The sequence below is a fragment of the Danaus plexippus genome, chromosome 23 (genome assembly GCF_018135715.1).
Source record: "Danaus plexippus chromosome 23, MEX_DaPlex, whole genome shotgun sequence".
NCBI lineage: Eukaryota > Metazoa > Arthropoda > Insecta > Lepidoptera > Nymphalidae > Danaus > Danaus plexippus.
The window spans coordinates 3,210,249-3,282,337 of NC_083551.1; the positions used below are offsets into that span (position 1 = coordinate 3,210,249).

Genomic DNA, 72,089 nt, shown 5'->3' on the forward strand with positions numbered 1-72,089 from the left:
AACGAAGAACTTAAAACGCTCCGTATTGAGTGTAACGACCTCGTGGTAAGCCGTCAAATAGTCATCATGTATAATAGTTAGATACAATCATTAAATATTAAGTTAAAAATCTTCAATTAAGTCAATGTAAACTCTGACGATACAATGCCCGTACAACAGGATTATAAAACTCGGTAATAAAACATTATCAACTTCGTAATAGTTTATTTAATAATAAAGAACATTTTTCTCATATATTTTCTTAACATAAATATAATAATTATCAATAATTCAATACGTAAGTTATACGAGTTCCTGAGTAATAATAGTCAAGGTATAATGAATTAAATCTATTATATAAGATTTAATAAGATTAGTTACATATAGATTATATATATATATTCATTTCAAAGCATAAAACCAGCCTTAATATGCTTTGAAATTTAATTAAAATACTGGCTTTATACAATAATCATATATATTTTTTTATTTTTATTCAATACATACTTTGATCCCGTGATTTTAATATTTTATTTGCGTCGCCATCTTGGTTCAAATAATAATATCCTATAGTAGTAATAGTTGGAATGTTAAAAATAAGTTGTTTTTGGAATTTGATTTTTTTTTTCATTTTTTTTTATTGAAACACGTCGTAAAGAGATTCTCGGTTCGCTTTCAAGGATTTCCTTTCATTCGTCGTCTGTTCCTTTTGATCATAGTAGCCACAGGGTTCTAGTAACTGTAAAAAATAAAAATGTAAACCTATACAGTTATTGTAATATGAAAGTTGAAATTATCAACAGTATTTTTTCATTTATATCTAGAATCTCAAATTTGATTACTGTTACTTTTGTAAATTAGTACTATCATAGATTTTTTTTAACAAAAAAGAAATAAAGCTAACAAAATTAGTATCACTTAAAGTTGGTAACGAGTTACCAAAAATAATATTAATTTTATATAATAATAAAAATATTCAAAACTCCACAACCTCGTTATTTCTCGATATTATTAAAAAACTGTATTATGAAACAATTCAATATATATCTCACTGATCTCAACAAATATACAACTCTAAGTATAGATGAACATTCTTATAAATTACTATTACGCCATCTTCTAACATCCTTTGATAAAATTCCACGTATACTATAGCTTCTATACCATAGAAAGGTTTGACGAGTAACTTTGAAATAATATATATATATATATTTTGAAACGTGTATTGCCGTTAGGCCTGCGGCTTTTACAGCGTCACCGGAAGAGTGGGCCAGTACTGGGACCGGCGAAATAATGTTAGTTTAGCCAATAAGTTATATTGGAAGCTTTAAATTGAATTTTAAATTTAGTACAACAGACCTACTCGTCAGTTTTACTTGCCAATAAACAGTGATGGGAAGTAACTGATTAATTATCGATGTTTTACTTGGAGTAAGGAATTCTTTTAAACTTACACTGTCAGTGAGCGACCTTCCTCTCAGAAGTGCTCTCAGCTTATGCATCTGACACGGGCTGAGAATCTTTTGAAGGTCGTTGCTACTTCCATCTCTCTTCCCATTCGTCCAACCTCTGGAATACTGGAACGTCTGCGAGGCGGCTGATGATAACGTCACTAGGATCAGGAGTAGAGCGATGTTTCGTGACATTCTGAGGAATTTACTTATTATTTATAGTTATTTACTACATTTGTACTGATTTCTACTATTTATATGGGATTAATAGAAATGTATAAATAATTCGCAATCTTGAAAAATTTGTCAACGATACTGTACTATTCGTACCTAGGTATGACAGGGGTTTTCCACAGTGAAATACATGTTGAGTTTCTTTATTCGATAAGGTTTAAGAAAACCAAATATAAGGATTTTGGTTTTAACATCTTGAGAACAAATTTGTACTTTTTTCCAATATTTTTATCTTAACGCACCAGAAGCCTGGCTTATTTATATAAAATCAATTTGTTTTTGTAAAACTAATTGACAAGGAAGAGAAATCGCACTAACATGACAAATGCATTTATATTTAATATAGTCACATGTGAAAACTTCCTACGACTGCGATTATGATATCCTCGACGAAGAAAGTTATAGATCTATTTTAATTTACATCTCAAATGTATTGATTTTCCTACAGTAATTTTATCACAAACAATGAATCACTTCACTTATGATTATAATTTCCACAATTCAAATCACTAACAACTTCTTGTTTATTACAAATAAAACGACGATTTAACATTTCATTAAAAATACACGAAGAAAACTTATTAAAGACAAATTAAATTAAAAAAAAAAATCATCTATTTTAAAATCAACGGTGGAAAAATGTGTAAAGGAACTGCAATTAGCCTTAATAATAGTGGTTCGATTTTCATAAGGCGTTCCCTGTAATTATCGATTCCAAGCAATTATTCAGAACTGTTCCACTTCTTAGTAACTTGTTTTCATTAAGTCAACAAACTTATATCGCAAATTGAGATTCGTTATTTCATTTCCAATTTTAGTATTTAATAAATCGATGTCTATATTTGTCATCGTTTATTTCAAACTGAAATATGTAATACAGTTAAATTTGAGGTAATTCTAATTGGGTCCTATTAAAATAAAGGCACATAATAATTTCTATGTTTAATATAAAAATCTAATAACCAGGTATGTGGATTCATATGGATCTACTTATAATAAATTATAAAGAGCATGACAATTTATGTATGTTTGTATAGAAGTATAGATGTTTCCTGCTCTCTTTTGCAAAACCAACTAAAGTTATTTTGATGAGGCTCTATGATAGTGTGATTAAGACATCAAAGTAAGACAGGTTGTTATTTATCCCGAAATTCTTTTTAGTTGTCGCATTATCAAGGCATAATAGTTGTATTGTGGATGAAGTTAGGTGACGTAAACACTAGATGTCGCTAGCGGTTCACGGTTGGTTACCACATCTAATGATTTTACACACTACATTTCTCTCTGAGACTGGATCCAATTTTGAAACCTTGTAAGGCGCAGGCAAAAACTAGTGAAATAACATTTTAATTTAACTATATCTGAAACACATTTATATGTTTGTATATATTTTTGTTCAAATTAGGGAATAATATTTTTTTAAGGTTCTTTTTGCACTTCAATCCAATTAACATCGTTAGACAAAGGACCAAGTAATTAGACTAATTCGCGAAAGGCTTGCAGTTGTTTATTTTGAATAGAATATTTTGTTAGTGCTGTGGATGAATGGCTTCCTATTTGATATTAAGACATAATAATATTCTAACTCCTTTTTGACATTAACATATGTATATATGCTTAATGCAGTACAGAAGTTCAGCATCACATCCAACGACAGTGTCTTTGTTATACACAGTTCAATGTTTATATTGAAATATATAAAAAAAATTATTACCTATAAACGTCATGTTTTCGAATTTAGAACCTAAAAACATCTTTCTGGAAAACTCCCACAAACAATTTCTCCTTAACGTATTTCTTTGCAGTAACGTAATTATTTCATACTGTTATTAAAATTCTCCGTAAATTAACTAACTGCTTTTGAATTAAAAATCAATAATAAAACGATTTTCTTAGAAATTTTCAAGTCTTAATAAATTTTTATTTCTGCGAATACGCGCAGCACTCAAATAGAGATTTTTCTGTTAACCAATATGCTCAAAGCATAAATGTTTACATATTTTTTATAGTAAGGATTTCTTTGGGGTGAATACTATAAAAATATAAATACCAATAAAAGCTCTGTACATTCTACAAAATGTTATCGAGTTGAAGACGGGTTCACCGCCTACTATGTTATTTAAGTTACTTAATAAATTAAAAAAGCAACATGTCAGTGATAAATGATTTATAGCAAATAATACTCACGTTTATTTAATTTCTGTGTTAATATTTACGTTCGTCTATGAAACTATGTAATATATTCTGCATATTTTTCTGTAATTTTGTCGTTTATGCTTATGTTTGATCACGTTAAAATAAAGAAATTGAATTTTATAAGATTTAAAAATTCACACAAATGATAGTATTAATGTAGGCTTATGAAGGAAAAACTGAAAACGAAAAATTGTACGTACAACGTGATGATTTAAACAAGTGGTAAGAGGCAGATAATATATTAGAAACCAAACATCACAGCGACAATTTGTATTGTTTATAATAAATTAATAGAAGTATTTAAAATATCAAGATCTCTTTATTTATATAAAAAAAATAAGTTAATTGTACATCAAAATAACATTTTAATAAAATTTTATGAATCCATCATGTCCTTATAATATAATCCTTTCATGTTAGGACTATATGTATGGATGTTTGTTACTCTTTTATGCAAAAAGCGCGTAACGGTATTTGATGATACTTTACGACAATGTAGCTTAGACAGCGGACTAAGACATGACATATAATATATTCCTGTATTCCGTGTAGTTCCCGCGACATCACGGCATAACAGATTATCTACGAAGTTCCGTGACACAGATAATAGATGTCTCTGACGGTTAGTTCCAAAAACATTATACATTCCTCACTGAGTCAAATTCCGAAATAAACAGGGTAAAATCGCGCTCAAAAACTAACAGGTACATATATGAATGATTTATATGTATAACACCTTGCTATCCGTAAATATAAATGCTGACGTATTCAAAACGATATTCAATATAGTTTCATATCCTATTACTCAATAAAGATAACAACATGTCATTTGAACCTCGGTAACGACACCTCTACGTTCGGTTCGTTCGTTTTATTTTAATTTGATATTGTTTTTCTAGCGGTACGTTCACATATATGTAAATATTTAAATCTGTTTTTAATAAACATATTATTGGAAGACAAAATCATTGCGGACTAAGTCGCGTTACTTATATGTATATGACTTGCAACACTTAATGTCTTTTTTAAGTCAATAACAAATTTGATAATATATAAATCGAATGTCTTTTTTTGTTTGGAATCAACTTAAGGTCGTTACTCGTCTGAAGGACTTGTATTAAATTTTTAGAGGGAGCTATTTAGATTTAAGTTGGCGTGAGTTCAATGCAGGTTCCGACTTACCCCGATAAGGGTAATGAGTCGCCCCAGGAGAATATAATGCCTATCTATAAAAAAACGACTGAAATCCTTTGATATATTTTTATCTTAAAGGGAATACGTGGCGTAGACGGACGATTTTCATATTTTTCTATGTGTGAATTCACTTCATTCATTGTACTACGAATGTTTTGTTTGTTAGATAAATTTTAATTTCAAAATCGTAATATTTTTTTTTAATTACAAACTGTACGTTATACATAATAATCAAAAAACAGTGAAAGGTAGTATATGTAAATAAACATTAAATTATAATTTATAAAGTTAAGAATTAAATTAAATAAAAGTTAAAGATTTTTTGATTATTGATGTACTTTTTAAACGTAAATATATTTTTTTATCTTCAAAATTTACGAGAGACAATCTGTCTTAATCTGTTTCAAATCAAATTCAAGTACTAAAATGGCATCCAAAAAATTTCGATAAGTCAATAAATCAAAATGAATGTATTTTAATGAATAATAAATAATAATTATTATCATTTACAAGTCAAAAACTCTTCATTTAAAAATCAGACAGTTGAAATGAGCTTAAATTAAGAAGTATTTTAAAATATTATATAAAAATTTAAATATAAATGAAATAAAAAAAGCATTTATATGTTATAAGAAAATTCACATATATTTACCTGGTACAATATTCCCCTTCTTATTATATATACTAATATTATTTTATTTCGTCACCTCGCACAATCGACGGTGAACTGTTCTCTTGAAACGGGACTTATCCCTTTTATACGCGTCCGAGCTACGTCACCGACGTTGGATACTACTTTGAACACCCACTTATTTTATTATAAATAAATACATATATATATATTACGTATTAATACATAATATATTTGAGACATATTATACAATTGTAACAATGTTAATTTTATAATATCGCTAAAATAACTTATATGTAAATGAAAACGTAAATAAAGCTGGATAATATTCGTATTTTAAAACATTATATAATAAATTTCAAAGCTGATTTAATTTCAATAAACTACGTCGCGTGTGCCTTTGTACCTAACTCAGAAGTAAAAGACTGTGAAATAATTTCAAAAAGAAATTAATTAGAACAAATATGTAAATATTCAAAAACATATTCGTAAATTATACATCTGTATAAATGGTTTCCTTTTTAATCTTTATTTAGACTGTATTTGTGTTAAAATGATTATTGGTGTAGATGAAAATATCCTGAAAATATCTGTTGATCCTTTAACATTTCTTTCGTAAATTAATATTGACGGTTATTTATTTTATTGAGGGTTATTCATGATACTTTATTATACAGCAAATACATTTAATTACATCAAGAATCCATTGATTTTTAAAAATGACGTTACTTCTATTATTAATTTTATCTTATTTATTAATTCAATGACATACCTAGTGTCTATATACTACATAATCTTATGTAATCCTTAAAAAAATAGTTTATTTATTATTGTAAATAATTTTAAATAGAATATCAATAGTTCTGGAAGCGTCACAAGTGTTATATAGAATTTGTTTTGATTTGCTAATAGAATTTAACAAAAACAGTATGCTTGGCACAAGCTTACTTCGTCACAGGATATTCGAAAGATTGTGTGTTTTTTACTGCTAATGTCCTACATTTATATTATAATGTAACAAGATTTATGAATAAAAAAAAAACTAATTACGCTCCGTACTAACTAATTAGTGTTCATATAAATACAGTTTTATAGTCCAAACATAAAGTAATCAACATTGTAACAAAAAATTGTCTTTAAGAATGAAGCCCAATTAACTTCATTATTGTTAGAGGAGTCGTAGCGTTTATTCGAGCGTTATTTTATCAGGATCTGCGAAGATATTTCTTATTACAATGCAAAAGCACTAAATTTGATATACCAAATCAACCGATGGGTATATTTCTTCAAGGTGAGCTTTTGTTATAGACTAAAACCATCATAGGCATGGCGACTGCAACTGTGGTAAACCTCAGTCCCCAGAAAACTGGCAGATGCATCTAAATGTTGAGAACATTCTTCTTTAATGATATCCTCTTCATTAGATTAGAGTTGGTTTTGCGTGGACTATAAATTGATCTATTGTCATACCAGAAGAGTGCACACGACAATTGAATTTTATCAAGCACCTTCCAACGCTGCATGCTTCTACTGTGGTGTGGGAGACAGGGCGAGACTTCACTCTCTTGTTGAAGGACATACTGATTTCCCAGAATAATACGACAAAAAAAACTATTGGCCCCAAAATGCCCGACTTTGCAGCTAGTTTCGTAAACAAGAAGATATTAAGCAATACAAATTTTAGTCCCAGAGAGTAGAAATTATTTCAATAAATTTAAGCAATCAATTGTAGCGAAAATTTGCGGGTTAACCTCAACCTGTGGGTCAGATTCAATTCAGTTGAAGAACCTCAAATTTATCTGACATGAGATCGAGTTATTTTAGGAAGGTATTTTTAGGGCTAAACAGAAATCAAAGAGGTAAGACTATTTTGCTATTCGTAAGAACCATCCAAAGCAGTAACTGGTTCTATTCGAAGGTTTAGGAGTATCTGAAATTTTTTTCTCAGAGAAACAAAATGATTGTTCAACAAAGTTTATGGCTTCGTTAGAGTTGTCGATTGAAGTGGTAATGTACACTTGAAGATTGTTACCATAATGACGACAGGGTGAAACGAAAAATTTAGTGATTATTAGATTAGAAGAGAAAGATGGCACCTCTTTCTGTGACTGTGACATATGTGGCTGATGAAAGGCGTAAAACCGGTAGTTAACAGTAGAATAGATAAAATCCAATACTTTCAATGTATTCTGACTAAATTCTTTAATCTTATATTTACCCTATTGCCTCCGAATATACGTGGTTATGAAATTGACAAGATTTGTTATTTGTTATTATGCCTAAAAAATATCCTATTTTATTTTGTGTATATAAAATTTGATATAAGGAACATCTAGTTCGATAGATCAATGTTTCACAGAATATCTTTCGCTCTGTAATCACAAACTAATTGTTATATCTCAATACACCATGAATGAACTTAATTAATAACCTTTAAATTAGGACCGAACTTATTAATTTACCATCGATGATATCACAAATTAAGGGGAAAAATATCTTCTTAATTTCAATAAGATTATACATATAAAACTGAGTAATATCTATATTTATTTAGTTTGCGAGAGATTAAAAAAAAAACAAAATAGGTTTTATATATATAGATGTCACATTGCAATAACCTATGTTAACTTTAATTCCTTCTTTAACAAAGTGACCATAGTATTTAATCTTTGACAATATTTAAGACAAATATTCAAAGTTTTCATAACGGCGGCTTTTTTTGTACCTTAAGTATAAGAATGACGTAATTTAATTTATTGTTTCAATGTTTAACTATAACCGTAAAAGATAATGTTTAAATTTAGTAAATTATAACGCGATCAAATTTCCGATAGGTCTATAAAAAATCGTCAAATTACTTTCTATTAATTAGCTATAATGGTTGAACGGTTACCGAATTACAGTGAGTTTTGTTATTGTTGTTTTAATTTTAACTCGCTTTGACACAAAGGATATAAAAAGGTCGTTAGAAAATTCGTAAAAATTTAAATAAAGACGGTAGATTGAAAAAAGAAAGCTGTAGTGCCGTCCGATAAATAAGACGCTTAAAAGGAGACACTGTTTTATAAAGCAATGAAGTTGTTATTATCTGTATCAATTAAAGTAAAATGAAATGGCTATCTCAAGAAACTTTTCTTATTAAAAATGAAATCACCTCAGTTTTTCGTCAGTCTATTGCATGTCGCATTGTAATGTGAAATTGAGAGGCTAAACAGTGTTGTTTCAGCAACGCCAACGGCTCGCATCAGCTGATTACTTAGCGCAAGTTTGCCTTGTCACACTACATATGAGGCGTTTGTCATTTTTTGTTTAATTTCCTACATTAATAGTGTAATTTGCAAACAATTTTAAAAGAAAATGTAAGAGGTATAAAACAAATATCATGTGCCAATGGAAATATTCTGTGTGTGTGTTTTGAATTGCAAGTGTCCTTTGTAACTTAGTATAATAAAATACACCTTTTTTTAAATAATATCTCTTCTTTTTACATTCAGTGTGTAATTATGAAACATCATAACCATACGACAGATGTTTTGATCGTTGGTTTATATGAATATTGGATTAATTTTTTAACCATCGTGTAAACTATAATATGTATAAGTGAAATTAATATTTTCGGATTACTACGCGTTATTTCATTATCTTTAAAACTACATACTCCCGACGTTTCGGTTACTTTGCAGCAACCGAGCTCAGGGGCAGACGAGATGTAATAGTGATTATAAATGAATAAAATTAAAAATGTTTTATTGTTTTATTTTGAATTAGTCAAATTTATAAATGAGATTTTAAACGTTGTCCCGTAAATGTTTGGTTACATATCGACAATCGAAAAAAAAACTCTTAACTACAGAATTAGTGTTGCCCAAAATCGGCCTTGGTCTTGTTTTTGGATTTTTTGAATTTAAACAAAACCAAGACCAAGACTGACTGCGCAAGATTTAAGCAAGAATAAGACCAAGCCTGCAAGACTCTTGCGTCTTGCAGTTAGGGTTGAGTGTCGTTTCTTCGTTGACTATGAGATGCAAAATTTTTTTTTTTTTGGAAAATTAGTCTTATGTGAATGACGAATACTAGGTACCAAAAACAAACGTACATAACGAATGAAAATATCCATTGCAAGAGAAAAGAGTGCATCCCTAGCTTTGACCATCGGCATTGTGTGTGATTGTGAGCGGTGCCTTGTCGGCATCATCAAAGGCTGGAGACCTCTCATATAAATTTTGCAGCTATTCGGAAGTACCCGGTCAAGATACACGCGCCGGCTTCTATTCCGCTTACAAACAATCGTCGCTTCCGCGCCGCACGCACAATATTTTACACTGTTAGCATTGCCGCCACAGATTACAATTTATCTAATGAATAAAATAAGTTTTTGGGTGCTTAGAATAGATTCGAATACATTATGCTTATCTGTTCTGTGTGGTTTTAAAACACAAAGTACTTAAATATGTCGTCACTCATTTAATAAAAATTGTAGACACTTTAATACACTTCAAACGTGTAAAATTTTTCTATAATAGTAATCAAATAATATAAATAGCGTGCAATAAGATTTGTGTACTATTTAGGAGCCCGAATATAATAATATATGAGAGAACCCTTTAAATACATAAATTGATATATTCACTGTTGCAACACAATATATTTATGCAAATATTCATTTACATGTAAAGAATAAATAGTTTTTCACAATTTTAATTCGAGGAATAAACTCCAAAGTCAGTGGACCGGACAAGCTTAATTTAAATTATATACTCATATTATATAATACAAAAAAATTACATATAGAAAACAAAATGAATTTAAAGAAAGTACATAGAATTTTGAAGAAGAAAAAAGGCAGGAAACATGTAGGAAGACGTAAAGTACTGATGTAATATAAATGACTATCAGTGCGTTTTCGTTGAAGAAGGAATTGACGCAGTCTGAATAAGTAAATAAAAAATATTACATTAAATATAATAAGTATGACACATAATTGAATAAAAACGAAAAATAAACTATACAGAATATGCGATATCAAATTATATGTGGTATGTTACCGAGAAAATGTTTACTTTCTTAATATTTCAAAAGTTACAGTGTCCAAAATTTAAATCGTGAAATGATTAGACATTTATTAATTTGGTTGGTCTTTACCATGGCTATGTTAATTCAAGATCAAAATGTACCTACTTTGTTGCGTTGTTCTAATATCTAAAGTAACGTTTAATAAATAGCGATAGGCTAAAGGGTAATTGCATTTGGGCAACACTATTCATAATCTACCATAACCATTATTTTTGGATTTGGCTATCTCATAGAAGTATTAAATAATAATAAAAGTTACCAACAAACAGTATAAAAATGTTACATTTGTGAAAATAGTATAAGAATTAATAGCAAATTGAAAAATTTTTTTTTTTTATTTGTCCAATAACATATTCCTATGAATGAGATCTAGGATTTTCTTGAGTATTCATTGAAATAAAATTAATATTTCTCGGATTTACTGCACGGTTATAATTATTTCTAATAACATATCCCCGACGTTTCGGCTGCTTTGCAAGCTTTTGCTTTTGTCCGTGATCACGGGCACATCTCGTCTGTCTGTCAAAACTGTAGAAACTCAGAAAACATTAGTTTTATAATTTGATATTCGTATGAATATTTATGTAATGAATTTTATTTTTTTATGAATTTGTGAAAATTAAATTAAATTGAATGTTAAAAGACAATGTTATAACTTTTTTTTTTAATACAGAAACCATATAATATATCTCAGTACAGCGTCGATAGGACACTATAAAACATTTAATAGTACACGTAATACTTTTTGACTTCGCGAAATAAGAAAAAAGCCCCAAAACAATTTGGCTTCATTTAACTGGATATCGATACCTTTGTTCTTAAACAAAACAAAATATTGTTATCAAAGTTATTGTATATCGATAATAGCATGATATTTTCCTTGATCTTTAAAGAATGTAAAACGATATTATTATTGACAAAATCTACAACTGTTACAGTATAATTAATAAATATATTGTCAAATACTTTGAAATAGAAGGCTTGATGTATCTACACATTTGTTCTTTTCTTTTATACGTTAAAACTAATTGAAAAGATATAATAAAACTTATCTTTACATAGATCATAACAACTTAAGATGGTATTTTCTGCTTAAATTCTGTATATTATAGTTTTCATTGAAAAAAAAACAGTAGTCATTTGTATCAAGTCACGTGTCCCAAAACATAGATGATTGTTCGTTGATAGATGGCGCTGTAGGTTGGTTACTTTAAGTATTGTTATCGTTACAAATTAACAAAGTATTCATTACTGTTGAATTTGAAATCTGGTATTATCATACAATTGTTCATTTTGTTTTCCTATTTTCACCCCAATACAAAAGACATTTATTAAGAAAAATCTTTTCTTAGAGCTTTCTGTTCCGCAAAAATGTCTATATATAACACTAACAAAGTTTAACCCGGGCGTATGAGGCAGGACCCGAAACACAAGGTGACTGTTTAAATAGTCGCTCGAGAGTGTAAATTACCGTTCTTATAACGAGTGTATTGAGACTGGAATCGTTTGTAATTTCCTCGCCCGCTCCCACAATTAGGGTCAGCAACGCATCTGCAATATAAGAGATGTTGCAGATGTCCATGGGCGATGGTGACTACCTTCCATCAAGTAAGCCGTCTGCTCCTTTGCCGCCGTTGAATTAATAAAAAAAACAATCAACGTTATGTATATAAAGAGAGAGATGTGGACCTGGTATGAAAAATGTAGGAATCCTCCAATGAAGATTAAAATTTTTATATTAGCTCTTTTAATTGTAATTGTACAATAAGGAATATGTTAGTAAAATATATATACATACATTACCTTTATTAAAAGTATTATAATTGTAAAATGTACTTTAAATAACCTTAAATTACTTATAATTCTAAATAAAACTATCGGTACTCTGGTTCTGAAGGAGAATTTTTTATAAGGAATATCAAAACAAAACCAATTATGTTTCATTACACTAATAATCATAATTTTGCAATTTTTAAATGATTCATGACATTCGAATGAATTCGACATTATGTGCATAGTCTGTTCTTGCTGAGCCCAGTATAATAATTATCTACTTGGTAGATATTTTTCTATATTTTAAACGACAAATGCTCTTACCATGGTGATAATTTTAAACATTTTCTTAAATATTTATACTTTAAATGTAAAACGATATGTTATAGAAAAATATTTTGCCGGTAGCAAAATAAAAATATATAGTTCAGGTTTAATGAATGAATGACAAACTGGCAAATAAATGCAAAATAATCCTATTTACTTTATAATTTTTATCAAGTTTTTTATTGGTTGTGATTTCATTGTTTTTCTTTTATTTTATTTTACCATAAAGTTTTCAAAGAGATCAAATTCTAGTACAAGTATCCGAAAAATTTGTTCATCGTTCAATGTTCAACAATAGAATGGGAAAATTGTATGACGTTCGTGAAGCAAATAGTTGCTCGGTCATTTCATTCATTACTCTCAAACGTGAACGCGATTTGTGGAACATGTCTGCCTTTTGTGTTGTTTGACGTAAATATTGGCAAATTTCCTATTGTGTTTGCATCTGCATGGTGATTTTCAGTGATCTATCGTTTTATAATGAGTGTGTTCATACAGTGATCTGTTCATATGAGGCTGTTATACAAAAGTGGACCAATGGAGTCTCTCAGAAAATGGTTCTACAAACCAAAGGTATGTCAAAAGTAAAAACAATTCCATTCGTAACATGCTAGAATGCAATGACAATCGTAGTTTTTGTTATAAATTACCTTGATATGTAAACGTATTGCGTTGTTTTTAGTCGGTAGGCTTATTATGTCAAATGTTTTTCTAGTCGTTAGCCTTTGTTGTGGGTGAATCACTAATTGTTTCTATTTTTTCTGTCTACCTACTGCTACACAGACTGCACTTACATTGTCAATTTGTACTTCCTTTAGATAAGAACTGCTTTGCAATCAAATTTAAATCCTTTATCATATTTTTATGATTTCATTGTCTCTACTTAGCTGATATAATGGTTTAAAGTTTGTATGACATGAACAGTCATGTCATACAAACAAGTATTAATACAGATTAATACTACAAAAAATACAACATATGTGTAATATACTATATACATTTTGTAAAAGGAAAAAGGCAGAAACAAAGTTCTTTTAAAATATCAGTTTATTTATTATATCTTTTATAGTCTGTTGCTCTATAAACACATTGTTTACAAAATTTTATGGTTTCCAATACTTCTTATCCAAATATTTGACTTCTTAACTACATATTTTATTAAATTTTGTCATAAAAAAGTTTCAAATTAATGATAAATTTATAATAAATATCACAGATCTTAGTCATGTGATATTTTATCATTTAATTTCACATTTACATGTATTTTTATGAGTAAATTAATTTGTTTAAATCATAATGATTTAAAATCTATATTTCTATATAACAATGAATCAATAAAATTAGATAAAATATCTATTATATGAAAAATCACGATTTATAAGATGTAATAAAACCTCATATTTTAATATATTAATTGCTATTTGTTCTTTCTAATTGCATTTGAAATTAAAGTTAATTAGCTCAAGTTGAATTGTTGGAATCAAAGTGAAAAAAACTTCTCATATGATATTTTATTAAATTAAATTATAAATATGCTGATTCACAATATATTTATAGCAATAAGAGCTCGTTATGATTAATTCTTATCCCTATATAAGTCTTAAATGTTGTCACACTATATCATATAATTTAGTTATTTTCCAATCTATTAATTATGTGGAAGAATATTTTATTAACATGGTTATAATTAAATGATATTTTAATTAATTAAATTTAAAATTAACGAAATCGGGCATTCCGTTTAGTGATTGTTGAAATTTTCCGAGATCGTATCCATAAAGTGCAAACTACATCTCTATTTGAATTTTAATTTTCATTGATAACGATAAATATTAATTTAATTACATGAGACATCATTTCAACTCAGTCATGAATATGTACTGCAAGGTTAGGAATAGCAGGAAGTTTCTCAACAAATCAATATAATTATATCAGTCAATGAATTTATTTATATCTTAAGTTCGCAAACATTGTAGTCATATTAAGTCCTATGTAATCAAATTGACAACGTTTGACAATATCATGTTACCATATGTAAATAAACAATTTAGTTGAGATAAAAGTTATTATTAAGATGAGAGGAATGCTTACTGTTTTGAAGTAATTTTCAATTTAATATCTCTGAATAATACATACATATGATATATATATATACATATATTTGTTTATTTCATTTCTTTGTAATTATTAACAAAACTTTATTGAACTTTTATGATTATTTCCAAATAGTCACTGCATAGAAGGGGTTCTGTTGCACATATTTTAAGAACTAGACTGTAACATACTATGTTAAAGACTGATAGTAATTTTCCATAGAATCATATTTTTTTTTTATTAAATCATTTAATTGTTCTTTGTTTACTCCAAAACCTTAATTTGTCATTCTAGCGCTGTAAGCAATAAAGTGATTTTCATAAATTTAATTTAATAGAATTTATTTCAATAACCAGATGTATCTTTTGATATAACTCAATTTTTTATTTATAAATAAATACAGATAAAATATCTCCGGCTGGCATAAAGTATATTAATAGCATATAATTTATCTGAATTATTTATGAATTTCATTGTCTAAAGATAGCTCTGATGTGTTTTATTTAGAAATAAATCATATGTAACTTAATATAAATAATAATTTTTTATTAGTAGAGTAACTTGATTACTGTCAAATATTAACCTTCATAGGTAATTTATTGAATGGTATTTTTTGTATTGATCTTCAACCATTCTATGAGATAAATGTATTAAGGCTCCTTCACACACGTTATGCATTAAGCTCTTAATATGAACTAAGGTGAAGGGTCAATTGTTATGTATCGTAAGAGCTTGAATACTTTAAAGCATATGTCTTTCAATTGATAATAGCAGTTACATAAGAGCTTAATGTAGAATGTAATAATTTTTTGCATTTTAAAAACTCTTCTTACTAACCGGCAGTATGTTTTTCCATGAACATCACTGTTTCAAATAACAATTATTGAATTTCAAGCCCATATATTTGTATGAGAATGTTATTGATGAAATAACAAAATGTATTTAAACGCTGGACCATCCTACTTATACTGTTCCAGTGTGTATACATTTATTGTATTTGTGTGAGTGGATTTTTTTATTGTTCCATGAAATCACAAGTATGGTTAATACTGTAAAGTTCATGTCCCTCAAACATATGGGCCGAGAGTGTAGAGTACTTGGGTAAACCTAGTACATAGAACTACATAAATTTTTACATAAAAAGACAGCAAAAAAAAAAACTATTTTTGACAACTCTCCAATGGTGTCATTTTGTGCATTAAGTATCTATTTACTTTTAGGGTCTGCATTAGAGTTAATCTTCTACTTCGACCTTCTTCTTTTCTTGATAAGTAATTGCACAATTATAACAGATTTTACTTGGATATTTAATTAACTTCTATGGAAAATGTAATATCTATATTTTTAAATATTTTGGGAATGTATCATATATAAAGAGATGAAAGCTCTCATCATTCAATGGATCACCAGTGCCAGATCCAGTGCCGGATCCATCGCGTTGCAGGGAGAAGAGCTTCAACAATGCCTGGGACTTGCATATGTTTAAAGGGGCCCCTAACTAACGCGCGTTAAACGCTCACCTCCACTGTCCAAGCTCCTCTCTCTATGTAACCAAATTTGAAAAGAACCTACTAGGGCTGCCTTCGAAGTACGTTCCAAGAACGAATTGATGTGAGTTCTGGACAGGCCCAAGTCTTTTAGTAGGTTGTAGAGAGATTTAAGCCGTTATACCTCTTGCTCCCACTTCTATTACGTATAAATCCACGACGAACCTATTTCGAGTGAGTTCGTTTGAGAGCTCGTAATATTTATTGACCTTGATGGCATGGTCTTTGGGGATGTTGGTTTCACAAGGAACCGTAAGCTCTATTATCAGAACGCGTTTTAAAATTCGCGAATACATAAATATGTCTGGTCTGGAGGTCAACGCAAAAATATCCTCTGGGATTTTGTATTATTATACTCATACGTATCCATCATTATTATCCAAATCATATATACATATATATAAATGACGAATAAAATTTCTATCGTCAATGTATTGTTTATCTACAAATAAAGAATACATTTAAATATTGTTAACCTTTTTCAATAACTTATCTTTTTTTTATCTGTGGGTGTTATCTGTCCTTGTTTGGCAGATGTCATTCGTGTATTCTTGTCTCCTTCATGCACTTTCACTTTTTTTGCAGCTTTCCCAATAGCAAGAGAAACTCGGCCATTCTGCCAAATGTTTTGCGAATGTTGCCACTCATTAAAACTATTTAGGCTTTTTTATACGGATATATTTTAGTGTTAGGCTAAACGGCATTGTTATAGTGATCCATAGCTTGAAGTAAAATTTGGAATATGCATAATCTATATTTGGAACACTGAATTTTTAATGGCATTATTGATATTAAAGTGGTTTTTGTTTAGATTTTATTGTTTTTAGATATGGTCAATTGACCACAGCTGTATACGCGTTCCGAATTCAATTGCCTTGATGTTATAGCAGGCGTTGTCTAATCCGGAACACTATTTATGTTTATTTATGATTTATTGTTACGAAAAAGTTTCTCGCGTGTTTGTTTAATGAATTATACACAAAGATTAAGCCTGATGGATGGATAAGAGCTATTTTTTGCATTTAAATCACCACGCAATCTCGAGATGGAAAAGGTTTAAAATCAAATGTATATTTTATACGTATTTATATTTCAGTAGAAGAAATTTTAAAGTATTTATACCATCCGACGAAATTTATTCCGAATAACATTATATGATGTGTTTTTATCTTTATCTTATGATCTTTTATCTAATCTATATCTAGTAAAAATTATTTTATATCTTTATCATTTCCAATGTGGTAACACAAACGTATGCTTAGCACAGGTTGACATCATCACACTACAAACGAAGCGTTTCACGTTTAACATTAATAAACTTGTAATACTATAATGTTCGAGAAGCTGTTAACGCTCCGAACGTTGTGTGTCTATTAAAAACTTGTGCTAAGCATATTGCACAGTTGATCTAAATTTACTTATTAATTTGACTGTCATTGAAATTGGACTTGATAATGTTATAGTTTAAAATTAATTATATACAAGACCGATAAATTTCTACCTACTACATCAATTACAATCTCCTGAACCTATCAAGAATTAAGTTTAAAACTCGGTTTGAGAAATACTACTACAGCAGTAATTACTAGTATTAAGTAATATAATGCCTAATAATTTTTATTACTTCAATGCTTATAAAAAAGTTAATGCATATTTTGAATGATTATCGTAATTTCTTTCTTTTTAGGATTATCTTAAAGTTTTAATTGCATTGATGAGAATATATTTTTTCTCGTCTGTTTGTCTGTCATGCCTTACTTTGAAAAAGGCTGGGCGAACTTTAAAAGGACTTTGATCTAGTAATCCGGACCTTAAAAAAGTGCTTTAGCCAGTGGCAAAGAATTGACATAATAATAAGAAGAGCAAACAAAGTCACATGTAACATCTGGTTAGTTGTTTCTATATGATTGTATCTTGTTTTATTTTGTTGGTGCGGACATTTGAATTACAGTGAGATAAGATCGCAGCATCATCAAAACAATTTTGATTTTCTCTTACCATGATATGTGTATTAAACTAGGGACGAGAAACTAGAAGACTGTATGTGTTGTGTTTGACAACACAAACTCATGGTAATGATACAGAGTATTATTTTTTAATTCTTGGTTTATTATACATGAGGAATGTTTATTAAAGATGTATAAATATATTCCGTGTTTCCAAATCGTAAACAATTTTGCCTGTCTGAAAATAATTCTGACACTTTTTGGCAACATAAATAGCACCGTGATTGGCAGCATATAATAATTAAATTAAAATAGATATAGAGTTTTTCGGAATAATTATGATGTATAAAGGGGGCGTTCATAAAGACGTGAGATGTTTAAGTGGGAGTCGAGTCAAATCTCATCTAATCATATGTTGGAGAGAAGGGGTTCTTGGCAAATATCACAATTTTTTTTTTGCTGAATCAAACAAAAAAAAAACTATTTTAGGTCCATTCAATCCAGATTGTACATGCTTAAGATTTAATCTTGATACGATTAAGATTATTCCCTAATTCGATTGATTACTAGTCTTACGGCTAGTTAGCCGTAAATAAAAACACGAAGCAATTTTTTTTTCATTTTACAATAAAAATCCAACGCGCTTACGTGAGAAACCTACATTCTGAAAAATCTCATGTGAGATTGAGGGTTGGGGGAGGGGGTTGAATAAAAATCTCACAACATCTCACCAAGGGAGGAGGGAGGGATAGAAAAAAAAATTACCTCAGGCAATTTATGAACGCCCCCAAATGTATATAGCAATAAAAATTCTTAATCAGTAATATTTCATCTTCTCAAATGATTTCCGTTTCCAGGTGTCAGATAGTAGGTATTATTGCTTAAAATCATTTTTTTCACGTACTAACCAACATGCGTAGTGAATAAGCGTGATCTATCGTCGATGACTACTAGACGGTTATTTGGTTACAGATTGGCCTGTTTCATCATGTATACGATTTGATGGCGAACAATCCATTGTACGAATATAGTAACTTATAATAAAACTTGGTTCGGATTTTTTGTTTAATTTAAATATGTATTTTTGGTTGTATGTGATATAAATTTATTGCATTATTTTTTTGTAAACAAGGTAGATGAAAATTCTCATGGAATTTAAAACTCTAAACATAAGTCCATTTATGTTTCTTTTATGGCCTGACATATTTGTCGTACGCTCATGACTAAGCCTATGCATACGAGATTTAATAAAATCATAAAGTTTTTACAAAATTTTGAAGACCGACACAAGTAACGAAAAAATGTAAAATTATTAATTGAGTATCCTCAAGAAATAATTACCTCCAAGAGAATATAAGCTTATTACTTTTTGCCTGCTACTTCGTCCGCGTGCCCTTCGCGAAAGTGCTTAGAGAGAAATATCAAATATAAAGTGTGTAAAAATATGATATGGTAACCAACCTTCAGCGACATCTATTGTTTGTGTGACGTCACTTCGTGCACAATACATCTGTTAGGACGTGATGACGCAGGAAGTACACGGAATACTGGGATAAATTATAGCGTATGTCTTATTCTGATGTCTAGGCTACATTACTGTAAGGTTTCACCAATATACATCAAGTCGTTTTGGCGTGAAAGAGAAACAAACATCCAAACATGTCTTCACAATATTACCAATTTATAATATAAGTAGTATTCATTATGGGTAAACTAGCCGTGACTTTAACTTATGTATGACGTTTTTAACTTATGCCAATTTCTATATATTTCAGTTAGACATTTGATATTTAGTTATTTACAAAATAATTTATCAGTAAAATTGGCTATTTCAAATAAAGTTTCGGGGGCCATTCTGATTTTGTTAAGAAACGTTTGTATTTTATGAGAGATGCAAGACACGTTTGTATGAGATGTTTATATATATATATATTACGTACTTATGTAAATATTATTGTTACTAAGAATGTGCCACTTCCTTCTATATAAGTATCTTGATAATTTGCTTAAACCACCCCATCGAGTCGGTGCTCGATAGCTTAGTTGGAGAAGCAATTGAATTTGATATACCGTAGGCCTTAGGTTCGAAATTTACTCGAATTGTATTATTATGTATCTTATATTACTTAACTAAAATATATATAATTAGTAAATGAGATGAGTTTAAAAGATTTTATTATTATTAAATCAATAACGAAGTAGTAATTAAGATATACGAATGTCAATAAATTATAATAGCCTTGGTTATCCGGTTCTATATCATTGTACTGATAAGATAATGTATTTAAACAATTAGATAAAGCTGTAAACGTTATGCTATTTATATTTTGAAGTAAATATGACGGTTTTTATATTTCTTTGTTTTAAAAATGTCACGAGACAGATAATCTCACATTTGTGTACAAATAAAGTAACTTTTCCGCTGTACTATAATTAATCTTTGTAATGGATAGCGCCTCTTAAGAAATACTTCACTTAGTTTTCCATGCTAGTTGTTATAAACGGTTTATACGTACAAATATGTAGTTGTAATTCGAAAATTCTTATAGAGTAAATGAAAGTTTAAAATGTATATTTTCTGTTGTGTCCTGTAATTAGGAATTTTCCAAAGATATCTTCTGTTGATAGGGTAACCGCGTACAAAAGTTGGCTAGGCTGTAAAGTATTTATAGGTTGAAATGCGGTTAATCACTTTGATATGTGTGTCGTTTTTATCAATTCCTATCAGATCTTATCTAAACAACTGTTTATATGAATACAGATGTTGCCTTAGCTTTTGGAAGTCTGATTGGAAGACAAAGTTGTATATTAGGTATAATACTATAGTAATAAAAGACATTTTAAGAGCTTCTATCGGACACTTATGTATTAGAAACCATCAGAAATGCCATATTTTATAAATATAAACATTAATGTGATATAAAACTATACGTTATTATTTGCCTAATTTTATGATATGTTAAAATGAAAGAATTTTATTTCCTTTTGTTTTATTATGCAGTATAATTGAATAATTTTATTACTTCACTTCAGTTTGTTTGTACTTCAATATATAATTAATATATATTGAAGTACAAACAAACTAACCAATAAAAAGGTTCGCAACCTTCGCCCTCTCGGTAGATAAATGGTGACTTCTAGAAACGTCACCCGTGACAAATATAATAATTAAATCTTTATAGAGGTTTAATACATTTGTAAGAAAGAAGAGCTTGCACGGACGAAGGCTATATTATAAAAAAAGAGAAAGATGAACTCGGTTATACTTAATTAGCAGACTAATTAAACGCTTCAATAATCGTTATTATTATTATTATTGTTTTTCACGATGATTTTATATTAAAATTATATTTCATCGAAGGGTAAGAGAGGATGGAACAATGCTACTTCAAGGATGTTTTTGAATTCTGATTGGCCTATCAAAGCGTACAGAGCCAACTGCATCAGGATGTAAAATAAATTGCTTTACAAATCACAATGTAACCGCATGCGACCAGCCCGTGTTCAATGCCATCGCAATAACTATACACAGAATCGTCATCTATGTAAAACAATTTGGGCCAATTAGTTCTAGTGAGTTCGACGACCGCTATGTAGATTTCTTTTGTGGGTGTTATATACTCACCTTGTTTTGTTATTTATTGATTTTGTTATTCGACTGACGGACGAAGGCGGGGTATACATATGTATATGTGTGTACAATTATAACAGTCCTTATATTTTAAACCTATGGGTTTTTTCTTTGATCTATGTACTGGTAATTCATTTGTCACTAGGTTTTCCCACGGCGATGTCTTTTTATACAGGTCAATATTAAACTATATTTTTTAATTATTGTTCCGTTAATTGAATTGAATACGTATTCACATTTATTTATAATGTAGACTATATGTATTCACAATATATAATTCTTGGATAAATTGACGTCATAAAGGTAAGGCACCTTAGGATAGAAATAGATAGTTAATGGTTTAGGACTGCATTACAGTGAAATAATTATGTAACATTCATCTTAAAAGAAGCCGGGAAGTGACACTTTTAACAGGTAATGGTAAGGAGTATCAGAAACAAACAGGGCGACATAAAGTCAATTGAGAATATTACAAATTGGAGCCACTTTGTATAATGCGGAATACACGTGGTCATATTTGCGAAGACCAAATGTAATACAGATGCAAAAGTTTTGTAGGAACTCGTTTGTTCGGCTCCTAACTGCTATCAAAGTAGCACATGTCTGTTTAATCAAGAATTGGCGAAATGATTGTTCAAATTCGATTTTGGTAGTGATTGGAACAAAACTGTTCTGTCGTCACAGTGTCGCAGCTGTCGAAAAGACAGACTGACAGACAGAATAGACTGCTCCCTGACATCAGTTATACGAGATCACCGCAATTTTTTATTAGAAAGTTTACCTAATCCATACGATCTTAAAAGTTACTGTCAGTAATGTAGTATCTGCATTATGGATTTGATTATTTAATATAATTATCCAATCGCCGCCTTTGGGAATTGCATCGACTCTTGAGACCAGCTATTAAGACACACCTGACATAATTAATACCATAATAAAAATTCTTATGTAATGTTATATTTGTCTCTGATAATAAAAATTTTAATTACACGTTGTACTTAAAAAATATATTTTTATAGGCTCTTACTTCACTCAAATAAATAGTACATGTGGATAATTAATTATTTAAAACATATTTTTTTTATGCTTGTTACTAAGTAACTGAAAAATCGACTCGAAACAAGATCACAAATAAGGTTGTGTACAAGCGAAACGATTCTGTAAATTTAAGTATAAAAAATTGATACTCATGTTGTGTTCATTGTTTACTTTATGACAGTATTTAAAGTTAAAATATTGAAATTGGTAAAGTATGTTTTATTTGTTCACTTTAATTCCAAGTAAGTCGCCTCGCCAAAGAATCTTTCATAGCAACACAGTCAAAATATTTTGCTGCACATTAAGGATTGCGTATACTGAGAGTGTAGCTACTATAAAATGTTTTATGAACAGCCATTGTTCATAAAATGCGAGTAACACTTTCCTTTCATTGGATGACTCATAAATCATAAACGTGTTTCTGAGCAATGTCGAGGTCAGTTCTAACGTGATACCAATCAATTGCTGCTGTTCTATAATAGTCTCTATTGTGGTGGCATTAAGAAAGGGATCCAGCATCTGTTGAACAGTTATACAATGCAGATTTTTACAGACAAAGATCCACATTGATAGCAATCAGTTTACTTCTCGTTCTGTTTCTGAAATGGGTACAAACAAAACAAAAGATCCAAGTCATAGCCTTTTATGAAATGTTTAAATCCAAAAAAAATACAAGATTTTTTTCAGGGTAGTTTGATGGTTTACGAGATTTCTTTTATATGGCTTACATATTATACCAAAAAAGCTTATCCAATCGCGTGCTTCTGTCAAATAAAACTGGGCATACGTATGTAAATATATAAATATTTAATTTTTACTGGCGTATCTATATAATAAATACATAACTCTAGGCATTAAACTTAGCGTATTTTGAACACTCATTCCGCATATAAATTTAATATTTGTATGATGGAAATAACTCCTATACAATACGTCATAGCCAGCCCGTTCGTTGAGACAGCGTCATGCAATGCTTACGACCGAAGGTTGACTTTGAACGCTGTTTGTATATATGTTTTGCTTATGAAATTTTACCCTGATAATTTGCGTTTTATAGTGTATTTTATAATGAATCATTTTGAATTTCTATATATTTTTCAAGCATGCACTGTATAACTTTCTTAAACTAACAGAAATACCTATTGGTTCGTCGGATGAAGTGGAATGTGAGGAACTGTTTGATGGCAATGTTATTCATAGAGAAAAATAATATGTATATAGTTACAGCTGACAAATATTTCAATCAGCTTGAGTATTAAGTACACGAGACAATATGCCACGATATTCGTCCTCGATACATAATTTAATACCTTCTCGTTTCTATCAAGCCGAACACTATTACCACGATTCTGTATCGTCACTACACGAGGTATTCTCAGTTAAATCATAAATTTACGTTGAGAGCATAGTATCGTATTAACATTGGTGGTAAATGGATATCGTCACTCAGTTAGTGTGTTGGATCCCTGAAAGAAAATAGGGAAGAAGAGTAAGAGAAGAAGAAATTAAGAAGTTATAGAAGTAAAGAGAAATGATAGACCAAAAAGGGAAATTAAGAACAAATTAAGATCTTTTGTCGCTTTAATCCAACGATACGCTTATAAGACTATTTGTAATATTCAATGAGATTAGTTTTAATAGTACCACGTTAGAGATTGTCCGCTCAACAGATGCGGTTGTATGTACAAGATTAAATTAAATTTTATCAACATATGCATACATGAACATAACATAATAGTTATTAATTTATTCGAATGGTCCGTTATAAAACTAGAACAAACTACTAGTAACGTCATAAGTGCATTATTCTTGCTCTGATCTCGTTTACCTTTACACCGTCACACTACATACGGAGTTTTTGCAGCTTTCCTTTATAAATCTATATACTGTAGTATATGCGTGGGCTTATGGATGAAAAAACTTATGGTTAGGCCACAGTGATGTACTTATGAAATAATATACGTTTTATACAATGTCATATGTCCTCTACCATTTGCATGCGTGCTTTGTTTTCGTGAGACATAAAACATTTGTAGTGTTTTCATGCGAGAATGTTATAATAGTGAAATTTTTGTATAATAAAAATATTTTCTGCGGCTGCCTTAAAAGTATTTAATGGCGACAAAACAGATGTATTTTTGAACAAATTTATTCTCTGCAACGTTGATATTTGAGTTAAATATTAATATTATTTTATGTATTGTAATTCGATGACGTCATGTATTGTCTTATCGTTATAAGTAACAACTAGATGTCTGTGGATGTGGCTGTATATCAAATCCCTTATGAGGTAAGCGTCATCATTTTTATGAGGTTTCTTTTGATTTTTCTCCGTGATTCCTCCATTAGACGCGTACAACTTCGAAACCTTGGAACTATCTCAGGACAATGGCCTTTAGATCAAAAATATAGTTTTAAAAATCCGCATTTAATTGAACTAGTACTATAGCAACAAAAATACAGTCTAGTTGAAGGCTTCCTCCATATTGAAATCGGTTTAAAAGTGTCCCAAGATTTTCCTTTCCATTGCCATTGATATTCTCCTCAAAATCGGTCCAGCCCTTCTAGTAGAGACTATAGAGGAGAATGAGACGGACAATAGTTAAAAAATAATGCATTTCTGATATAAGAATAGTATATACGTTTATGGTCGTTTAATAAAAAGCTAATAATTTAAAATCACAGACATTTAAATTTTATGTATTTGCATAGATTGTAATGCTTTAGTAACCTACAAAATTCAGTTCGAATTTATTTACTAACCAAGCAATGTTATAAACTAAATATATATTTTTTTAATTTAAGTTACATGTTTTACCATATGCATTGTACACAGAGAATATAGATGAGAGACGTATTGAATAATAAGTTAATTTTGGGGGTTATCAATTTGCGCTACCTTGAAACGAGTGGGTACGGTACGTCAATAATATAAAAATATCTACCACAGTTAATCTAAATATACAATTATTATGACTCTTCTGTTATTTTTTTTGTGGTTGAAGGACAAACTGTCTTTGATTACACCGTATAAAAACTTATCGATTACTAAGCTTGGTACTAACTGTTTTATAGTTTGTTTGAGCAAAGTAATTCAATAATCTATTTGTATTCAACATTTAAAATATGTACGTGAACATAGAATACGTTGAATTGAAATATGTATTCAGTCTAAGTCTACGCTTTGTTTTGAGATATGAAATTTAAATCATGTTCGGATTCAAAACAACAAGATATTGCTTATACGATTATACAAATTCAAACGAAAAAATTTAAATAGGTAAAAGGCAGGGAAAAGATGTATATTTTTTATTGTATTATCGTTAATTGTAACTAAAAACTTAAGTAAAGTTACATTTAAAATTATGAAAATTAAAAAGTTACATTATGTCCTGCCAAAAAAAATAATAATAATAATATAGCATAATTATTAATTTAATTTTAAGAATCCCTGTTTCACTTTGTATTTATGAGATTTTCAATAATTTTTGTATGTCAAATAGACTAGATTTCTCAAATAAAAGAGTGGCTTGAAAATTCATGGAATCTCTTTTTGATTATTGTATAAATATTATCTGTGAATTTCTTTGTCTATATTAAGGCCAACAGATTTTGCTCTTCCATTTTCTGTTAAAAATTATTCAATCGTTTAAAAGTATAATGACATTTCATGCGAACTATTGTAATAAAGAATTAAACAATGACACATGAGTATACAAAAATCTCACCTTAATAAAATATTCGTTTTATTATATTTATGCGATTGTTGGTTTGAATAAATAATAAACTGTTTAATTTCTCAATGCCAACGAAAACATTATGAAACAATGTGTTTCGGACTGTTTCATTTTATTTCATTTTATTTCAAATATGCACCGAACTTGTTTATTTTTCGATGATTCAAAATGGTATTTATTTTCTGTGATGAAATTTATAACAGTAATTCTATATATCACCAAAATGATACACAAAGTAAAAAAAAAAACATTTTTTTCATAAAACTATATTGTAAATGTTTATTGTACAGGAATTATTATTCTACGTCATATAGGTGTGTGTATATTTTATTCAGATTAATTTAATTTATCAAATGCTGTTGTTATTGGATCGATGGAAGCCATTTTTACACAATATCCACTATCCTTGGCCTGTTACTATGTTGGATTACACAGCTGAGTTTTACTTATGAATCAAATTGCTTCATATCTCCCGATAGATGGCGTTTTCTTAATTTTTTTCGTTCGAAAATGTGTACGATAACACGGGAGTAACAACATAAACATGAAAAGTACAAAAACATATATACCTATAACGACAAAAGTATTAAAACAATCCTTATTTTATTTATTTACTATGACATGTTTTGCAACAAATTTTTGCTCTTCGGTAATCCCCATAAACTTTTCCTCTTCATTATGCAAGAAGGTCATTCAAATATTATAATTACAAAATAAAAGATAAAAAATAATTATCCCTTTGTTTGTAAGTTTTACTTTGTTATTGAGCTATTGTATTAGGTTACAACATTCTTAAGGCTTCCGGTTTTGCGGTGATAATGTTATACCTTATTTATTTATTTTTTTTTTACTATTAATCGCATATTTGAAATATTCCTTATAGAAATTGTTTTAATGAATGTCGACAATGGCACCCAGATTAAACTTTCTCCGCTAAAGTTTAATCGGTATGACGAATCGTGGTATCATTGCCAGATAAGGCTTTCGATTTCGTTTCGTTGCTAACATTCGGCAAAGCATCAACCGGTTATCCGGGAGGTTGCTAAACTTTGCCGTGAGCTTTTTTATTTTTCTCTCGGAGCTTGTTTGCATGCTGTTTCTTTTTTGGTACTGGTAATTCAATATCACACCGGTTTATTTCACTACAACACAACTGCAACCTTTTCAGACGTGTTCTGTGTTTTAATACCGTTCTTATAATTAGTTTGGCGTTTATGAACAAAATATGGATTATTTGTTGAATTTCTTTGCGACGTGCAAGGTAATTGATTGTTATTGGTATTTTAGTTTGCATGCTATAGAACTGTTCACTTTTTGTCTGTGTTTGTTGTCATCATGAAGGTTTTAAGATTACTTGGCACAGCGCCACGTACCTACATCATTCTGCATATTTTGTGATACAAATGAAACCACTGATGAATTTTTATTTGTATCTAAAAAAGAATTTTTGTATATGTTAGAAACTCGTTTGTTTAAAGGGCTGCTTATTTTATTTATATACACTTAGTCAACAAAAAACGAAAAATTACATATTATGTTGTTCAAGTGATCTCATAATTTTATTGATTTGTAATATAAATTTTGAGTGTAAAATATTTTTCTAGTGTTACATATTTTAGAGCAGCGATTTGTTTGCGTTTACTTTTTACTTTAAAGATTTTTCTCAGCTATAAGGGATATCACTTGAGTTTTCAAAGGATAATCTATATAATTGTGATGTATTATGATCAGATTACGTAATTGGTCTTTGTTATTGTAAAAAATGACCATTAAATACATGAAGAGAAAGTTAAGATTTATTGCAGTTTTTTCTATTGACCCTGAACTTGCTTCCCAACAACCCATTCTATTTGCCAAGCTCAAGGCTGTTTACTCTTTGATGAACATAAAAACTATGTACATGCTTTTTGGACTGCGTAGTAAAAATCATCATAAGTCTTAAACCAGAAGTGTTTTGTTAGGTTATGTAAACGGCCTCCAATTTTATTTATTTATTTGGCTTCCATAAATTTCCTGAACTGCCAATGCTTAAGTATTTTTTGCTATTACTGGATTTTATTAACGAATTCGTTCAACGCGCTGTAAACATAGTAGGAATTATGTATAAATAAAATAATTTATCCTAGCACACTTTTATTGAATAGATATGTCTTAAATTATACGTAGTTTCATTATATAACATGAACGGATTTGTGTCCACTCCCTTTGGTGTATTTCACCATTGCCATTATAACAACTGAGCCATTGTGACATTAAATTGTGAAGATTAATTATGGTTATTTCTTACAGAGGGATGACGGTTCTCTACTAGCGCAGTTCTTCTTCGCTGATGACGCGCTTAATATGATAGCTGCTGAGTTGGACTCTTTCGATGGTCGAAAGGACCCAGAGAGGTGTTCGACACTCGTGAACCAACTACGTCATGCACAGGTTTGTCAACAAATACACTAAAACGCTCAGAAACAAATATTTCGAAAACATTGAGCGTTAAATTTTATTTCATAATTTATTAATTGAATAATGAAAGTGTTCAGATTTAAATAAACAAGGCAGTTTTGTTCTTTTCGTTATAAACAATTATGGATAGATTCAATTCGTATTAACATACATATTACATAAAGATCCAGTATCAATATTCATATTCCGCGTTGCGTGTCATGAACGCGAAACGAAACTCTCTCGCAACACTACCATTAAAGGTCTGACATTTACAAAACTTACACATACGTACAACGTCTTACGTTTAACATTATCATAAAATTTGTATGACTGAAACATTTATTTTAATTAATTCAATTATTAATAGTTAATAATGTTAATCGTTTCTTATTAAGAGATATGAAAGTTTTGATCATTTTTCGTGTTATTCATTTTAAATTAACGAGAACTGTGACACCTGGCGACATCTGGCGTTATGTTATTGACCTTCAAAGCAGCTGAGATGTGAATATTTTTACGTAAATGAATTCAATTTTTTTTGTGATTCAACTCAAACGACTATAGCTAAACGCACCTTTGATAGATTGAGAAAAATTTACAGAAATACATTTGTCTTGCCAAATATGATTTATAAGAGTAAAGACAAATAGTAGAATAAAGAGCATTGTCACTGAATAGCAATTACTTATAGATTTATTAAAAAACTCTCAAAAAAAATCTTATAAAAAAAGCAGTTGACATAGAATTTGAATTAAAATAATTGCAGTAAGACTAGCTTATACGTAAATTAAAAATTGATTTTGAATATATAGTCAGGTTGGAGTTCTGCTTGTATCACATAAACCAAGTATACATTGTATATAGTCATATACAAATACATAGTTGTATAACCTCTATTACTTTTACAACTATAGAAGGAAAACTAAGGTCCTATTTTACTCCTTACCTCCATACCATGACATCATTTATTTATGTTAGGAAATTCCTCGTCAGCTAACTTCATGGAAATAATACTTTATGGAGAACCTTTTTTTTAATATGTTTGCGTTCACAAACTAAGGACTCTCTGTTTCTAAGTAATTCAGTGATAAGTAATTGGTATATAAAATCGTGTCGACTTTGTTTTAATAATTAATCAGATGAAGCGACCATTGTTAACGTCTCGAGTCGTGGCACGGTAGTTTAGGTGGTAAAGTAACTGGAATCCGTCCTGGCTGAGCTATGGGCTCGAATTCTATTTGTGTGTGACGTTTTCATTTTTTTTTGTATCATTTAAATTCAATCATTAGCTAAACATTGAATCTCAAAAATATAATATGCATACTATGCATCAGTTTTTTTTTTTTGATGACGCAGGGAAACTCTTCTTACGAGCCGTCTCACCGGCCTTGGTGGGGCCGGAGATGCATCATCAGTATTTACTTTGGAGAAACAGACTCTCGCTACTGGTCCATTATTAATTTTGATACATATCAAATGTTTTGTTTTGTGTTTTTTTTGGTTGTTATAGAACAACGATTAATAATAACATTGTCGTTACTTTGGTATTTCCCAAACATATAACTTTGCATTATTACTCGGACAAAAACGCTTATGATATTTTATTTTTTGTAAATTAATTTTATTTTATTTTTTGTAAAAAAATTATTAGTCTTATAGAAACAGAGTGTTTTTTTTATATATTGACCAATCACGTCATCACACTTGGCTTATTAACGTATTTACTAAACAAATTTATTGTTTTAATTATAATTTTTCTTGTTTTTTTATTTTTGAAAGTTGCAGACCTTATTCTGCTGTCGTTATCTCATTGTTTATAGCATCACGTAAGCTTACATGACGGTTTATCGTTTAATTGCTAAATTATAACAATAATTTTTTTATTAGTATACAGTTTTGTAGATTATAATTTTTCCAGGTATTTTATTCCATTGAATTCAGTATGTATTTTTTATTTATACAATGTAGTATTTTTTTTTATTCATATCAAACAAATACGTGACGCATATACAGAAGACGACAGGAATATTGAAATGTTCACATCGTTTATATCGCGATAAGCTGTCAGAAATATATTTAAAATACTTGATCGAGTTTTATGAAAAATTTATTTGAATGACGTTGAAATTAAGCTCAAACGGTAAATTTTATAGTTCTTTTATTTTTGATAGTATGGATGCTATGATTTTTTTTTATATCATTACAGCCGGCACTGATATCTTTACTAACATTTAATTGATATGCTAGTGTGTAATGCTAGACACGTATTGCTGATTGCGGCTTCGCAGTCTCTGAACCGTGAATTTGGAATTGCGACAGTCGATGACTGTTTATTGGCATTGTTTAATCTTTATTTAGTGCATTCTATGTTTTCATATTCGGCCTAAATTAATTCACGATACAAAAACTGACTAAACCTTTTATAAATTTAATTAGACATAATTATCATCGTTTGATGTTGTTTTTAAAATTTATCTTCTTTCGTTGGATTTACATAAATTTTTTTATTGACATTAATTAAACATAAAATCATCTATAATCGTGTTATATAATATTGTAACTGATTTTTAAATGACTTTATACAGCAATAATATCTAATATCAAAATTTAAGTCTCAAGGATGTTCACGAAATGTGCATGCTCCTAATGTCTGTTTTAAATATGAATTTTGTTATTTTAAATTAATGTTGCTGGTGTGTAGTGGTTATGACCATTCAAGAGTAAATACTCTAAATCTTAAGCATCACAAATCCTCTCAGTATTTACTCGATCTTTTCAAATTATCAAAATTAAACTCACACATATATTATATCATAACTTGTACGGCTTGCAAATATTTATAGTTGTTTACAAGTAACCCACTGCCATCTAGATATAACAGTTACTGTATGCGTTTCATCTATGAACTGTTCCCTTTATCTGTAGAGAAACTTTCAACCGTGCATAAGATGGAAAGTGTTTGCCTCAAGAATGCTCCTATTTCTAAAATTAATAATAATATCATAAATGCAATAGTTTTAGATGAAAGATTTATTGCTTTTACACTGAAACGCTTGCTGCATATAAATGCGTAAGTTTGTGAGCCTAAATGGATGTTTGTTGCTTCTTCAAGCAAAAAATACTAATCGTATTTTGATGAAGTTGAACAGTAATGTGGCTGAGACATCAGAATAAGACATAGGCTATATATCCTGGAGTTCAGTGTAGTTTTCGCGGATCATGTTACACGCTATTGACGTCACTGCCCTTTGGTCACTATATGTATTGTTTCAATACAGTTTACACATTTCTCTCTTGGACCAAATTTAGAAGTTTTATTCAAGATTACATATGAGATTAATATAAGATCATTTGTTTTATTAGAGACATCATCGTTATACCTAAACATAAATCGTCTTTTTATACTTTATATGTATTTTTATGTTTCAATGTATTAATTATTTATCTTTAAATATACATAGCAGGTGTTTTGAAACCATTTTGTTATTCTGTATACAGTCAGCAAACGTACAATGCACTCTCGTAACGGGAATGACCCCTTAACATTCTTTTTTTTTTTTCATTTTGGTCATTTTATAGGTCGTTGGACTCGTTAGGACAGTGTGGTGTTTGTTTAATACGATTATTTTTACTAAAGTTTCGATTTAAATTGCAATTAATTATTTTATTTATAAAAAATTTTGATTGTCCGTGTGTTGTATATGTAATATAATACACCTTACTATTTTTTTCATAATTGCAAATTGCATCTAATAAATTGCTAATATGTCATTACGATCTGTAACACTAGTAATTCACGAGGTTCCCACTCACGTGTATGGAAAATGTTGATCGATGTGATAAATATGGTATGACGTCATAATGTTTCCGCCTTATTGGTCGCGTGTTACGTTTTTACAACTAAACTGTTCTTGTATTAAATTATGTTAATATTTTTATTTGTTGCACTTTGTTTAAAATAATTTCTAATGAAATTATTATTTTACAATTTTTCTAGTTAAATATATGCGTATGTAATATTGTCCGCTTTCTTGTCTTCAGCCATTTTAAAATAAATATGTATGTATGTTTATTTTATTGTTATTATCTTGTATATATACTAAAGTTATAATAATTCTTTATATTTTTTTATTATATAACTAGGACGAAACATTTTCAGATAAAAAAAAAACCTTCAGAAAGTCCAACTACGATAACATTTCAATAATATATTGTATTTCCACACACAAATATTGTATGAACACTATTTCTCGTATATGTCGCGGATAGTTTAATAAATTTCGGATATTTTGGAAAGTTTCCAATGTCGCCAGTAATTTATGTTATTACTTATATCAGAATATACCGTGACAGGAAACAAACACTCATAGTAAGTAGATAAACTAATTTAGATAGTTTTGAAAGCAACTGTTTTCCATAGATAAAGTTATGAGCTTTTCGATCTCATTTGAAGTGAAGTTTTTTCTCTCAAAGTAAACTCTTAGATTATTAATCTGTATTTGTGAAACTGACGTAGAATAATCGAATTATCCATAAAATAAATTTCACTCAAAGAATTACATCAATAAAAAAATAATTTTTAATACTATTTTCAGCTGTGTTATATTCTAAGAAAGAAATGGCGATACAAATGTTAACGACCTTTGCCAAAAGAAAATGTTTTGTAATATCTTGAGTAAACTACCACATAAATTTTCATTTCAGTTTACATGTTACGAGTGTTATATAATTTTTAATTTATTGTGAATTATTTAGTAAATAAAAACAATAATATAATATAGTAGGTACATAATTATAACAAAGACACATCAGCATGGATAGTTTATGGAATATTTCCGCTCGAAATATATTACTTAATAGTTAATTCCATTCAACGTTTTGGGTTTTATCGACTTCTGAGATAAATGACTTAACGTAAGCAAAAATATTCCACGTATTTTTAATACAAGGTACTTGGTAAAAGTCACGTACTTAAATTCCTAAAATACAAGATCCAATATGTACCAAATCTATTTCTGAGACATCTTCATATAGAATCATATTATATATATGATAAGCTATAAATTTAATTTACTTACTGTTAAATGAGTTTCAGATAAAGTTTAAGGTTCAATGATAACACGTGCATATAATAATTAATACTCAGTTGTGATCAACAATGTCTCTATCATGACATATAATGTAATCGGAGTTATCACAGGGTAGAGTTAGAGTTATTATGAAAATTGTGTCATGCGAATATATATTCTGCCGGCCAATAGTTTGTGACCACCCTAATCAAAGAATGAAAATGAAATAAAACAAAAAAAAAACTATTTGGAAATATTGGAAAAAAAACTATTTCCAATTAATCTTACACCAGACGGAACGGCATTTTGTTGTAGTATTCGTTTCTACTGCTCCTTTTTCATAATTCCTTCGATTGGAAGCAAATCTCTGGTTCCATAGCCCGAGAAGCATCCCCAGACCATAATGCAACCACCACCACCATGTTTGACGGTTGGCACCACACAGTCTGGCATCATCTTTTCCTTGGCGCTACGTCGAACAAAAATGCGTCTTTTAGATCCAAATATTTCAAACTTGGATTCATTTGTCCAAAGAACTTTTTTAAAGTCTTCTTCAGTCCAGTTCCTATGGGTAAGGGCCCACTGCATCCGTTTCTTTTTGTTTTGTGGCCTAAGTAGTGGTTTTCGAACGGCAACGCGACCAAATAGGTTAGCATCTCTCAATCGTCTTTTTACTGTAGTCAGTGACACAGGTTTAGATCGGGATTTGTTTACTTCTTGTGGTGGTACTTATTTGTGGTGCTGTTAGGCGTCTATTCCGCTTGCTGGTAACGACGATAAATTTATCCTCGCTAGAAGTGGTGGCACTCGGCCTTCCCGATAGCAAACGATCTCGATAACTGCCAGTCTCCGTATATCGCTCTATTGTGTTATGAACACAAGTCTTCGACAACTTAAGTTGAGAGGTCATCGCAACGTTCAGATTTGCCTTCGTTGTGTAAAACAACAAGGCACAACGAGTTTCACTGCTAATTTCGCGCACTTTACCCATTTTAATGTCTTTACTTTAACAATGACGAGCTCAGACTAACCAAGATTTAACTTTATAAAAACTCGGGTAAAAAATATGTTTTAGAAAGCTAAAATAATCCTGAATTTCTTTTAACTTGAAACAAAACCAAAATTATTAGTAATGAGCAGCTCATAAAAATATTACAATGACTTTACCACCGGGTCCCTGCGCGGCACTCATTAATGTTTTGTATTAATATACCTTTATAGCATCATAACTTATAAAAATACAAAAAGTATGACAATAACTAGTAGTATAACAACAATAGAATATGCATTCATTCAAATTAGCTATTTATCATATGCACTTTTGAAATATTTTGTTGGTGTAGAAGAATTTTACAAGTGGTCTCAAACTTTTGGCCGGCAGTGTATATATATATATGTCCCGTGTTACATTTCAGGATAGAGTTCTCAACATTACTAGTCAGATAATGGACCAGGTTCTCGGAGATGAGAGAGTCGCTCGCGGCTTCCGAGTTAAATTCCCGGAGGACGTGCTGCAGGATAATCTGGCTGGGCAGCTTTGGTTTGGGGCTGAGGTACTTAGATATATAATATATTTAGCGTTTTATATGTATATTATGAGACACATTGTTGTTGTGTATGCAATTAGTTATGTAAAAAAATCTAGATTAAAATTAGTTTTGATTAATTCAGTCGTCTGTTTTTGTATTCTATATACTATAACAAAAAATCATAAAATTCGCAAAAAAAAGTAAGCGATGTTTAACTTTAATGCCTGTTAAATTTAATTTAATTTTAACATAATGTAAAAATCTCTTAAAATTACATCTAGTGCCTGGCAGCTGGGTCGTCTATAATGAATCGGGAGGAAGAATCAGCCGCTATGAGACCGTTAGCTAAGGCTTTGACCAGAAGCCTGGAGACCGTGAGGTCTTTGCTCAGAGAACAGTGTCTCCGCCCACGTGGTCTGGCCCTACAAGATCATGACGACATGCTCCACGAGAGTTTGAGGATATTTGACAGGTGAGTTAGTATACGCCATTATCTTATTTATTAATTCAAAAATAGCTTGAAATTTTCCTAATACTATAGTTATTTAATTCTCTACTATCTTCTTCTTGTGTCATAAATATGTAGATATATATTTCCTATTTCTCTTATAAACCTTATGACATATTCCAGGCATTTTTTAAAGACATCTGCCAAATGGTATCTGTGATTTGTTAGTCATAGTTAATGAGATTAATATATTTAAATTAATTCAAATGAATTCGTTGCTGCTGCGATATGTAGTTGAACTAAATAAATGTTTTTTTGAAGTATTTCAAGTTAGCAATACAAGTACGTTATAATTTTTTTTATAAATGAAGTTATGTTTATATATAGATACGAAATTATATTATTGTATACATATATACGATTTTTTATTATTATTGTAACATAGTTGTAAGGATTCGTTTTTTGTAACTAACAAATGGACTGTAAATTGTCTGAAATAAACAAAATTATTGTTATTATTGTTATTATATATATGTAATGAGCATTAATATTGCAATCTGACTTTGTTCGTGTTTTAATGTTTTGAGACTCTGATATTTTTAGTTTAATTATTTTTTCTATATATAATATCAAATATTTTCATTAACAATACGTATAACTATTTTATACTCAATAAACAGACACATAATAATACTCATTCCATTATAAGAATGATTTATACAATGAGACAAAAACCTTAAAATTAACAAACAGGCATTTTATAATTTTAATATAATATATGTAGGCTTTGTTATTGTAACTTCATACAACAAATATATTTTAGCAATACGAAGCAAATCCGTATAAAATTAGGCCGAATTAAGTAGTTATTAGGGATTTTCATTACTTAGTAATGATCTTTCAGTAATGAGCTTGTGAGGATCATGAACAGAAACGTTGTTTTTTTATCAACTACCCTTGTCTTGTTGTTGTAAAAAAAAAAATCCTCCTTCAACCATCATGGACACTACTTATTATATAATCTATTTAATTCAAGTCGTACTTCGTTCATACCTTACATGTATCTCTTAAAATTATACTCTATTATCAGCACTGTATCACGATTATATTCTCTTTTTGGTAATATTCTTGTTTGGTGTAATTGTGTTATTGAATTTCATTCTATAGTTTTTCTCCGGATACTGTTTTCAGATTGTTCGCTGAATTCGAGCTATGTTACGTGAGCGCGATGGTAAATGTCAAGACTCCACACGAATTTGAAGCCCAGCAGTTGATATGTGTCCTGTTCTCTGAGAGTCTAGGACGAGCTCTCAAACAAAGTCTGCTTACACAGGAACAGGTAATATGTTCCAGACTTTCCAAGTTAGTCTAGAGTCTGGGCTAAATAGCCTTATCTAATACGAATATAAAATTTTGTAAACAGAAAGGAGTTTTGCTTTATTAGTCTAGCTCGTATTATATTAGAGTAGAATTGGCATATTTACAATTAATTTTCATTTTTTTTTATAAACAAACTTAATTCTCCGATTTATTAATAGTATGATAATATGTTAAACATTATAATACGTTTCAATATATTCTTATATTTCCAGGTGGATTCATATGATCCAGCGCTAATGTTCGCCGTTCCACGTCTCGCTATAGTCAGCGGTCTCTTGATATATTCTAGCGGACCTCTCAGTATAGATAGACCACCTGGTGAGTGTGTGTGTGGGTGTGTGTGTGTGTGTGTGTGTTCTATGTGTGTGTGTGAAGATTGTTTTTATGAACTTATTACAGTAGTTTTTTGTTAAAGACATGTTTGTACCCGTATGTACTTTTATAATACGAGTCACTGTTTGTATTCATGTTTATTTCAAAACGTACAGCCGTTGATGATCTTTTATTTGGTTTTGTGTCAGGTAAGGTACTATATCCTGGGTTTATAATAAATTTGAGCACTTGTGTTCCCTTCTGTTTTATGTATCGTATATCTTATATGTACTCATGTGTTTATATATGAAACATTATACAAATATCATATAAAACAAGTAATGTATATGAATATCTTTGCAGAAGAAATGTCCGACATGTTCCGTCCCTTTCGCACCCTGCTTCATAAAATTCGCTCTCTTCTTTGGACTTTGGATCGGCGGGAGCTACTTGTGCTTGAGCGATTGTTATGTACCAACGAAGACGTGGCCAGTCTCGCCGGGCTTGATATACCCGGTTAGTATTTACTTCCTATACAGAGATACGTCCAATGAAACACGATAAATATTGTAAACAAACTTTCTAAACTAAGCACAGCCGAAAAATCTTAATATTTTTGTATTTTGAGTATTGTCTGTTTCTTAAGAGTGCTATAAATTAATATGCTAAATATTAAAATTTCCTTAAATATACAGGATCCAAAATTTGTTTACATTTAATATCACGTTTCGTTGTCATACCTTTACATAATAGTCCGAACTAATTAAGCCTTTATAGTTCAATTTTGATTTCCATGACTTTATATTTGTTAGTAAATATGTTTTATGTATATTCCCAGCTGATGATTCAACAGCTGATTCATGCTATCCTGATATTGGTGAGTTCGTGTCTAAATTCTACGCGGATAACGTGCACTGCCGGGATCTATACACCCAGAGGTAATACATGGAACTGTATACAATAAACGTCAACTAATATAATTATTTTTATATAAACATTAATCAAGGCAATATGTTTTTAAGCCTTTTCTAATTATATGATTAATAAAAATAATAAAAAACTAAGTTTTTGCTTCAAATTTGTTGGATTTTATTTATATGTCAGTGTTTTTTGTTCGATAGTTCATAAAAAAAAGTCTTTGCATTATTTTCGTACTTATTTTTTTTTGTCTGAAATTTCAGTTCAAGCGAACATTTGATAACAGACGCCGATTACCTTCCCGACAACATTGAGGTTATGACTCCAATCATTGAAGGACTAAAACGTCTCACAGAGGATATCGATGAATCTGAACGAGAATCCATCGATATCGACAATAAACTCACGGATAAGGACAGCACTAGCACTGATACATTCCAGTCGACAGAGAGCAAGGAATTTGATAAAATGCGGAAGATTAGTAGGGCGGAAAGTGATTTATCGTCGCTGAGAAATCTATCGACGAATGGTCTCATGATGTTCGATCCATTGGTTATAAATGCGGTGTCAGCATCGACATCAGAACGACAAATCCCGGACCAAGATTTAGTCACATCACTAAACGAGCAAGTAACTGAAATAGCGGATAGATTATCATCTATAGTTAGTGATGTGGATATACACGATCACCAAATACACTCGTTCTCTACTAACGATGTGCCATCCTTGATATCGAATGAGAATTCTGAGGATTACGGCTTTAGTGGTCCAAGGAACGAACAGTTGAGTTGTATGCCATCCACTAGTCATGGTTATTTGATACCAAACGCTATAAGTCAGGAGCCCGTAGTACTAGCCTCACTCTCACACAATAACTCCGCTGTGTTCAACCAGGACGAAAGCACTGATATTAACGGCGCAATACTGAACTCTGATCTCCCATTAATACTGACCGATAATATTGACGCTGATATTGTAAATACTAATATATCAATAGCAAACGTGAATCTTAGTTCACTGTTGTTGACGAACGAGGAATTCAGACAGAATTTCATTGGAAACGAAAATGACGGTGACAATACAAGCTTCCATTCAGCAAAAATGACGATGGATAAAGATGAAAGGGTCAAATTTATGCTCGGCTACGACAGCGATCACGAGTCACCAGCCGATTCTGGTGTCAGTACTGAAAATACAAGCCTAGACAGATCGCCTGACACGGACCAGAATAAAGATATCAAATCAAACTATTTCATGCAACAGAACAGGGTATTAAAGAGTCCAATAGACGAGCGGTTACAGAAAGAAAACGTTCTAGAAAGTTCCTTCTCTGATGTAAGAGACGATGTTAATATAAATTACGTTGAAGATGACACACAGAAGAATGAGGCGTCGTCTAGCGTTATTGATAGGTTGAGTGACGACGGCTTGAACGAAGCTACTAATGTTAATGTACAGAACTGGACCCCAAATGAACCGCAAGACGAAATAAGGACCATAGAGGATGTTATAACAGGCCTTAGAAGACACAGAGAAGCCGATAAGAAGAATACGTTAGAGGGAACGAACGAACCGAACTGTTCCACGAGCACCAGGCGGAAAAGGAAATCGAGCACCAAGAAGAAAAAGAAAAAGATGTGGTCGCCCGGCATCGTTATACTCGATAACAGATCAAACCAAAACCAAAGTCCCTTAAAGTTGAACCTGGATCACTTTGTCGAGAAGTAAGTCACGATATACATTTTATTGATGCGTTAAATATCAAACATTTATCTGTTTGTGGAATGTCGAAAGGAATTAATGATTTTGTACTGTGAAGTCTTATACGTCATTATTGTAGTTACGACTTATTCAACCGTTATTTATAGCTTTGAGAAAATATTACATTTGCAAGAAATATCGTCATCCAATATAATAAAATATCGAATTGTCATATTAACTGACTTACTTTGATCTTCTTTCTCTTTCTTTTTCCCTCTGTCTCGTTTTATTTCAATTATTAATCTTCTCTCTCTTTCATACCAGTACATCTTGCAGTACGTCCGAGTGCGCTGACGACGAGCAGATCGCCCTCGCGCTTCAAGCCCAGGAACTAGCAGCAAGAAGACGGGCCAGGGATAAATTCAAGTTTGTATACCATCACACACACATAAACAAATACATATGTACATATACACATATACATAAATGTACACAAATAAAATATTAGCAAACTGCCTCTCAAATTTTTAATATTTTGACAAGCATTTTATAACTTGAAAATGTATTAAATCAACATGCTTATATATTTGGTCAAATAATTTTTTTTTGTGTCATTTGACAATGGATAAAGATTAGTCGTCAACAGCGGATGTGGGTGATTTACACATGCATAGATGTTGTCAAATTAAGTTAAATGTATGTTTCAAGGTGTGGCAAGTATCTCATAATCCTCTAACCATTGGTGTTCACTCCTGAAGCTTGCTCTCACACATCCACTGTATGCGACTCCAACGAAGTCAATTGACACTAAAAAACAATTTTTGACAAAATATATGAGCATGTGGATTTAATATATACAAATATTGTAATGCTTGTGAAAATATTAGGTACTTGTGAGGGACTATATTAATTTTTTTATAGTATTACTGAAAAGACCTGCGAATATGTGAATCCAGGGCTGGCCAGAGTTTAGAGTTTGTAGTTTTATCAACCCTAATATACGTTTCGTTTACATTCATAAGGAATTAAAATAATAGGCGTGACGTCACACAGTTGATATTCGGCTAACATATATCTTTAAATATCATTTCCAGGTCATCCGAGGATCTGATACATCGTCTGTTCGTGTGTATAGCCGGGGTGGCTGATCAGTTACAGACTAACTTCGCAGCGGATCTACGTAACATACTGAAGGCTGTTTTCCTCATGAACCAGACGGCGGATGTGCCAGAGAGCATAGAGTACCAGGCCGGGGAGGATCAGGTCATACAAAACGGTACGACTAACACTAGTTTTTACCCTCGACTTAGTTCGTAACAATTTCGGAATTTAGTTAAAACTATAGGTAATGTTAACTAATCGACAGCGACATCTATAGACTGTTATGCTGTTATCCCGTGAGAATTATAAGAGTCCTGGGATAAGTTATAGCCTATGTCTTATTCTGATGTCTGAGCTACAACACTGTAATGTTTCATCGATATCCGTTAAATATTTTTTTGCGTGAATGAGCAACAAACATGTATACAGCCTTACAAACATCGACAGGTAATGTTATTAAATCCTATATTACTTCGTACAGGAAGTTCTTTCGACAGCGTTTATTCAGCGGAGGAAGTGTACGCGGACAGTAACTCCGACTCTACATCAGAGCCATCTAGAGTAGCAAGACGTAACACAGTCAACTCTACCATGAACGAGCCTAACGTTAGCGATAGACGTAAATCAGCGGACACCATGCAAGCCTCTGTGTCAACTGGAGATCTGACATATAGGTTTGTAGACTACTGTTTTTTGATCGACTTGGAAAAAATGTGTTATGTCCTTTACATATATATGAGGGTGCAATTAGGTTTATATAAGGATGTTTTAATACATTTAAACAGTCGGTGACTACAAGACATATAAATTTATAATTATCCGAGAAGATAATAAATTAAATTTTTAATATCTATGTCAAGTTGAACTAAAGTGATAAAATTTTATGATATCTCACTGAACTTTATAATTTTTATTAATTATTCTGTTGTGTAGGAAATGTTGGTTTAAAATACTGGACAATATATAATGCGATAGTAACATATAGAATATGAAATTTCAATTAAGATATTCTGTTATAAATAATTAATGTGAATTAGTTTCTGATATGTAATTTTGTATGTATCAGGGATGACACGTCTTCGTCGTCAGTCGTGGAGCGGGCGCCCGAGTGGGTCCCTGATATAGCGGCGCCGGCCTGTATGAGATGCTCCTCACACTTCACAGCCTTCAGGCGTAGACATCACTGTAGGAACTGTGGTGAGTCAGTGTGTGTGTGTGTGTACATTGATAAGCCGATGTGTGCAAGGGTGAGCTTGTGTATGCGAATGAGTTCACGCATGTGCGTGGGCTAAGTAGGCGCCTATTTGTGTAGTGGCTACTATGTTCATAATAGATGTGTGTGTGCGTGTTAGTAGATGTAAGAATGCATGTGTATATGCCTATGTAGAAGTCTATTTGCTTGTGTGTTTGTATGTGAACTTATGTGTATGAGTGAATTACCTAGGGTGGCAATCGGAGGTTCCAGGAAAACTACGAAATGTACTTATATGTATATTATAAAAAAATTACAAACTTATAACCTATACCTAGGACTACATGATTGCCCCGATGTTAGGATAGCAATGCCATTCCATAGCTTGTTTGGTATCAGGAATCTTCTGGTTCACACGGCTTGGTGTTCGTTCCGCGGAGTCAGCGGCGTCACTCGTTATATGATATTTTATCCATACAACGATGTTGCCCCGGCGATGTCCATTTATTTTATAACATGTTGCTCTTTGTTTTATTTCATTTGTGTGTTTATATGTATCTACAAGTGTATTTATGTTTGCGTGACTGTGTACGTTTGTGTGTTTGTTCGTGTGTGTGCGTGCGTGCGTGCGCGCGTGTGTTTGTATGTGTGTGTATGTGATTTTAATTGTTTTTTTTATTACTAATGTAATTAATATTACGACATGTGTTTCTATCAGGTAAAGTATTCTGTGCTTCGTGCAGTTCGAATTCAATACCATTACCGAGGTTTGGTCAGTTGAAGCCGGTGCGTGTGTGTGAGGAGTGCTACCAGACCAACTGCGGGAGACAGACGAATCGGTGAAAATGTCATTGGAAAATATACCTTGTGTCATACGAAATAAAGTTAGCTGTTCAAAATTTATTTTAACAGATGTCATTTTATTGTGAGATATATAAAATAGAAAATTTTTAAACTATTTTAATAAATAATAGACTTTATTCCGTTGTATTAAGGTTTATTTTCTGAAATATTTTAATCGATCGCTCACAATTTCTAACATAACGTTATTGTTGAGAATTTTGTGTGTTAAATGTTACTGTATAGTTGAGAAAACAATAAAAAATATATTTCTTAGTTACTTTTAATTGAAAAATGTCTTTTAACTTTAAAATACGGCAGTGTTGCCATACACAGTTTTCAATATACTGAATATTATTACATTAAAAAAAAACATATATCCAGTATTGCCATGCTAAAACGAGAAATGTCCCTAAAATATAACATTACCTATAATTAATTTGTGATATTTGTATGTTATTCCACAACTAACCCGCCCTAGGTGACTATTAAGTACTGAAATGTAAAATTCCATTTTTGACTGATGTTATAAGCGAGTTTTTTTTTGTTTTGTTTTTGATAGGTAGCTCTCTATACGCTAGATGTCGCTACATTATTTGATATTTTTGTAAATGGCGTAACTAATAAAAATTGACTCAGCTACTATTATACATTCATGAAACATTTAGAACATAAAGTTTATATCAGATGCAATATATTGTATGCAGAGTTATATATATATGTATATATATATATATGTATATATATATATATGTATATATATATATATGTATATATATATACATATATATATATAACTTCTTTCATGTATAGATATGTTTTGTAATAAAATTTAATTATCCGCAGAACATTTCAAACTATATTATAATCTATGTATATTAACGTTAAGGAGTTACGTTCAGATAGCGTCTATTTTTTAAGAGTACGTTGAAATGATGTTTATATATATTTTAAATAATTAATCAGCGTTGATGTAACAGAGGATTCCATACTTTTATAACATTAGTATAGTTGTATGTATGTATAGATATTTTGTAAAGGTTTAATTTGTGTTGGCTTTTCCTTTTTGAATGATATTTCTATGTTTTATGAGACCACAACGTCTAAGTGATATAATGATACTGTTATATATTTTAATCGTGTAAAATAAATGTCGGTTTTATTATTAGATAAGGTATGTTTTATTTTAATAAGGTCAATGAAATATATAGGTTTGATGGAAGATTGGAGGAAAATTTAAAAAAAAATATATGATAAAAATGTAATAATATCTTTTAAGTTACTGAAATTATTTACCAGAATTATAACCTGATTTGATGTTTAGGTAAATTGTTTTCAATTATTTTGTGGTTCTTTAAAGCATCCAAGGGAATTTATACACACATATGTGTGCAAAATGTGTGCTATAATTGCGCAAAGTGTGCCCAGACTGTATTCGGTTCATATTAATGTTTTTTTTTCCACCTTCTTTAAAATAGTTCTGATTTTAAATTTGTTAAAAAAATCTATTTGAATTTGTGGTTATAAGTTTATCTGTCGATTTTTTAGTTCACATATTGCCTTTGCGATTTATGACCTCGTAGGAATTGTACCTACCAAAAATGTTGTTTCTTAAACTTTACAATAATTATTAAGTATATACACAAATTAATTAAAAATAGTTTGGTTTAATTTTTTCCATTATTGTTAAACAACTTAACTTTATAAAGTGGTTTTTTTTAATATCAGCGGAATATTAAAGATTACGTGAAGTTAAATTCACCTCAGCAGGCAAAGTTTTAATTAGATATCATAATCAATGTATTAGGAACTTTGTCATGTTCAAATCAAAACAATTTTAATATCTTTACTTCTATAGAATTTGATAGTTTTTGTTCGCGATTACGTCCGCTTTCAACTCGGTTTTGTTTTAGAGATAAATGAACAGCGTGTTCTTCGTATTATTTACACAGAAACGGACTGTCAGCGCCATCTATCGTGAGTGTCGCTTGACTACACACTACTTGCGACTTAAGAAATATTCCTAAGGAAACTGCACGGACTGTAATAGAATTGTAATGTAATAGAAAAACCGTGATCACGGTTGCTGAAAAGTAAACGAAACGTCGGGATTATGTAGATTTTAAATAATTAAATTGCGCGTAGTTTATCCGAAAAATATTAGTTTCATTTAAATGAATAAAACCCGCGAAAATCTTAGATCTCATTATAGAAATCTAGGTTCCTATGATTTGTTGATGTTTGATTTTCAAACAATAATAATTTTATTCCCGTCACAATAAATAGAAGCGTTTAATGTTTCATGTAAAGTAACCTTTATTTAGTATTATTTCAAATGTGACGAATATACCGTATTCATACCATGCTGTTGACAGAACGGAGATCTTTAATTATGAAGTACTTCATTCCATGGATTGCCAATCAACAAATCATTCGTTTCGCTTAACACAAAAAAGATAGATATATACGATTTCCTGTTTATATTTTACTTAAAATTTTTATCTTAAAATTTTTGATACGCAACATGATTCGTGTTGTACTTAGTTCATCCATAAAGTTCTGTTACAAACTAAAATGTCCTTTTTTGATGGAGTAATGTAATATTATTAAATTTTATACTCATATATTTTTTTAAGTGTCAGAAAAAATATATATATATTCTTTTCGAATTGGCCATCTTTGACTTTTATGTAGACTTTTAATCTGTCTAGCCACGAATTTTAAGACGCATTGATTTCAAGGAAAATTTCGCCTCCTTTTGCTCTAAAGTTTTTTAAGACAGTCAGCTAGTTGTTAAGAATAGGAATTGTCTTCTAAAACTGACCAATGATATGAAGTCTCAATGGTTAAGATCTTGAAATCCGGAAAGCTGATTTCGAGTCATTTTTGGGTAATTTGTGCCTCGTGACCAGGTGCAAGGTCCCCTGGAAAGTCCATGATATATTTTTGAATACTTTATGGCTGAGAGGTTTCATAACATGATCGACGATTGTGCCTTTATACGCTTTGGCTGAAGCGTTCACTCCTTTTTCACAAAAACGTAGTTTTGTGACTCTTTGATCCCCATCAATCCATCATTGACGCAGGATGACGAGCACGTTGTGAGTTTCCGACCACATCAACAACTTTTTTAGAACTGTCATGGTACACTTTATCATGTAGTCAGTTTATTCATCCGCAAAGAAGATATATAGATATAGATATAGATTCTGTGCCTTTCATCTACGTATCACGACAACAGGCGTTTTGATCGATCCGGTCTCTCTAATTGAGAAAGATTTTTTTGAGGCATGTCTGTATATTGTGAAGGCACGCACTGAGTTTCAAGTCTCGTTTTATAGAGTCCTAGCGGGAATCTTCATTTCTCGCAATAACATTTTTTGCATGCCTATGGGGTTTCCACGAATTCTGGCTTCAAGAGCATTTGCAGTTCTAACAGCACGCGGACGTCTAGATCTTTTCTGGTCATCCACAGACTGTGTGTAGTTGTATCTGTTGATAGTGCGGTATACAAACATACGGCTGATACCACTTTTGAGGGATCCGGAATAATTCAAGTTCCATACAGACTATGTTAAATTTTATATAATACCCCATTCCATGTTGTAATTTAATAATGAGCACGAAAATATATATGAGATGGTGCAAAGTCGAAATATTAAAAAAAAATACATGTTCCAAATTCAAAATATTAAAATAGTTGAAAAAAAAATTACTTCTTTATGCGAAAGATATGAAAGACGTACTAAGTGCTAATATTTAATGCTAATCTTATTTTTTCTGGTGGTAAACTTAAATAACTTGTTTTTAACCTATAATCAAATCTGATGATAATATTTGTTTGTAGACAACCTTATTGTTTATTTAGCGAAACCGTGAGATAAAACATAATTGATGAAAGAAACGATTATTTTTTGTGAATTCGTTACGAAGATGATTGTCAGGTTGAGTTATTTTCTGGTTTTATTTCTTTTGTATTGTAAGTTATTTCATTTTATAATTATATTTTTAATATCTACAAATAATTTGCTCGAAAAAACAAAATTTATTATTTAAATGTAAACGTGAAATTTTCTATAAATAAAATCGGAATTGCTTAGATTTCAATGAAATAATAAAGAAACATATGTTGGGAGACGAAAGTAAAAAAAAAAGATTTAAACACAAACCGTAGTTTAAGATTTTTCTTTATTCGTTTAGTAATTAAAGAACACACTTAAATCACATACATAAGAGCAAAATACAGTAAAAATTTTGCAAACAGTTTTAAATTTTTTTTAGTTCCTTTCAAAAATATCACAATGTTCATTGATAAGGTGCGTTCAAAAACCAATACAATATAAAGTGCTAAGTATGTAATTTCGCTTTATTTGCTTATAGTTAGTGAAGGTCAGCGAAGAATTAGATTCGGACAAAAAGTAACGACTCCGAAAAGGTACATGGTGAGTGCTTACATCTTCAGAAACTTATAACATTCCTGTTCTTATTGAATCCAAAAAAAATAATGGTCTATGACGCGTTCTTGGTTAAGGTAAGCCTAGTTTTATATATACGTTATATATATCTTGTTCCTATTTGTGTTTAAGATAGAGGGGCATAAATACAAAAACATACTTTTTAGCCTCATTTAATAATTTTAATAATAATAAAATATCATATTATTTTATGGTGAAAATGAAAAAATATGTTTTAACCGATAAACGAATAACGTTTGGACGTATGACTTAAAATTCGATATTGTTCTCCTACCAACAGAGTCTATAACTGTCGTAAACACGAGTGGTCGGGGCTAGTATATACATGCTTTTAAAATTATATTAAAATGAACTTCGATTATGATGTCACACAAATACGATGTTAGTAGGTAGATTCCTTCCCAAAAAGATATTTTCGTTGGAACGAATAAATATATATATGATGTTTGTTTAAAAGCAGCTTTTAATAAATATAATTACGATTTTCCTCAGCAATATAATTTGAAAAATAATTATTAACAATCTGTTAGGTAAGACCTCGTTTAAATAAGTCATTTTAAAATAGAGTATAGTTTTTTATTGAATGCGGAAATTACTATGCGGAAGTAATCATTTAAAAATTAATTAATAAAAGAATAGTAAACGCTCAATTCCACTGTCCAAGCTCTTCTTTCTAGAAATTACATAAAAATACCCGAATTTATTAATTTACAATTTCTTATTATTTTTTAAATTATATAACTAATATTAATATTATACTTTATTAATAATTTTTTCACGATTTGTTACAGTTAGTGGATCGTTGAGTAAAAAGTTATTCAATATTTATTATTAAAAATCAAGGATATTGCTCATACGTCCCTTAATTTAGGCGCACGATATGTTATGAATATTTTTTTAAATTATTATGCTCTAACGTAAAAAAAAAAACAGAAAAAGATTTAAAAACTGGACTACACTTCATAAACAGTAACAAAATTAAAAGTTAAACATAGAGAAGTAAAATATTATATATAGATATAGTTTTTTGTGAAATTTGGTGATTATAATGTGAATAAATTAAACAATGTTTTTTTCGAAGGCGTTCAACCCACGACATTCAACACGTACGTCCAAACTGAAACTGTATTCAAAATTTGTTTCATTAATCCATCAGACCAAACAAATTTAAACCTTTACATCGTATTTAAATAAAACTTGCAATAAATAAAATAGGAACTTTAAGAATCTTACAATATTTTTTTATATATTATTTTTTAGGTATATCTTACACAAGCGAAGCGTCACTATGATTCTTGGATTTGTGGAGGTGCTATTATCTCCCGATTTCATATACTAACCTCAGCAGCTTGTGTTGAAGACGTCACTGATCTATACGCTATCTCTGGGACGATGTCCTACATTTCACCAAACAAGATCCATCACAATGTTTGCTCGAAAAACACCAAACGAAAAATTGTTTATACTTGCATACCCAAAGGTACATCAACCAGTGCACGCTTAAAATTGCACGATCTCCTCGTAATAATTACAAAACTATTTATGTTTCCAGAATATAAATTGGATTACGAGAAAGTTGATGTATGGTCTTATAATGATATAGCTGTCGTAAGAGTGGACATTCAATACGATTTTAGCGATCCGTTGTATGACAAACATTGCCAATTTAGACCTAACTCGATTCCAATAAACTTTAATATAGCTAACGAAAATAAAGGCAGGGCTGTCGTGACGTTCGGATTTGGACACCAGAGCCTTTGGAGGCTGGTCGGATATTTTTCATTTTAATAATAATTTAAAATATTTTCTTTAACTCATAATATTTTCGTTTAGAAACATACAACAGATGATTATAACTACGCGGATCTTATGTATACGTCGGCACAGATTTCCGATCAAGGTAAATGCAAGGCCGCTTATCTAAAACCTAATTTAACCGAAAACATTGAGAAGTACATGATATGCACGAATGCCTCTGGGAACATCGACAGTAACGGAAAGTTGGTTCAGAGACGAACAGATGTAAGTACTTCTGACATTGAATATATAATCACATTTATTAAACCTGAATTATTTGTGGACATATTTAAAATAATGTTATTGTAGTTGCGTAAAAATATGACGAAATAGGTTTACACAAGAGCATGTTAGGTACAAATCCATATAAATAATATAAAGTTTGATAAGAATGCAAAATGAAAAATTACACACATAGCTACGGTAATAGCCGTTTATAAACCCTACTGATAATATAACAGTAGAAGTATTACAGATAAAAAATGATGTTTTGAAAAGTAACGCTTTTTTAAACTATAAAAATGAATTGAAATCGAGATCAGTGTGGGTTATACGTAATAAAAATTTTAATGTTCAACCACGAAATTGTTTGCAAACTGTCATAGAAAACTATATCTAGGCAATAGAACAGTCTTGAAATAGATGTAGGTCATTACCTATATAGAGTGTAGCTTATATTCATATCTTGTGAATATCGTGCAGCCAATTAAGAACATTTTAAATTCACTCAAACGTTCATTGTAAAGGATCGTAGAATTGAACTTTTGTAGTGTATTCAGTATGGAACAGATATTGAATTCACATTCGTCTGTATTCTTGATTTTTATTTTTCTCATACTAAACAACAAAGACAGCTCTATAAGTAATAAGGTCTATATTTTATATTGTATTCTACATATACGCTCGAGTCCTATTGATAGACTACGATACTCTGCCCTGGTAGAATTATCAGTACACAGATTACAACAAAAATGAAATACAACAGACATCAAGAAAATTTGTCAGCGATGAACCACCTTTCAATCAAAGAATCCTCATTTTATAAAATGAAGTAACTGTCTTCATCACCATTTAATCAGGTCTTATAACAACAAAAATCTTACGATTTTCGCGAGTATACATTTAAATAAAACTAGTATTATTCGGATTTACTACGCGGATTTTATTATTTAAAAACTACATAATCCCGACGTTTCGGTTACTTTGCAGCAACCGTGATCACGGGCAGACGAGGTGTGAATGTCTGTCAGTTGGTCCTTGTTATTTATCATCTACCGCCATCGATTTCTTAATTTTCTGATGTACCGCTCTGGATGCCGGCAGAATGCGCTCACGGTGTCTTGAGGTCTTGCGGTGTGGTTACGGACATGGGATTTAATATTTTTAAGAACGGGGTCCCAGGTGTTTGATAGATTCCAGCCATCTTCTCTATTGAAATTGGGATGTTTTTTAATTTCAATAGCCTCGCGAATTAATCTCGGTATATACTTGTCCTCCCGAGCGAGGATTTGAGGTTTATCAAAACGAATGTAGTGGCCTGGTTTGTCCATTGTGTGTTCACACACTGCTGACTTCGACGCGCGCCTGTTTTTGATGTCTGAGATGTGTTCTTTAACCCTAGTACCGATGCTCCTCTTCGTCTGTCCAATGTATGACAAGCCACAGTCACAATCGAGTTTGTATACACCCGCTTGTTGTAAAGGAATGTTACTCTTGATTGGTCTCAAGAATTGGCTCACTTTCTTATGTGGTTTTTAAATAGTTTTAATGGAAACCTTCTTCAAGATGTTGCCTATTCTGTCAGTAACTCCCTTCACATATGGTAGTATCGCAGGTTGTCGTTCAACTGTGGGTGGCTTCAGGTGGTTCTTGCGATGCTGGCGAGGCACGGGCAGGTTGTTGCTGGTGAGAGCATGTTTTACATGCTGCAGCTCGGCCTCTAGGTGGTCAGCATCACAAAGATGTTGGGCTCTCTGTAACAAAGATTTGCCAACGGTAGCTAACTGGATAGGGTGGTGGTGTGAGTAACCATTGAGGTACCTGTCCGTATGTGTGGGTTTCCTATAAACAGTATGTCCCAAAGTATTGTCAGGATTCCTAACGACAAGTATATCAAGGAAAGCTAAAGAATTATTTGCCTCCAATTCTATAGTAAACTGAATCTTACTATTGATAGAATTAAGATGGTTCAGAAAAGCAGATGTTTTATTTTTATTTAATATTGTGAAGGTGTCATCTACATACCGTTTATATATTAAAGGTCTTATAGGAGGAGAGCAAAGGGCTCGCACCTCGAAGTCCTCCATGAATATGTCAGCGACAACGGGGGAAACCGGCGAACCCATTGCTACTCCATCTACTTGTATGTAGAATTCATCCTTCCACATGAGGTAGCCAGATGTTAGGCAATGCTTTAATAACTCTGCATATTCTATAGGCATATTGTTATCCTTTAACTTACCTCTTACAATCTCAATGCAGTCAAGAACAGGTATACTAGTGAATAATGACTGTACATCGAAACTGACCATACTGTCATTGTCGCTCAATTTTAGGTGTTTTAAATCTTTGACAAACTGGTAGGTCCTTAACAAATGACTTTGTGTGGCCCCGGAGAGGTGATAATATCTTTGAAAGAAATTTAGCCAGTTTATAAGTGGGTGAGTCAATCTGGCTTACTATTGGGCGTAATGGAACATCCTGTTTATGGATTTTAGGTAACCCATACAATTTTGGAGGTTTTGCACACGATGGTACGTGTCAAATCACTCGGATGAATTCTACATACAAGTAGATGGAGTAGCAATGGGTTCGCCGGTTTCCCCCGTTGTCGCTGACATATTCATGGAGGACTTCGAGGTGCGAGCCCTTTGCTCTCCTCCTATAAGACCTTTAATATATAAACGGTATGTAGATGACACCTTCACAATATTAAATAAAAATAAAACATCTGCTTTTCTGAACCATCTTAATTCTATCAATAGTAAGATTCAGTTTACTATAGAATTGGAGGCAAATAATTCTTTAGCTTTCCTTGATATACTTGTCGTTAGGAATCCTGACAATACTTTGGGACATACTGTTTATAGGAAACCCACACATACGGACAGGTACCTCAATGGTTACTCACACCACCACCCTATCCAGTTAGCTACCGTTGGCAAATCTTTGTTACAGAGAGCCCAACATCTTTGTGATGCTGACCACCTAGAGGCCGAGCTGCAGCATGTAAAACATGCTCTCACCAGCAACAACCTGCCCGTGCCTCGCCAGCATCGCAAGAACCACCTGAAGCCACCCACAGTTGAACGACAACCTGCGATACTACCATATGTGAAGGGAGTTACTGACAGAATAGGCAACATCTTGAAGAAGGTTTCCATTAAAACTATTTAAAAACCACATAAGAAAGTGAGCCAATTCTTGAGACCAATCAAGAGTAACATTCCTTTACAACAAGCGGGTGTATACAAACTCGATTGTGACTGTGGCTTGTCATACATTGGACAGACGAAGAGGAGCATCGGTACTAGGGTTAAAGAACACATCTCAGACATCAAAAACAGGCGCGCGTCGAAGTCAGCAGTGTGTGAACACACAATGGACAAACCAGGCCACTACATTCGTTTTGATAAACCTCAAATCCTCGCTCGGGAGGACAAGTATATACCGAGATTAATTAGCGAGGCTATTGAAATTAAAAAACATCCCAATTTCAATAGAGAAGATGGCTGGAATCTATCAAACACCTGGGACCCCGTTCTTAAAAATATTAAATCCCATGTCCGTAACCACACCGCAAGACCTCAAGACACCGTGAGCGCATTCTGCCGGCATCCAGAGCGGTACATCAGAAAATTAAGAAATCGATGGCGGTAGATGATAAATAACAAGGACCAACTGACAGACATTCACACCTCGTCTGCCCGTGATTACGGTTGCTGCAAAGTAACCGAAACGTCGGGATTATGTAGTTTTTAAATAATAAAATCCGCGTAGTAAATCCGAATAATACTAGTTTTATTTAAAAATCTTACGACTAATGTTTTGAATAGTTTCCGAAAAACTCATCGTATTTCACGTGTATATATCCGAAACAATTTTGTTGCCGAAATAACTTTTACGTCATATTCATATGATATGAATAAAAAAAATTATTATTTATAAATATATTATTTAATTTAAAAGGTTCACATCGTGATAACTATTCTACAATAATTATCTCAACCTTAAGAAAATGTGTTATTTGTAAATGTGTAATTAATAAAAAAAATATTTTCATAGTCCGTTAACGAAGACGACTCTTTGACTAGAAGGCAAGGCGGAATTTGTCAGGTAATAATATACCTTATCAGGTAATAATGTAAAGTAATAAATATTCTTTAATTTCTTTCTTTAAAAATGAGATTACTCTAAGAGGAAATAAAATTTTATGTCTACAACTTTTTATTTATGACAGCTTTTCACCCAAAGAATTGTGTATTCGAAAATTCGAAGATAGCGTGTAGTGTCCTATTTATTATTTGAAGTAATCGAGGGAGACCACAAAAAAATAAAGATTTTTTTTTTGTATCTAGAACGACCACGGAGGTCCTCTTGTGACTTGGATCAATGAAGAGGAGACAGTTCTGGGAGTGGGCTCTGTGTTCAGAGTCAATAAGGAGAGCAAATGCGAAGGACCTTACCTTTACACGAGCACAGCCCGAAACAAAGTGTTTATAGAATGTCTTCTAGAGGAAACGCAGTAATCTGTTACAAATTTTTACGTTCAAATATTTCCCTGTTAAACTCTTTTGTACTACGTTATTGAAATTGTTCAAATCTGCAATTCATTGTATAATACTTTTTATTTAAAACGTCATTTATTCCAGAACAGATTTGTCACAGACTAAAGTTACTCGATACAAAAATCTTGGTTAACGTGTTTAATATTTATGTATTGCTTAAATATTTTTTTTACTGTTGCTTATTTTTGATAATCTTTATATATTTATAACTAATAACGTCATTCCTAACAATTGCAGTGACAGACGGAGCTTTGATATTTGTAATCAAGAAGCTAGCGAACTCGGTTTTAAAATTGTTAGGAGATATGTTGTATGGAACGAAGATGATGCCGCGTGAGTTGAATTTTTAATATTAAGTATTGAAAATTGACAGTACATAGTAGACTTACTCTTTATGTACATTGAATTATTGAAGTAACTTGCCGATATAATTGAATTAGTAAACATTGTGTACAAATAATATAATATCACGTAATTTATATGAAGACAAATATTTACCTTATTATAATATATATATTTTTAATATTATACAAAAAAAACAACATCAAAAATCACGTAACGAAGAACATTTCTCTCTTTTCTAACAAAATAACATCTGACATAACAAAGAGGTTAAAATATAAAGAATATTAATCAAACCAAAAAAAATAGTTTTTGACCTTTAAATTACTTTGTTTCAGAATTGTGGACGACTCCGAAGTCAAAATAAGGAAACAGATTAATATGAATTTTGTAGGGATGGGATGATTAACAATATGCACCAAAATAGTAACTAATACAAAAACGATTTAACAAAATGTATCTCATAATGTTCAAAAGAAAATCTAATTGAAATATTATGGTTTATTCTAATATACACGCACACACACGCACCCACGCATACACGCACACACACACACACACACACATATATATATATATATATATATACATAAATTAATTTAGGTCCCTGATGTTTTCCGCGAGAAATTTAATATCTTATCTTCAAATTTCCGGTTGCTTTCAATGTCTTCTAGGAATAAAGTAATGTCTGGTAACTTTATATTGCCCAATAAGATATCTTCTATACTATTTACGGAAATGTTATATTAAAATAAATAAATAAAGCTGATAACATTATTCTTATTATAAATCTAATTATTTTACTTTATGAAATGAGTTTGTTTATTTAATATTTTTAAAAAGCATACTAAGGCCCAATGTTAATTCAGATCATTTGTCAGCGATTTTAAAAGTTCTAAACAATTCCAATGTTCGAGGCCTCTTAAATATTAAGTATTAAAATTTATTGTACCTTCATATTTCCATTCTAAACTAATTGGTTTTACTTATACTGAGCCTCTAAAAACGAATTACGTAATACGGTACATCAAACGACATAGATAATCCTCATGAAATAGATCTGCAAGTGATCGAGTGATCCATCAACCTCTGATTGAATTCCATATATAATCTCAGAGGTGAGTCGTGCATAGGGTCACAAATAAATGTAAATCAAGAGTAATTAATAAAGTTGCTACAGGCTTATTTTCTAATTATACTTTATTATATTTATAATTTACAATAGTAAATTAAAAATATTCAATTCGTCAAACTAATTGGACGGGTTCGATATATTTAATGGACACGTAAAAGTGAATTTTCTACTCGAAAATCATTTTAAATATCTCTTCGTTAAAGGTACATTTGATTCTATTGATAGGCGTTTGGAATATAAATAAATTAAGTAGCTATTATAAGTTTTAAACATGATTTTATTTTATTTCATTTAAATATATATATATATATATATATATATATATAAAATTTGAAAGAAATTGAAGTTGTTTATTTTGTATTTGAGATAAGTTTAAAAGAAGGAATATTGATTATTGTATATTTTAAGTACGAGGTAAACATAATTTTCATAAAAATACTGTATAAGTTCTTATACATTACTTTGTTAAATTATAGAAAAGTACTAATGTCCCTTAAACTTAACATTTCTTCGTTATAGCAGTAGTTGAAATAATTTGCAGGGGAGGGGTATTGAGTATGAGTAAGCAAGTAGGGGGCCAGGTATCTAAGACGTCCGTCACAGAGCTAGTATCCTCGCTGTTGATTTGTTAAAAATACATTGCAGGAGGGCACGGAACTATCTGCTTAACATAAAAACAAGGACTTAACTGCCGCCGGGGCAACATCTTCCATTTTTGAAGCTAGGTAGGGACCAGCTGCCATCTTTTTTGCCCTCTGTGGAAGACAAATGCTGAAAATTTATGGGGAAATTTGTACAGAAATATAAATAAGACATATCTGTATAAAGATTTTTTTTCTAGTTTTTCTCTGTACAAAAGCCGTCATCTGATTCAATCATTGAGACCCTGAAGTATTTAGAACTTTGGCTTTAAATATTAATTTGAAAAATTACCGACATAATGAATTTCCTAGTAAAAATAAATCTTGGTTACCTCCTAAATAATATAAAAATCATATATTACATTAAATGTTCAAGAAAACAGCAGAAGAAAGTAATTGGTTGGTTTGAAATATTTTTGAAAGCAAGTTAGAAGGGAAATTATTACGCATATGGTTTTGTCTGACTGATATGACAATATATGCTTCGTTAATCTAATTACACGGTACATGTCTCCGTGCCTTTGTTTTATATAAATAATTCTTGGACTATAGGCTCATAAAGAAAATATTTTTAACCATCAACCGCTGCTGATTAATACAGACAGGTGTCAGATAATATGCTATGGATTGCATGAAAGTGTGCTTTGAGAGATCTTGTTGGATTGAGAAATATAAGGTATGACTTTTTGAGAGGCACATGACTTAGATTCAACTACAAACCTTTTATTTTAAGTATTAATAAAATAAAATTTTGAAAAAGTGCAATCAGTTTCAAATATAATGACTTTATTTTTGTCTGTAACAATTTCAAGTTCTTTATTTTAAGACATTTATGAAATGACTGTCGCAGCCATAACACAAATTCATTTATTTTGTTCCGGTTTTTGTTAAATTATGAATTGAAAAGCTCACACCGAAACAAATTCTCGTTTCATAATAAGTTTTAAGAAATTGAAATATAATTTTATATCTACGAAATTCAACTTAAATTGGCTAATTTTTAGGAATATTTGAGTTAAAATTACGCTACATGAAATACCTTACACCAGGGGTCGGCAACATTTCGGCGGATATGGGCCATATAGTAAATAAGTCAACACATTCTTTGTAATGTAGTTTTAAGTGGATATTACCATGTCCATCATTACTTGCCGAGTCAAAGTCCTAGATTTGACAACACACCACTCCTCATGGATAATATATTGGAAAAATAAAGGACTACCGCATCAAATTTTTCTAGTTCATTCTTAACTCATACATGTCCTTTTTCTTCTTTTGTCGATTCACGTTTCTGCCTCCATCTGTTGGTACAATTACAAATTCGTCTTGCGGTATTTATATAGAGATCATGGCTTCTTGTCAAAATCTGCCGTTTACCTATCTTTTAGGCCACATAAATAATAGGGCAGAGTTGTGACACGTCATTACTTTCATCGAGAGATAAGGAGTTAGAGTGTGAGTAGTTATTGAAATAAAAAAGATGTTTGTATGTAAATATAATAATACAGTAAATTTTTGTAACTGAAATAATTATTTTTGTTGAAAGTTACTTACACAGCAGTCGTAGTCTGCAAGTAGATATATTTAGGGTCATATGCGGTCCGCATGCCTCGTGTTGTGGACCGCTGCCTCACACTACACTTAAATTGTCCAGCGCGATTTACTAAAACGCTTTGAAATCGAACCATTCACGGAAAATTGATTTTATGTTCACTTATCTAAATGGCTTTTGGAAACATCAATGAATAAAGACAATTTAAATGATAATAATATTATATTATTTTATTTAAAAAAAAATATTTTTTTATATAAAATTTTATCTAATAATTCTAATGAATTTATGAATTTTTTTTTTTTGTAGGAAGTGTAATTTAAAGTAGTGAAGGTGACTTCAATACTAATAAGTTAAGGAGTGTTTAAAATATGATATTTACTCTAAAAAAATACTTCACAAGTAATAAATGAGAGTTACCATACAAAATGAATTTATTTATTACTTTTCGTTTTAACAAAAATCAGAATTGACGAACGAAATATAAAAAGACCAGCTATAGAAATTTCAATTCGATTCCGTTTGTTCTCTAAAAGTCTATTGTATTGGACTGGTCCGAAGTTTGTGACGAACACACTTATATAAGCATAATATATACAGCCTTTAAACGAAATATTGTTACATAAATCAAGCTTTAGAACGAAGTCATTACATATTAAAAAAATATCTTCAGATTATGATTTAGGAAGACCAAAGCAAATTATAAATAGGTGTACCGAAATCATTACTCGTTTGAGTTGAGTATTTGATCAACTTTATTAAATAATAAAAAATATATTTTTATTGTAAACTGTTTAGATATTTGTTTAAGGAAGATGGTTCTATTAAATTATTTATTATAGGTATAGATAAATAACGCTTCATTTCAAGCTACCAAAAATTAAGATTGTGGGTATGTTCTTCTGATTTGGTTAACATGTTGAAAATTTATTTATTATTATTGGCCAATAACGAACAATGTCAAAATTTATCCGATACTAATTCAAAGCTTTGTAATTTTGATACCTGTGTTATTTAGAAACATCATTCACGTTGCTAGTAAGCTGTTTGGAATTTTTAAAGTATCTGGGGAAATCTGCCTTTATGACTTTTCTTTTTTTTTGTACTCGTGCCATTTTGTAAAATTAAGACTTCATAATATCGTAAATGGCAAGTGCGGCTAAATATTTTTGTTGATTTTTTCTGGAAAATATGGTAAACGAATTTTGATGAAAAAAAAAAAACACATTATATCATTATTATCATTTGTTAACAATCCGCAATTTATCCTTTTGTTTTATCTTGTTTACGAGAACAGATAATAACAGTTGTGTATAGTATGAAAAGTTGCGATAGTGGCGATAGATGTCGCTGACGCTTCGTTAAAAACAAGGAAGTTGGCTTACAATAAGTAAATTCTTTATTTATTATTTTTATGAGAATACAATACAGAATGGAACGCGGGTGAAAACGCGGAGGGAAACTTGAATTACTTTTAACTGTTATTAAATAAAAATGTTATGTGTGTGGCGTAGCAAAACGTATTTTAAGAGGAATAATATTATACATTATTTGATAGAAAAAAAAAGATATAAAGTGAGGTTCTAGAATACTAATCATTATGATCTGAATAATTTTAATAAAGCTCAAACTGAAAAGCTGAAGTCGTTATGTAAAGTGAATTAAACCAAGTTAAAGAGAATATTGGTTAAAGTTGAAACTACTTACTTTTGAAGTTAAGGCAAACTTAGTTTCGGAACTCAGTGATATACATATAATAATATTTTACAATTTATTCAACGTATATAATATTTTTAAGCATGCACTATTATTTATATGTAAAATAATAATAAACGTATTCTTTAAATTATTTCTTCCTTTCTTTTCTCATTATAAACATATACTTTTGTTAAAAAAATATATACTATGTATCATGTGCCATAGATTTCTGTAGATATTTTAAAATAAAAAACTTACATTCCACATGCGCTTCGCGTAGTGACGAAATTTAAATTTATCAACGATCTTGCATGTGAATGAAATGTACAGCGAATAACAGTTTTAGTTCCAAAACGGATTTGTATACACCCACATTTTCTTTACTCTGGTTTAAATTTTGATGCGAAATAAATCATTACAGTCAGCTTCATATATTACAGTCGAAGAATTTGATAGGTTTAATGAGATCTAAGACTTTCGCGAGTTTTATTCATTTAAATGAAACGAATATATTTCGGATAGACTACGCGAATTTTATTATTTTAAAACTACATAATCCCGACGTTTCGGTTACTTTTCAGCAACCGTGATCACGGTTTTAAAATAATAAAATCCGCGTAGTATATCCGAAATATATTAGTTTCGAAATGTATTTAAAATGATTACCTACATATATATATATATATATATTGTGTGTATTAAAAAAGCATATTGAATATCAAAATGTTGAATAATAAGTATTTAAACTTATTTCATAATGCTAACGACATAACTTTAACAAATAAACATACTTTAAAATTTTGAACTAAAGCAATTCTTAATCGACAGCTATAAACACGCTTCCATAAGTCAAAACAGAAAATACAACACGGATGTTTAAAACTGTAATAACAACTCGGCTTATAGTCAATGATTAAAAAATATGAAAAATTAAAAATACAAATTAAAATTTATCAAAACACTAGTAAGATTTTCACACGTAAAAGATTTTAAAAACGCGTTGTGTGCATAAATCTTTTAGGATTAAAATACATTACCTTATGTAGTGTGATGCAAATAAACTGTTTATGTAAACAACTTGTAAAATAAAAATTTATATATATATGTGATTTAAATACAGGCTTCTGAAAGAGATTATTTGAGCTTAAATACGTTTATGTCCAGAAAATAAATAAAATGACCTTCTATCTTACTGTTGCCTGACGTTTGTATGATTTGGGTTTTTATGGAAGGCTTAAAGGAAATAAGGTTTAATATATATTTTTTGTTAGGATTAGAAATATATAAACTATGACATCACAGGACTTTGTTACGATTTTATTTTTAAATATATAAATGAAGTATTTTTTCATCTCAAATTCGAAGTAAAAAATCTGTAATAAGATATAAAATATTTTATTCCAACGAAAACTGTAAAAATAGTTAATCTAATAATTTTATGCCAGTAACAACTCTGATAAACATTTGTTTTAATTTAAGAAGGTCAATAGTATTAAGTAAAAATCACAAAAATTATTGAAGTTTGATTTATTTTTTGCAAATAAATAAACGATATTGTTAATTAGTGGCTTACTTCCACTTTAATTAAATTTTTCTATTAATTCTTATCTCTAGAACAATAAAATATTCTGCCTAATGGTAACACCGAGCGTTTCAAAGCTTTCACTAAAAATTTGTTAGATAATGGTTTGCGTGATATTACCAAGCCGGTAATTAATTAAAGTGATAATGGGTTTACGTGAAAGTAACAGGATGCTGATACCACTGTATCCTAAAACGTTAGTTTATACAAAACACGTTAGATGTGATGAAAATCGATTCTTATAACTATTCTCTCTATTACATTATATCATGATTGTTATTTACTTCTTAAATTGAGTAAAATTCTATATATTCGGCTGTAACCAAAGCGTAACTCTGGATGTATATTAAGTTTAAATCAAGCAAATTTACTCTCAATTAGTACAATAATAAGATCTAAAATTCATTGATAAATTATTGTTAGACGTAGTTTTATAATTGATTCTTCCGTCTATGCAGCTATTACCAGTACTCTTGAATGTTGATGTGTATAAAGTTTAAATCTTGATCTTAATGTATATTAATTTTAATATAAAACAAATGAGTAACAAGATAGGACCAATAATTGTACCGAAAATTGGAAGTAGGTATACACGTACTTTGTTTCTGTTAACTTAAATCAGGAATACTTTCAATAAGAATAAAGAAGAAGATTATTTTAAGACATCTTTATTACAAAGTCTGTCGTGATTAAAAGAAAGATGCTTTATATTTTTATATGGAAGAAGGTTTTTTTTTGTAATAAAAAGTATCAATATCCGTTTATATTAAATTATTTTTTCCATTTCCACGTCTGAATGTTTATTTTAATCGCTTTGAGTGAAAATTCATCATCAAATAGTGTTAAGATAAAATCAGTCGATTTACGCAAAGTGTGCGTAAATGCATATGCATTGCATATGAGATATCTCAAAAACTTCTAACTGAATAATTGTCTCGATTTGTTGTTTTTTTCTGTTAAGTTATTAACTAGTATAAAAACTACATGCTTCATTGAATGCCTGTTTGAAGTTACTTTTAACAAGATATAAAAGTTTCCGCCTTTTAATGACCTTTACTTTTCCCCTTGGCCAATATTGCTAGTAACACTATTTGAATTTTGTTTTTTCAACTTAAAATTGATGATGATAAAGTCTCATTTGCATAGTATTCTCTTATTACTGTCAGTGTAAGGCTGGCAAACTCACAACAGTTATCCTGGATATCGTTTATTAATATACAGTTTTTTATTTAAGAATGTTTTAAATCATGTGTATGAATATTTCTCTATATTATGATAAGACTTTTGTAAACAGTATTCTGTATAGGAGCTATTTTAATATTATTTTTTAAGTTTTCAACTATTATAATCGGAAAGTGACTTCGTGACATCTATGAAGTATTTTACGGGAACAAAAAAAAAAGTAATTTAATTTTCTTTCTCCCAAAATTTTATGAGTGATTAAAATTCTTAATCGATACAATTATAAAAAGATAATGTTATTTTATTCAATTAGTCAAAGCATAAACGATATGAGAACAGAACAACCACTATACTAATGAATGATGTGAGCATATTTGATATTTTGTAAGGAAATAACTGTATATTTTACTTAGACTGACAAGTGAAACTTGTTTGATTACAATTATGTTATGTCTACATGTAATTATTTATCGTACATACTTTTATTTGAATACTATTACGAAGGTCATTCAGAAAATATTATAACTGGTTCAGAAACATTAGCCTTTTTAACATAACTAGACAATATTTTATTAATATGACGAAATAACAAAATAACACTACATTTTTTTACTGTCAATAAATTCTAAAAATGAATTCTTTATACCTTCAAATAATCAGAAACCCAACTAACAAAAATCGCTTTTTAATATCCAGACCTATTTACTTCACCCACAACTAAGTATTCTCTTTATAGAAATGCCCTTTTCAAAGCCGTTACTGGACGGTCAAAGGGATTAATAAAATTCTCTCAATATTACGATGAGAGATATGGGAAAGAAGAAGGAAATAAATCGCCATTAGTCAATATATTTTGATTCAGATGTTTTGTATCATTGTAAAATACCTTAAAAATTGGATATTTATATAAATTATATGCTATTTTAATGTGTATTCAGCATACTTATTACGATAAACCGTCAATTTTAATATTATGTTATTATTTAGAATATGAACATAAGTCAGAATGTTATACGCATCTATTTAATAAAATAAGAATATTAAAAGCTCAGGATGTTATTGAAAGTACCTACGTTTTGTTTAAAAACAACTTTCAAAAATACTTTTATAAATAAACTTTCTATTTATATAACATAATAATTAAATATTTTGTTTTAAAGACTACTCAATATGTTTTCTATTCAAACACTGACAGCGTTAGAGGAAATTATATCGCAGAGGCTTTTCAACTGTAACCTGGGCTTTGCTGTAGTAAGTAGTCTGCAATTAATTTTTGGGCTGGTTCGAATTGGGAAGAAGACCTTCTTAGTTGGGATGGATGACCAAAGAGCATATGTCTCGAAGTTACTATCATACGGCTTACATGAAAAATTATGCATTTACGTAATCAGCTCGTTCCAGAAAGCAGGCCTTTACGATCGTTAAAATAAAATTATATGTTTATTTGTCCATTCTAAATATTGTTTTTAATCTCATTATATATTTTCATTTTGTCAAAATCCTCGTCAATTTCTTTAACCCCCGCAATTAAACCCAAATCATATTACTGTCAGGATTTAGTCCGACACAGAATCATGATCAACTTATTTTTAGGAGTATATTGTTTTAGTGAAAAGTTTGTATAATTACGTGTATATATTTATTAAAAGGTCATTTATTTAAGTAGCATAAAAAGATCAACAAATCATCGTAATTAGGTTTCTATGTTAAGTTGATAGCTCGCAGAGATCTAATTTAATATTTAATTTAATTTTAAATTATGGATAAACACTTGCAACAAGACACCGCACAGAAATTGATTGTGCAATCTAACTTACATTAAAAAATAGGAAAATAACTACAAATTAATTCCCATAGTACTTTTAAATGACGTATTTTATTGAAATGTTTAACAATGTGGTACACTGAAGCCACAGTTTATTAGCTGTCCTTAAAACAAATGATCCTAATGCGTGACCGAAACTTAATATTAAAAGTGTTTTAAAATCTATTTATAAAACAATAAAAAATGATATTAATGTGATATTTATTTCAATGGAAATAATATTTAGCAATCTATACATATAATAAGACAGTAAAAATCGAATGTACATTAAATATTTTCCAAAAAACTGATAGAAGGCAATTAAAGAAGAGTCATAAAAAACCAAAAAAAAAACAACTTTTGGAATTTTTGTCTGTCTATCTGTCTGTCTGGTACGTTATAACTTCAAAACTAGTCAACGGATTTGGACGCGGTTTCCGCAGTTGGATTACATATAATTAGGAGCATTGTCAAAACTTTGTTTCGTCAAAATCGGTTAAGGGAAAAGAAAGTTATGGTCAATTGAAAATTTACTTCAAGCACTGCTTCAAAACTTTTAAACACTACAACTTAATATTGATTAGTTATGTATTATATATTAGTTACTAAAAAAGTATGTTCTAATATATGTTAATCTTAATGTTAAAACTTATGAGAGGCAATAATAGTAGCAAATAACGAAGTGCGCGCGGGCGCGGTTGACAGCGAGTCCGACCTCCGCACGGTGCAGACGTGTGGTACAGTGTCCTGATGCTGATTGATAGTGTCAAAAGTGAAAAAGTTAGAAGATCAACGTGTCCGGCGTTGATCAGCAGACTCCGAAGAGGGTAGCAGTCACCGTCGCATAGTCGCCGTTGTTCTGTCGCCAGGTATTACAGTCGATAGGGAAGTAGGTACACCCCTGTTACCTAATAGCAGGGACTTAGTTTACGTACTTCTAACAGTCCACACACCTCCCTGTCAAGGCAGGGAGGACCCTCCCTGTACCGTCGTCCATCATGAGCGACAGCTACAAAATCCGATTTGAGGAACTAGTACAGTTCCTCGAAGACAACGTCCCTAATAAACCTAACCTAACCTAACCTAACCACGCCTACACCGACCTTTGTAAGCCATTGAGGATGGCCTCTTACGACACGGACAGCCCGGCTTCATCAGGCTGCCCACAACGCCGCATTCCATCCGACATGGAATGCTCCGAAAACGAGTGAGCGGAGACTTGTACGCTGACCTCTGACGCCGAGGAGGACAACGACGGGTTCAGGCCCGTTGTATCTAAATCGGGAAAGAGGAAGGCGGGCACACCTGTCTGCATCTGTGGGCACATATGCGGGTAAAACACTACCGACCACCGCGATTAAAAAAGACAAAACAACGTTTCCTCCGCCGCTCTATATTAGAACTAACAAAAGCTGGAACGATATTTCCAGCTTACTAAATGATAAAAATATTAATTATACGTCAGCCCGGAACACGGCAGTAGAGATCAAGGTCTCTGCAGCCACTGCAACCGACCACCGTGCATTGACCGCGATGTTACGGAAAAAGAATATCGAGTACCACACCTACGCCCTCCCGGAGCAGCGTAGGCTTACCGTGGTCATCAAGGGTCTCCCCGCGGAGATACCTGTAAAAGTAATAAAAGAGGACCTTCAGTCCCAAAATCTACCGGTGTTGGAAGTGCATCGCATGCACAGGCCCAACAAAAAACCATTCGACATGGTACTTGTTCATCACCCCGGAAGGTAAGAAAATTTATAATATATCATCAGTTTACCGATTGTCGGGCTTGGAAATCGAGCCCTCACGGAACCGCGGTGCCCCGAGGCAATACCACCGATGCCAATTATATGGCCATTCGCAGAGGTTCTGCTACGCACGCTCGCGCCGCGTAAAGGGCCTAGGCGACCATGGCACATCCGACTGCCACAAGGTTCGGGCCTACGGAGGAGCCGCCTAGCTGCGTCTTGTGCGGCCAGCAGGGTCATCCCGCGAACTTTCGCGGATGTCTCAAAGCGCCGCACTGGGCGAAAGCTGGGCGGAAACCCAACAAAGCCCAGGAGCCGGCTCCCATCCCTGCTGCCCCTCCTGCATATAACGCCTGGCATGGGCCTAGCGTTATAAACGAACCGACAGTACCCCAGGTCCCTAAGGCACCCATGGCCCCTCAGGCAACCCAGGCCCCTAAGGCAACACAGGCCCCTCAGGCACCCGCGCATATATCGGCAATCGGCCTCGCAGCTGACTTGCAGTTAGTCTGCGACTTCGCGAGTCTTATAGACCCCGCGGAGGTGCAGACATTCGCCGCCAAGCTAAGGGCCTCCGATGGCAATCCTCAGGCCCGCATGCTGGCAATGTGCCAGCATGCGGTGATGTTGAGTGCCATGGGAGCGTTCAAAGCCAATGGCAATTACTACCTAAGATTAGGCGTCCCAGACACCCCTCCTAGACCCTGACAGTAAACATATGACCGACAGTACAGACATAAAAGTCGTCAAGACACACAAGACATCATTACACTAACACACCGCCTTCGCCGGCGAAGACGAGGTCCCGTCTCTAACATGTCGCTCCGGCGTTCTGCCGTCGGGGGACGTCATGTAATCCAATATCCGATTTCATCCTCCACTACAACGACGTCCTAAGCCGAGGTCCGGCTTTTTAGAGGCACCCTTGGGACGGGCGTAACGCTCCGTCGGGCCCTACGGGCCCGAATTAAACGGGTAGGTCCCATCGGGCCGCCCACCCCTTCCGGTGACGCTGTAAAAGCTAATAGGGCTAACAGGTACTGTCAACTCGAAAAAAAAAATTATCATCTCTATTCTGTATGTTACTATTTTAAGATTGATACATATATGGTTATGTGAAAAGCGACCAACACGTCGGCGGAGTCGCGGGCAACAGCTAGTTTAATATATGAGGTAATTTTGTTGCTGTTATTGTATGGTTTCCATGAAACATATTAGGGCTAAAAAATCAATGTTACAATGGGTTATAATAACTCAGGCCACAAGTTGAAACTTGTAAAATTCTAGATCATTTGATATTTTTTCTATAACATCTCTTCATTTTATGTACAAAAAAGAATAGATTTTATCTTGGAATAATGTTTGTTATTAATATAATATTTTTATAAACTTATATATAAAATAAATAAACTTATATATGATAGCTATTAATATAAAATTGTTCTAAAACAAAAAATAGCAGTGCCGTGGAAACAGGTCAAACACAATATAATTAAAAAAAAAACATTAAGGGTAAACGTGAAATAGAAATCTGTATAAACCTCTTTAGTTCTACGGACTGAAATGTATAATTCAAAAACAACGTTCACGTTCATCATAACCTTTTTCATAAAGTGAAAATAGAATGGAAAGCCAAAAAGACTATTTTGTAAAGTACTATGTTACTCGCTATTTTTGCTTTAAGTTAGCTATAAGTACGTGTTCCTCTAAAGATAAATATATTGAAAGTTATTCTTATTAAACATAGATTTAAATGTGCAAAATAAATAAAACAAATTCCTGTACTCGACTGAAACCTGACACTAATCTGATTTGGGTTTTAGCGGAAGGGTTGAAGGAAATCATGGAAACGTGAATAAAAAAACTGAGTTCGTAACACGAGAAATATTTGATAAATTTCTTTCAGCCATAATTTTTATTCTGCTAAGGAATAAAAACAGTTCTTTTTATGACTCGAACGATACAATAACTCGACATAATCTATCATTAAATCTAAAAATAAAATTAACGCATGCAAATTAGACAGATGCATACTATAAACATTATAGATCTCTATAGACATGATGACTACACTTGTTAGATTGATCTAATTATCTCCTTCGCCTTCATCTCTAATAAATTTGTGATAATAATTTACAATAAACATACATTAAATACATTTAAACCTATTTGAGATAATAATCTTATATATATATATATCAACAAAAAATTTCAATTTGCACTTGCACAGTACATATAAACTTTTATTCAACAAATTTGGACTACGTGGAAGCAATAGGTATGTGTTAAATATTTTTGGAGATAACACACTATTATTGTAACATATAACGTAAATTGCAATTGAAAGTAATACCAAATATACTCAAAATAAAAAGGAAAAAAGGTTTTAAATAATTAAAATATTGATAACAAAATATATAAACATTTTATTTTTATTTTAAACAGTAGCATTAATTGATGCTTTTTTTTTCCTTTATTTGAAATATTTATAACAGCAAGAACAGTTTTATCTTTTCGTATTTGTTTAAAAAACGATACAAGTAGGAATTGGTTGTTATTAAAATATTTTTAAGTTGTTTCTCAGTTAATACTAGTTATATGTATAATGTCTACGTTTATTTAAACCGAAAATTACGTATAAAAAGATATCTTTGAAGATTAATTAACGAAATTAAGTTAGTAAAAGCACTCAGTCAATGCTTTAGTGTGAATAATTCGTTAAAATATTAATTTAACGAACCGTTGCAATTGTAAATAAACTTAAAAAGCGTCTATTCAAGTATGTATATAATAATAAGTGCTTGTTTAATTTACGCTGTTTTAATTATATCAGCTTTAAGCTCTTTGTATATTCGTTTCAAAGCTTTTAGGAATAACTGTTTAATAAATTCCTAGAATAGAGAAGATTTATTTTAACATTCATTACAATAATTGTAGATAATAATTTCGTTCTCATTTTATTTTTATAAATTCTTTATATTAAATTTATTTTTTAAGATTTTTTTTTTATTAAAACTTATTGGTATTATATTATCATAATTATAAAAGGAGAATAGAACTCTGTTTGAATTTTGGTATAAATACGACGGACTTGCTATAGTTCAGTGATATAGGACTTGCTATAGTTCAGTGAACTGTGGACCGTTGGAGAATATAGAATTTTCAAGAAATATAAGGACATTTAGAAGAAATGAAGTTTCATTTTAAATTTCAATTGATCATGGAGGGTACTGATATAAGTGACGTTAGTAAAGTGAGCAACGCTGATGTTTCTTACTTTCAAAACAACGAATTTGTACTAAATTCGATATACACATCAACATTTATATTTTAATTGCCAGAATTATATTTTTTCTTATAATTGTTTCCATAATAACCATTTGGTTATTTATGTTAACTAAGATAGAATTCTATGAAAACGAACAGTAATGTAGATTTATCGGGAGTGCTGATTCACAAGTTATGAATTATATAAATTAATTATTATAATTTTACTAGCTCTTGTATGTACTAGCTCGCATCAAGTATGTTGTACAGCAATCGGTAGCATTAAATTTAATTTTAATTAAAACACGTAACTGTGAGCAGTGTTTAATTTTCTTCGACCTTCAGACTGTAGCTTGTGGTTAGCTGTATATTGATGCAATCGTCTTAAAATGACAAATATGTAAATCAAATTAACTTATAAATATTTATATTTTTGAATTCAAATACTTTTAAACTCTCACTCCACAAGAAATTTAAGTCACAGGGTAATAATTTATAACCTTATTTAGATATTTCGCAAGGAAAAACAGTTTTTAAATGATACAGTACACAAGTGTTTCAGTTGCTAATATAAATAAGTTTCTCTCAATCTGTGTCTTATTTTATATTACGAATCTTTTTTATCGCTTCTTCAAAACACGTATAGTATTTATTAATATATTTTTACTTCATCAAATGAGTTTTTTTGACATCCTTATGATTTTTCTTTACCACTTCCGCTGAAACTCCCCAAAAGAACTAGAGTTGAATGAAGTCCAATACAGAAGGTAAGGTTATATTTATTTTGTCTTTCATAGACGAACTTTGGACTTACACGTTTTACCCTCGAATATAATTGACTTTTATATCTTAAATTAATAATAAGTTACAATAATTGAATAAAAGACCAATTGAAGATTTAAAATTTATGTTTTATATTTATTTTTATCGTAAGATTTGAAATTCAAATATCTTTCCTGTGAAGTGTGATTTAAATCGTCTAGAAACTTGATTGAGATACTTCTTAATAAATATCGCTTTCTTAAAAAGTCAATAAAACGTCACTTCGTCTACAATGTTTTAGAATAATTTTATATAATTGTATTCCTTAATTTTGAGTTGCTGTAATACTAAATTTTGTTGCAGATTTTAGTTAAAAATGTTGTCGGCTTAAACTATAAACTCCGCAACCACAATAGCTAGGACTGTTTCATGGTCTTATAAGAGCTTAAGATATTCACTTCCTTTCGATAAGTCACTATGTAAATATACGTAGCTATGATGTCGTAAAATACATTACAAACTAGATTTATTTTATTATTTTATAATCAACTCCATGTATTTAAATATATATTTTTTTTTTATCAAAAATGGTTGGATGCATTTTCTGGTCACGTTGTGTTTTTTTATTTGGTAATTTTTTTATTTTGTCTTTTCAAATCTTATGGCGGAATATTTAAAACATCCGTATACTTTAGCACCGTACAGTACACTAATGATGTTTACAAAATACATATGGAACATGTTGATAAAAGTTAAGGTAAAAGAAATAAATCCAAGGACTTTCTTCAGATTTATGTTATCCCCATAGACGATAAATCAAGACGATATGTAGTTTATCAAGTAAACAAAATTATTTTTTCATTATTACGTCTAAATAGAGTATCTAATAAAAAGGTAAATAATACCTTTGTTCTAAAATGAATGATGAGAAGATAAGTCCATTTATATTATTTTAATATTAATTCAGTTAAATTTATTTATTAGCTTCAAAAATAATGAACGTCAAACGGGAAATCGTAATTGTAACTTATTAAAAAGATAACTTTGTTGCAGTTCCACAAAGCCATGTATAATTAACGTTGAAAGTATTAGAAGAGCTATTGAAATCCACTTCAGATAACATTATTATAAATGAAGTTTGCAAAGGAAATATATAATATAATTATTTTCTATTGAATTCAATTCACTTTTGAATGCGTTTTAGTCTATTTTCACTGTCAGTATGAAATAATGAGGAGACTAACAAATAGAGTTTTTATTTTATTGTTATCTTAAAATTATTTCTCATTTTTTTATTTTATTCTTTCGTAGTAGAATTAAAAGAATTGTATTAAACTCCTGAACATCCGATAAAAGTATTGAAAATCGAATTTCGAATAGATAAATTCAATTTTCAATTAGTGCGGCTGATCGCGGGATAGGTCTAGAAATAATACGAGCTAATTGTCAGGTTGAAATGATTGTTATTTGCAGTTTCAATAACAAATACTTGAAATTTAATTTTAGATTTTAATTAAATAGAAAACTATACGTTTTT

General features: G+C 30.8%; 3 protein-coding genes across 6 annotated transcripts; 2 read left to right on the top strand and 1 right to left on the bottom strand.

Annotated features, from left to right (window-relative positions):
* Window positions 1–214: 214 nt before the first annotated feature.
* LOC133319479 (pro-corazonin) lies at window positions 215–13,626 on the bottom strand. Of its 2 annotated transcripts, none has more exons than XM_061524047.1 (3): window positions 13,509–13,626; window positions 1,434–1,626; window positions 215–718 (listed from the first exon to the last, which is right to left on the bottom strand). In XM_061524047.1, exons 2-3 carry the CDS (start codon window positions 1,623–1,625, stop codon window positions 617–619), a joined length of 294 nt encoding a protein of 97 aa, XP_061380031.1. In that variant the 5' UTR covers window position 1,626; window positions 13,509–13,626; the 3' UTR covers window positions 215–616. The 2 variants fall into 2 exon arrangements, with proteins under 2 accessions (XP_061380031.1, XP_061380032.1); XM_061524048.1 differs by lacking the exon at window positions 13,509–13,626 and adding an exon at window positions 5,707–5,776 and having other exon boundaries at window positions 218–718.
* Window positions 13,202–44,953, top strand: LOC116774628 (lateral signaling target protein 2 homolog). The gene is made up of 14 exons (XM_032667317.2): window positions 13,202–13,431; window positions 29,141–29,281; window positions 35,775–35,912; window positions 36,170–36,360; window positions 37,528–37,675; window positions 37,929–38,034; window positions 38,392–38,544; window positions 38,867–38,966; window positions 39,210–40,670; window positions 40,972–41,073; window positions 41,742–41,923; window positions 42,230–42,422; window positions 42,815–42,945; window positions 43,659–44,953. The coding sequence occupies exons 1-14, from the start codon at window positions 13,369–13,371 to the stop codon at window positions 43,781–43,783; spliced, it is 3,234 nt and encodes a 1,077-aa protein (XP_032523208.2). The 5' UTR covers window positions 13,202–13,368; the 3' UTR covers window positions 43,784–44,953.
* A 2,695-nt stretch (window positions 44,954–47,648) lies between these two features.
* LOC116774629 (uncharacterized) lies at window positions 47,649–55,675 on the top strand. Of its 3 annotated transcripts, none has more exons than XM_032667321.2 (9): window positions 47,649–47,724; window positions 48,161–48,222; window positions 49,516–49,735; window positions 49,808–50,022; window positions 50,089–50,277; window positions 54,337–54,387; window positions 54,630–54,796; window positions 55,077–55,172; window positions 55,520–55,675. In XM_032667321.2, the coding sequence occupies exons 2-9, from the start codon at window positions 48,220–48,222 to the stop codon at window positions 55,584–55,586; spliced, it is 1,008 nt and encodes a 335-aa protein (XP_032523212.2). In that variant the 5' UTR covers window positions 47,649–47,724; window positions 48,161–48,219; the 3' UTR covers window positions 55,587–55,675. The 3 variants fall into 3 exon arrangements, with proteins under 3 accessions (XP_032523212.2, XP_032523210.2, XP_032523211.2); XM_032667319.2 differs by having other exon boundaries at window positions 47,651–47,759; XM_032667320.2 differs by having other exon boundaries at window positions 47,651–47,759; window positions 54,630–54,793.
* The last annotated feature ends 16,414 nt before the right edge of the window (window positions 55,676–72,089 follow it).

Bases quoted from the DNA above. Each gene is read 5' to 3' on its own strand.
- LOC133319479 (XM_061524047.1), bottom strand. From the start codon at position 1,625: ATGTCACGAAACATCGCTCTACTCCTGATCCTAGTGACGTTATCATCA. The intron at 719-1,433 runs GTAAGTTTAAAA...TATTTTTTACAG, and splicing joins GAAGGTCGCTCACTGACAGT to TTACTAGAACCCTGTGGCTA.
- LOC116774628 (XM_032667317.2), top strand. From the start codon at position 13,369: ATGAGGCTGTTATACAAAAGTGGACCAATGGAGTCTCTCAGAAAATGG. The intron at 29,282-35,774 runs GTTTGTCAACAA...GTTACATTTCAG, and splicing joins ACCAACTACGTCATGCACAG to GATAGAGTTCTCAACATTAC. The intron at 37,676-37,928 runs GTAATATGTTCC...TTATATTTCCAG, and splicing joins GTCTGCTTACACAGGAACAG to GTGGATTCATATGATCCAGC.
- LOC116774629 (XM_032667319.2), top strand. From the start codon at position 47,675: ATGAAAGAAACGATTATTTTTTGTGAATTCGTTACGAAGATGATTGTC. The intron at 50,023-50,088 runs GTCGGATATTTT...ATTTTCGTTTAG, and splicing joins ACCAGAGCCTTTGGAGGCTG to AAACATACAACAGATGATTA. The intron at 54,797-55,076 runs GTAATCTGTTAC...TAACAATTGCAG, and splicing joins TGTCTTCTAGAGGAAACGCA to TGACAGACGGAGCTTTGATA.